The 72,089-nt window shown below is 34.4% G+C and overlaps 4 protein-coding genes across 4 annotated transcripts; 2 read left to right on the top strand and 2 right to left on the bottom strand.

The window, feature by feature from the left end:
* Window positions 1-11,374: 11,374 nt before the first annotated feature.
* On the bottom strand, window positions 11,375-12,815 carry LOC108342242 (protein IRX15-LIKE). Its single transcript, XM_017579986.2, has one exon. It carries the CDS (start codon window positions 12,537-12,539, stop codon window positions 11,577-11,579), a length of 963 nt encoding a protein of 320 aa, XP_017435475.1. The 5' UTR covers window positions 12,540-12,815; the 3' UTR covers window positions 11,375-11,576.
* A 7,698-nt stretch (window positions 12,816-20,513) lies between these two features.
* LOC108342377 (scopoletin glucosyltransferase) lies at window positions 20,514-22,344 on the bottom strand. The gene has a single exon (XM_017580144.2). It carries the CDS (start codon window positions 22,226-22,228, stop codon window positions 20,789-20,791), a length of 1,440 nt encoding a protein of 479 aa, XP_017435633.1. The 5' UTR covers window positions 22,229-22,344; the 3' UTR covers window positions 20,514-20,788.
* Window positions 22,345-41,439: 19,095 nt separating this feature from the next.
* On the top strand, window positions 41,440-43,847 carry LOC108342323 (uncharacterized). Its single transcript, XM_052872113.1, has 5 exons — window positions 41,440-41,699; window positions 42,485-42,618; window positions 42,789-42,872; window positions 43,233-43,424; window positions 43,511-43,847. The coding sequence occupies exons 1-4, from the start codon at window positions 41,620-41,622 to the stop codon at window positions 43,241-43,243; spliced, it is 309 nt and encodes a 102-aa protein (XP_052728073.1). The 5' UTR covers window positions 41,440-41,619; the 3' UTR covers window positions 43,244-43,424; window positions 43,511-43,847.
* A 3,718-nt stretch (window positions 43,848-47,565) lies between these two features.
* On the top strand, window positions 47,566-48,033 carry LOC108341381 (cysteine-rich receptor-like protein kinase 7). Its single transcript, XM_017579068.1, has one exon. The coding sequence runs from the start codon at window positions 47,566-47,568 to the stop codon at window positions 48,031-48,033; it is 468 nt and encodes a 155-aa protein (XP_017434557.1).
* The last annotated feature ends 24,056 nt before the right edge of the window (window positions 48,034-72,089 follow it).

Consider the following 72,089-nt stretch of genomic DNA (forward strand, 5'->3'; position numbering starts at 1 on the left):
TAATAGTTTGGTTTTGAGTCAATTATGAGTTTGAACATGTTTAAATTCATCAAACAATGTTGTTGAAGTGGTCAAATTTACTCCAGAACCGTTGTTGTATCATTTTGAGTCACAAACCACCAATTTTTGGGTCTTTTTCTTGGTGTAGAGTTGTAAAACAGAAACTATTTTGGTATTTTATCACTCAAAATATTTTTTGGATTGTATGAAGAGTTGGTTCTGTGTTTAAAATTGAAGCAAATGATTAAAAGAAGCATTATACATATTAACAAAAAGCTTTATAATTGTGCAATCTAATGAGCAATTTCCAAAAACAATAAACATTGAAACTGATTTTCATTGATTTCATCAAACAGTTTCTAATTTTTATCAAACAGTTTCGAAAAGGCTTAGTTTCAACTTGCATTTTAATTTTTTTCCTTTCTTAATATGTTCTAGAACCTTTCCTAGGATCTAATTTTTTGCCTACTTCATTTCTACACCTTTTTCATCACTTTTAATCTCTTTGGCTTCTTAAGTGTTTATTTTGGAACCAAATTCTGGTGGAGAATCTGATGCAGCCAACTAAACTATTTGATGACTGTTTTGGTTTATTTCAATGTTGTTTTGAAGTCTTTTTTTTTTAGTATTCAAGTTGTAGAAATCTTCCCTTACCAAGGTAGCATCTTAGGAAGTGGAGAGGGAACTAAATTTGGAACAAAGAAGTGGTTGTCTAGCAAGCAAACGAGTGGCATTCCAACAACCTAAAACACCCAGGAAAAAGCTTGCATCCAATCTGATTGAAGAAGCAAACATAAAGGGTTGAAATTTGAAGCACATATTAGCTTTAGGCATTAATTCAAGTGTATTTGAGCCTCCATATCACGAAGTCTTTGCTGTTTTAGAGTAATTTTTGTTATTTGGTCAAGTGACTTGGGAAAATTCCCTTGGTGCAATACCAAGTTCACATTTGAACATTGTAATAGTTTAATCTGTGCATTAGTGTGAAAGTGTGTCAAAGGGCTCTAAGTGTCACTTGCATTTTCACTTAGGATCGTCTAGCATTTTCATTTATATTATTTTGCTTGATTGCTTGAATGATTTCTATGTTTTAAGTCTCCGTGATATTTAGAATAACATGCATGTTAGTTTAAACCTTCCTTTGGTTTAAGGAGCATTTTAATTTACATTTGAAAAAGCTTTTTGAAAGATCTCTACCTAGAAGCTTAGGTAAAGATAATCTGAGGAAACTTTGGCTAGGAAGAACTTGGTTCTTAAGCTTGTCCATTTGTGACTCATCTCTCCTTCTTGGGAGCTACTTAAAACAACTTTATCGCTAGCTTCTCTTTAAAAAAAAATTCATCTAAAAAACAACAAAATTTTATGCAAGTTCTTGAAAAATTTGTGAAAACAATTTCTAAACACTTAAAAAATATGACTCAATCTAGTGTAAGACTTAACCATGATAACATATAATTGAGAGATGAGCTCCAACAAACCAGGAGAGAAATAGAGATGAGTGAGCTTAAGGACATGTTTGCCCAATTCACTAAGCGTTGATGGATATGCAAGTCAAAAATCAAGCCTCGTGTGTCTTGCGTTGGGCGACCTTCTCCAACTATGGCTACCCACACCTTTAGTTCTCCATCATCTATTAGGGGAAAATTCTTGGTTTCTGCCACTGGCATCGCTCCCTACGATGGGGTCAAGGTGTCGACTTCGTTCGTTCAATACTATTGGCACTAAGCAGAGGATCCGGGAGGCACAGGCTAGGAATATAACACTACCTTTTCATCTTTTAATCCCCATGCACTATGTTAATGTCCTTGGAGGCCATGGGGAACTTCATTGCTAGATGCGACATGGAGACTATAGCTCCTAGCATATTCAACGATGGTTGCCCCAACAAGATGTTATATGAAGTACTAACATCTATTACTATATACCAAATCGATATCGTTTTTGTCAATCCTCCATCACCAAAGGTCATATAAAGGTCGATGTACCCCTTGACAGAGTACCTCTCCCCAAAGAAGTCGTACACCAGCCCATCATAAGGCCTAAGTACATCTTCTTGAAACTCTAACTTCTTAAAGGTCTTCTAGTAGAGGATATGTATTGAATCCCTTAACCATTAGCACCTTGCAGATATCAAAGTTCTCAACTTCCACCATTATGACAATCGGGTTGTCCTAGTTCGAATCAACCCCTAGGAAATCTACATTTGTAAATATAATTGGCGACATCCTATTCCTCTTGTGGGTCCAGGTAACAACATTAAAAGTTTGGACCGCTCTCAAATGCCTCTTCCTAGTAGAGAAAGTTGCCCTACCCCTTGCGAAACCTCTTAAGATGGTGTTGATGGTGCCCCTCAAGGGGGGCTTGTCATTACTGTCTCCCCTATCATCCCTTCTCACTGGTTCTTCCCTATTTCCTTCTCTCTCTACTTCTTCCCCCTTCCATATGATCATTCCTCTGGTCATCATACCTCTAGTATCCAGACTGCGAACTTCCTTCATCATCACGACGACCAAAGTGCTTCAAATGCCCAACCTGGATAAACTCTTCTATATGGTCTCTCAACACCGCACATTCGTCAGTCGTTTGATTATTATTACGATGGAATTTGCAATACTTGGTCATATCAACATTAGGTGGATTGGCGGACTTCCTAGGTGGGTATAAGGTTGGCTTGAAGGGCCTCCTCTAGGATACGAAATCTTGGTGCATTCAATAGCATGAAATGTGCAAATTTCGGGGGCCTACAATCCCTAGGGCCTGATGCTGCCTTCTTCCCTTCCTATCTGCACCTGTTCTTATATTGTTCTACCTCTTCCAACCTCATATAAACGGCGACCCTCAAGCTCATGTCTTGCATGTTGCTTGGAGGGACATATAAAGGTCAATAACAAAGGGTCCTGGTTACAGGTCGTGACCATATAGGTAAGCATGACCTTGGAGTTAAAATTTTTCATCTTCAAGTCCACCTTGCTGAAACAATCTATGAAGGCCTTCAAAGGTTTATCTTCTTCTTGTCGAACGTTAAGAAGGGTGAAAGAAGTAAGGTGATAGTGACATTTCATTGTGGACTAAGCAATAAAAACTTGGGTTAGGGTGTTGGAACAATCTATAGAATATGGTGGGAGGTTGATTCATCATTCTAAGGTTGCCTCTTTTAAAGTGGAGGAGAAATTCTTACACATGACAACATCGTCGGTGGAACAAAGGTTGATTTGTGTCATATACACAAAGATATGTTCATAGGGGTCGGTGGTACTGTCATACCGATATACTATCAGGGTTTTCCAGTGTTCAGGTAAGGGTGTCTCCATGATGTTGTCCATAAACGAATGTTGACGCCTCTTGATGACCTATAATGGGCTAACCGATCTCGGTACTAGACGATACTCATTTTCTCCCTTGTGAGTTGGAAAACTTTGCAGGGTCCTTAGAGTAGACACCGCGGTGTCAGCAATTTCTTTCTCTCCTTCCAGCCTCATGTCCTCATTTACCTTCCTTCTCAACCAAACATTCTCCTCTTGACTCCTCTTGCGAAAATCAACAAATTTGTACTACATTTTGGCTTGGTTTGCCAAGATAGTAGTAATGTCAGCCATAAAGGTATCGATTTCACCAGTAGTCTTTAATCTTATGGACACAATTTTCTCTAGTCCAATTGTCTTCACAATACGCTTCTACACAAAGTTCTTCATTGAATATCACTTGGTCCCACGGTGGGCACCAATTGTTCTTTCAGGACCAAATATATCCTACAAAGACCTCTCTTCCATAGATTGTCCTTTATACCTTCAAGTAATCATCTTCTACTACCCGATTCCCATCCTCCAACACTTCAAACACTACTACAAAGGGGAGATCCTGCACAAAGGTCATCTGACGCTCAAGTCAATAATTTAGTCAAAGCTTTGCAATCAAATATAAATTAATGCAAAAGGTGAAAGTAAATTACCATTAATGCAGTATTTATAATGTTTTTACCTTGTTGACCAATGGTTTAACTGGATGGACCACACTTATGTTGGCTTATCAACTATAAAAATTACTGGCCTAGTTATCTGTTTCAGGCGTCCAACCATGAGCTTTAACCATTTAAATAGTCCATCCATTCTCTTAGTTAGTGGGCATCTGTACCAAATATCAAGACTAGAGTATTCAATCTCTGGTACCCGATATACGAACATGTTTTAAGGTGTTCTTATCTGAAATGGTCAAATTTCATATTTATTTTTTTATATGATGTTTCAAATTTAATTTTAATTTATAACAAAAATGTAATTTTTTAAAATAACTTAAAGAACCTAAATATGTATTATGGGGCCACAGGGCACTACTCTCCTACACATCTTACGTCCCATTTATACAATTTTCAAATTTATTTTTATTTTCAATATAAAACTAGAAATATCAAATTTTCTTTATTTCTCTAATGGGGAAAATCTTTAAAAACATATTTTGATAGGATATAATGTGTATGATAGGAAGAAACAAATTAAGGATTAGTTGTTAGTTAGGTTATTAGAATGAATGAGGTTTCCTTTATATATTTGGGGGGTCCTGGTATGCGAGACACTTTTGGGATAATTTCGTAGATTGAGCTTTAGCTCTTTGTGAAGGGGAAACCTTTGGAGGAGAGAGTGCTCTCCTATTTTTTGTGTTCTTTTCAGTCTATACAATAAAGAATATTACTCTTCTTTCTCTTTTCATTTTTAGGTTCCTAAAAAATTGGTCTGACTTGTTGGATATCAAAAAAAGGGAAGATATTGGGGGAAGAATCAACATAATTGAGAGGTTGGTCAGCGAGCAAGGAAGGGTGATTGAGGAGCTAAGAGATGAGCAAAAACTCAAGGAAATGATTGGAGTTCTTATGAAAAACTTTAAGAAGTCAGACAAAAGTTCGAAGGGTAACCAAGGGTTTTTGAATGAGGTAACAATGGGTATTGATGCTAATAAAAATAGTCTGCAATACATCAAGAAAGCAAAGAAACCCTTGAATGAAGGAGAAAATTCAATCAATTGGGAGGAGGAAAGAGAAAATGATACCATTAACAATAATGGAACTAAGAATGGTGAGGAAGAATCATTTTTCCCATGGGTTGAAGGAGTGGAGTCTGAAGGCAGGGACAACCAATGTCAAACAACAAGGGCGATAGATGGTTTTGAAGTTCAGAACATCAAAGGATCAACAAGGGTACACCCAACAGTCAATAACATGGAATAAAATGTAATCCAAGGGTTTAAGACCTGGCAAAAAAAATCCAAGAACCTTTCTTGGGAAGATCTTTCTAAAGCCCTTTGTAGGAGTTGTTGGGGTAGAGAATGCAACACCATATTTTAAAAGTTTGGGGCTAGAAAACGGAGAGCCATTATTTGAAAATGGGCAACAATTAAACAACAAGAAAGGGTGGAAGATTACATACAAGAATTTGAAGTGGGAAACAACAATAAGAGTGAATTTTGTTATGCTATTGATGTTCCGCCTAGTAATAATACGCAACATGATGGTTTATGAGACTTGGATATACTTTAAATCCATAAATATATTAGCATTCTTGAGGAGGGTGGGTTTGATTTCTTGACACCAACGATTGGTGGAAAAATTCATCCAAGAATTCAAGAAATTGGTGTCACAAGCATATAAAACACCAGAAGATCAATGGCAGGGATATTTCTTTACAAGGCTGCAATCTAACATTCACAATTGGTTTCCACAACAAGATCTAAAGGACTTAATTAGAGATATAAAAATTGCTCTATTTGTGGACAAAGGCTAGCAATGAAGAATCACACCCTCTGTAAGGAAGAAAAAACCAAAACAGAAGGCAGGTTTGTAAAAAAAAAAATGGTATGATGGAGGAGGAAGGGGATGCAACAATAAAGAGAGTTGAAGGTGGCGATGCAACCAAGGAACAATTTTTCCCAAAATCATATTTACACAATATGAATAAGAATTCATGGTTGAACTTAGATGTGATAATGATTGGAACATCAAGGACATTGGAATTTTGGGATGATTTTATAGACTGAGCTTTAACTCTTTGTGAAGGAAAATCCTTCGAGGAGAAAATGCTCTCCTATTTTTTTGTGTTCTTTTCCGTTTATACAATAAAAAATGTTACTCTTCTAACTCTTTTAAATCATGGATTTTTAACATATTCATTCTTTACTTGTTGAGATACCATTTTAAATTGTTAGATAATTTTTTAATTCGTAAATGTTTTATTTTGTTAGTAGTAATCCATTCCACTACAAGCAACAGCCATACAAAATACATGTGATGATAGACGCTACTTATTTAAAGGCTAGATGCACATTGTCTAAGCGTACCACGTCTTATACAAACTGTTTTTTAGATCTAGATTTGTGTTAAATATACATTACAGAATTGGAGTACAATTTATTAGAATAATTCATAAAAATTAATTTAATAAAAGAACAAAGCTTATGTAAATATGAGAAAATGAAACAACTATAAAAAAATATTGCAATCAAATTGTATGGTAGATTACCTAAGCCAATCGACTAATAACTCAGGCAACCACTGAAGATAAACAGTTTACGGTCGTCTCTAAACGATCGTCCACTTATTAGGTGGAACGATTGTTTAGAGACATCCTATGTTGGTCATCGCCGCCCTAGGCATCAATCATCATAAGCGATCGTTGTTTAACGATCGTCTATATATTGAACTAAAGAGCGATCGGTCAATTTTAGTCAAAATTGACATGTTAATCCTAAGAAGTTAAGGAACACGCGGTTGGAAGTATCCGGTTATAACGCCGCAAATTACGGAGTCAACTGACCCAGTATCAAGCACGACTTAACGGTTGTATTTTCCAGAGAGTCAGATTCTCAACCAACCGGATTTTAAGGTAAACGGTTTATTCTAATTGTTAGGATAAATATGAAAAGGCGAAAGGAAAAAAGGTAAGTTTTTCCCTTGAGAGAAATTAAGAAAGAGAATGTTGATTTTCTTTTTTGTTTGAATTGAAGAAGGTTCGATCAATCCTTTTTCTGACTTGAGCGTCGGAGTGCCTTTGCAGGTACCCAGCCCATTTTCCCTCAAAGAGCTTTACACAGGAAGGAGACGCGACAGTAACAGCACCACTGGAAGGAGCGGAGGTGATTCATCACACACGTATCTCGGCCTCAACTATTCTACCGAAACACAAATAATATTTTTTGTCCCATTATTTCATGACGGGATGATATGTATATAATGGGTGTTGCTCCCTCTACCACCCCAAGTGCTTCCTTCACCTCTCCATTTTTTTTAATTCCAAAACTATCCTATATTAATTTAATTTTATTTATCTTTTTTTAAAACTCTAAATCTTCCTACACCTTTTCACCCTTCACTTTTATTTTTCTCCGAGTCTTTTTTTATGACCTTTGAAGCTCTAATACTTGCATTTCACATCTCTGTCTCAAGGTCTCAACCTAACAAAAATTATATCAGATTTCTCTTGATACCATAACAAGTAAATATCAAAGCAGCTAACTTGTAATTGATTGGGATGAGAAAAATGGGAGAAGAATAATATACCTGATGTTGGAGACAGTGGGTAATCTTTGTATTCGAGGACAGAGAAACCTCCTAAAGAGAGAGGAAGAGAAAATACTTTTTACTTGATTCCCTTAATAGAACTTACAATCATATATATATAACCAACCCTTCTAATAATATTTCCTAATGGGAGGTTCTAGAACTTTGCTGATTCATTAACTACTAAAGAATAAAATCATCCTTATGACTCACACGGGTTTGGACCTCCCACTGCTAATAATCTTTCTTGGATTGGTTACTGCAACAATACCCTACCCATGAGATTCAACCCTGTCCTCAAGGTTGTACGGATTTCAGCTCATCCCAAATTTCTCAAGAGGTGTTATCAGTGTACTGACCCAGCGACAATGAAATTAAGTGGAAGGTGATCAACCGCAGCTGGGGGAGGATCGACATATGGCTTCAGACTGGAGCCCCAATGCCCGACAAGGCATTCAAGCAAAGTTGGGTCGGATTCGGGTCATCAGTGGTAACGGGCACTACAAGATCTGGCGGTTTGGGTTCCATCATTGAAGCATGCAAAGAAGAATCGTCTGAGTCATAATCCTCTTTAGCAACCAACAACATGTAATGTGTTGGGCAGCGATGGTTAGATGAGAATTTTTGGTCGCAATTGAAACACAAGCCATGCTCACATCGATCAGCCATTTCTGTCTCGGTTAATTGTTTAAAGCGTGTGCGCGGAGGAGGAGCAGGTAGAAGAGGTGGCAACTGTTGCGGAAGAACTGAAGGAACCAAAGGTGGAGTGAACGGACGGGTCACCGGCGGCAATGGTCCTGGAAGATCACTACACGGCTGAACTAAACAAGTCAGATCGTGAAATTTTTCCTCATGAAGACGAGCTAACCTAGAAGCTTGAGAGAGCATTTAAGGCTGTTGAGAAAGAACCTCATGGAGGCTTTCCGGTTTTAATCCAGAAATGAAGCAACTCAAAATAAATTGGGGTTGCAAGTCAACAATTCGGTTAGCAAGAGCCTCAAACTCACTTAGATAAACAACAACAGAGGAGGTTTGAGTTAGCTTGAAAAGCTTACCCCGAGGATCATCGAAGGTAGTGGGTGCGAAACGGGTCTCTAAAGCTTGCAGTAATTGTGGCCATGAGTGAATCTCTCTATTGCGGTACATCCATTGAACCACGCAAGAGCAGGACCGTCAAGGTAGAAAGACGCGACGGTGATCCGTTCTTCGACCGGTGTGGAATGATAATCAAAGAATTGAGAGATCTTGAATATCCAACCATGAGGGTTAGAACCATCAAAGCGGGGAACATCTAGCTTGAGAAAATGGCGATGAGAGGAATGATTATCAGGTGAGGAAAATGGGGAAGGAGAAGGAGGTGGAGAAGGAGGGCGGTTTTCAAGGGCTGAAAGGCGAAGATTCATGTCATCCATTTTGGAAATGACAAGGGACATGTTATGGAGCATCTCATCCATTTTTTATGACTGAGTCTTACAAACAGATTCAGCCATGGTGGAGAGAAGACAACGAGAGCACCAAAATGTTGGAGACAACCTCCTAAAGAGAGAGGAAGAGAAAATACTTTTTACTTGATTCCCTTAACAGAACTTACAATCACACACACACACACACACACACACACACACACACACACACACACACACACACACACACACACACACACACACACACACACACACACACACACACACACACACACACACACACACACACACACATATATATATATATATATATATATATATATATATATATATATATATATATATATATATATATATATATAACCAACCCTTTTAACAATACTTCCTAACGGGAGGTTCTAGAACTTTGCTGATTCATTAACTACTAAAGAATAAAATCATCCTTATGACTCACACGGGTTTGGACCTCTCACTGCTAATAATATTTCTTGGATTGGTTACTGCAACACCTGAGCACGTAACTTCAATACTTCCTGATTCAAAAGCTTATTTGTTTTCTTCAAACTATTAGCAATACTTTTTGAGAAGGAAAGCCCTGATGTTGTTGGAATAGGTGTAGCTGAATGAGGGGGACTTGGTCTTCTAGAGAATGGAGACACATACCGAGAACTCATTGTAGATAGCGTCAGCACAGGTCTTGGAGTTGTTCGCTTCAATAATAATCCTATGGCCGCCATTCCCCAACAAAAGGTCAACGTCCTCCACTAACTTAACAAAATTTTCACAATGATATTGAATATGGTGAGCTGATTGTAGAGGGATACTGGTAAGTGGGTTGTTAGCTACAGATATATTCTTAAACGGATATTGAGATCCGTTTGTTTTTCAATGGAGATCGATATCAGTTTATAAATCCAACGCATATTCACATCCGTTTAAATATTTTTGAAGGGTAAAAAAGGAATGAGGAGATGCAAGAGCCAAATGTAGTGGTGGAGGAAGTAACACTCGTATATAATTCGTGTGATATTTTTGTGTGGATACGATGGTTGAGGCTGTTCTGAAAGATATTTAAAAGCAACGTTTGGTTCATTCTGAGTCCAAACTATAAATTTTAAAATTAAGAACAACGTTTGGTTTGTTCATATTTCTAACATTTAAATAATTGTAAAAAAGTAACTAGTGTGTGTGTTATGGCACTTCAAAATTTTCTTATTTTAAATAAATAATGCACTTCAAAATTTGGTCCGTACAATATGCTGTTTTGCTTACAAAACCAGTGCTTTGAGAAAAATATTTAAAAATAATCAAATTATTGGCGTAGTCTAAAACAAAGAATGAGGCTGTTCTGAAAGATATTTAAAGTATAAAATAATTAAACTTCGAAATAATTGGTAAAAATAAATTAATGCATACAAAAATATGAAGGGTCAAAGCAAATTGACACAGTGAGGTACGGGCATTCTCCAGTACAACTCATGTTCCACGATAACAATAATTTTAGTTTTCCTTTGCATTTTTCAATATTATATATAATATTAAATCTAAAAAAAGTAAAAGAGGTTATCATCGCTGGCAAATTCTGACCGTACTACCACCGACACTCAGCCATAAAAATTCTGACCTAGCTGGTAAGAAAAAACATCTTTAAAATATTCACAATGTCATAAATGAACTCGTATCACATGTGACAAGACAACTCTCAACAAAACTACGAATACCAGATCTTAACCATTATTATTAACATTTGTACAAAGTAGTTATAAGAATTCATTCCAACTTCTTTTCTTCGCTTCCTCCAGTCGTTCAACTATTCGTTTTTCTCCGATTGTCTAACTCGTCAAACGTATATCTCTCCATTGATGGTTGACATGCAAAAAAACACTTCAATACTGAAATTAAATATGCTTAGGTCTTAATGTAATTTTGGAAAAATTATCTTTAGTTAAACAATAATCTCGTACTTTATAACCATCAAACCCATTAACTATCTATTAATACAGTATATTTTTTAGACAATATAACTTATTAGTTACTCGTTAATATATATTTGATATAATCATTAAATCTATTAATTAACCATTAATGTTTTTCAACTTTCCTCCTAATTGTGTTGCTACAGAAAGGATTGGTTGTTTCAGAAGGATTGGTTGTTTCAGTCATAAGCTGATCAACTGTATACTGTTAATTATGAACAACTTCTCACTGTACAGTAAAAATTTATATCAAACCCAAATATTATATAGAAATAGAAAAAAAAAATCCTGAGACTCAAATTAGGACCAGAAATAAAGGACTTTATTATCTGAGCCCGCTCAATTGAATTTTCTCCCTCCTACCGCCTGCAACTTCAGATTTAGACTTATTAATGGACCAGACAGAGTTATATTATATTAGTTCAGTAGTATAATTTAAAATAATAAATTCAAAAAACTCCATTCATATTCCTCGCCCTTTTTTGGGGAGAAAAGCATGCCCTACATAAAATGCCGACTTAAAATACACTTTCTTTCTTTTAAAATATATATATTTATATAAAGACCAGAAAAAGAAAAAAGAAAGAAAAAAAAAAGAGCATTTTACAGATTCTCTAAAATCACAAGATAATCCTAGTCCTCTTCATCGACACCCATTGACGACGGCAATGACGACAATGAGGAACTCGAGTTTCTGCAAAACACGGCACCTTCCACGTTGTGAACTTCACTAGCTACAAGAAAGTAACCCAACGAATCCACCAACTCAACCAAATTCTCTTGGCAGAGAAATTCGTCGCTGAAAACCCTCTCCACCTCTCTCCCAAAATCATGGACGAAGACGTGAGTGTTGCCAGCCTTAGCGCTCCGGGCGAGAACCGCCGCCGTGAAGATGGCCGACATCCGCCCGGGAGCCTCCGGAGAGTACCCCCTGGGCCCGTCGACGAGAATTACGTCCCACGCAACTTGATAAATGTGGTTGGGTAGATCGTTGATGGCGAGCTTGCATTCGGAGAATAAGAGGTTTTGGACGGGCCGGCAGTCGGTCTGGACCTGGGCACGGGTCTGAGAGAGAAGTTTGGGAAAATCGGAGACTTTAGTGGTGAACTGAACGTCGTAGGCTTCGATGCCGGGATTGGACTGCTCGAACTTAGAGATGGCGTATTCGTTCTCGTCAAGGAAGACGGTGCGTCCCTGGTGGTTGAGTGCGGCCCAGAGGAGAGACTCGTGGGTGAGACCGAAGACGAGGAAGTTGGGACGCGGCTTGAGGAGGAGGGCTTTGGAGAGGGCGGCGAGCTCCGCGGAAGACATGGGCTTGACAGAAACGTTGGAGGCGGCGGCGTAATGGAGGAGCGCTTTGGAGACGGAGGGCGGGAGAGTGGAGAGGGCGGCCGCAGAGGATGAGGCGGCGGTGGAGGAGATGGTTGTGGTGATGAGGGTGCAGGTGAAGAGTATTGTGGATAAAAGGAGGAAGAAGAAGAAGAGGGAGAGGCGGTAGGATGAGAAGATTGTTGTGGCGTTGGTTGGTAGAGGGCTTTGTTTGTGAAGGGAAGGGTGGAAGAGTATGAGCTTGGCGTTGTTGGAATTAGTCTTCATTTTGAAGGAGAAGAAGAAGCGAATGTGTCTATGTTTCTTCAGTTGTGGTGGGAGTGAAAACAGAGATGAGTTGAGGAAGGTACGTTGAGGTTGGGAAGGGACAGAGGAATCGAGGAGTGGATTATGAGGGTCACACGTATCCCCAGACTCCTGCCATAGGTTGTGGGAAATGTAAATGCCTTGGTCCACTCTCTCTTTAATGTACTAACAATATTTTCAAAATACTAAAGACCTGAAAAAAAAAAGGATGTGCAATAAGATAAGGTAACTTTGAAATGTGATCTGAAAATGAGTTACTGACACGCATATCGTGCTTAAATGTGACAAAATTGAGCATTATCAACGTGATGGCCGGCAAAGAATGGAATAATTATCGTTAATGTAGGCAACATTTGGCAATAATCAGTATCTGTTAAAAATCATATCCACTACCTGACTGATAACTACCAAGTGCCGCAAGTAAAGCGATGTTGATGGCATTGACCAAGAACTTCACATTCACATCCTAAATCTCGCGATCCTGTATAGTTTGAGAGAATTAGGGTAATCCTATTGATTAGGAAACAAACACATTAATAAATTAAAAATCCCCTGATTACGACTTGAATTTTGAATTTGATTATTGTTATTGCGGCAATCAAGGGGAGCTTTAGCATATTCTCATTCATTAGAGATCTTATGATAAGTTTTTGTTTGTTTTGTTCACGTTTATCCTAGCAACCTTTCTCCAAGCACTATGTCCTTTTACGTGTTTGTTTCAGTTCAACTTTAATGGAAGGGTGGTCTTTATTTCTAAGTCACATACTTCACCTTTTTCCACCGCTTCACCTTTGTTTTCTTCTTACTTTTATTTTGTTTTATGTTTCAAAGGATCTTACTTTAATTATTCATAATTGAAATTTTCTTTTGAAGAGCTGAATTCAACGGTTTCTATCTTGAAATATCATCACGTATTGAGAGCCAAACTAACTAACATACTAAAAGTAACGACATACTTACTTTTACTGTTTCTTTTAATAATTAAATATATTTTTAGTTCTTAATTAGAATTCAATTTTATTTTAAATTTTGACATTGTTTTAATCATAATCTTGAGTATAGACTTTTGGATAGATGGTGAGATATGAATGCTTTTGAAGTTTTTACCTGTACTTTTTGAAGATTGAAAGAGATTCATATGGAAAGACTTTCTTACGCTTAAGTTAATAAAAGAGTTGTGATCTTATTAGTAAGAAGAGTAATGATACCACAACACTTTTACATTTATTTGACACAGACTATAAAGGTAGAATGGTAAAAAAAGTGTAAACTTTTGTATTGTTTCAAGAAAAAAGAGAATAAAAAGTAAGAATATTGTTAAATGAATGTAAAATATTTAGGTGTACGTCAAAGATTCTTTACTCTAGTAAGAAAGAATGATTATGAGAGTTTGTATTCCCTTGGAAATTTCATATGTATTTATAGAATTTTTGGTTATTAGGCCAATGTTACAAAATATTAGAGCTGTTAAGATGGGTTACAACTCACGGGCCAATTCGGCCCACCACGGGTTCGAGCCGGGTTAGGTTTGAAAAAATGTATTTTTTTTTATGCGGGTCAATTTTCAATTCGGCTCAATTAAACCCAACTTATCTGGGTTGAACCCGTGGTGAGTTGGGTTGGCTCACCAACCCACCTATTTTATTTTATTAATTTATTATCTTATGAAATCCTAAAAAATATCATTCGACTCATTATCCGTGGATTGTATTGTACTTTCTTTTATTATTTTGAATTGTCTTGAGTTTAACATTTTGGGAGTGAAATTTATTTAGATTTGAATTAAAAAAAGTTTACAATTTTTGTATTTAAAAAAATTGTAATTAAGTGAGCTAGTGAACCAACCCGTTTAACCCATCAACTCGTAGTGGGTCGAGCCGGATTCAAATTTTTATAGTTTGCTAATAAATGAGTCAGGTTGAATTGACTCACTAAGTGACCAACCCGTGGTGGCCCGGAACGAGTCGGGCCAGATGGCCTGTTTTGACAACATTAAAAAATATGTAATATGTTATCAAATAATATTAGTAAAATAAACACTTACCTCAAATAAATAATAATAATAATAATAACAACAACAACAACAATAATGTGATCCTTACCGTAAATAATAACAATAATATCAAAATGGCAAGAATAGTATGATTGTTAAAGACAAAATCGTCTATACGCCCAAAAGCTCTCATGTTTTGAAGTTTAATCAAATAATATTAAAACGGATGGATAATCACAAAAACGTAGGGTAAACACATAAGACTTAGAGCCTAAACCCCATACAAACACAAGCTAGAACCATAATCTCCAAACATAGAAAAACGCTTAGGTCTTAGGAAATAGAAAAACACATCTAGGCTAAAACACCCAAACGCTTGGCTAAACGATGTTCTGCCTAAAGCGTCCAAGAGAGATTGAGTTAAAACGCTTAATGCTTATAATACCTATGATAGGTATTTAGCTTCTCTAGAAAACAAAATAGATCGAGACAATGTCTCTGTCAAAATATATTAAAAGACTTAATTATTAAAATGTGTAAGAAAGCTTAAGAAAGTTAAACGCTATTTGTCTAAAAAGAAACAAAAGCTAAAGAAGCGTTTACTTAACTAAACAATGTCATGAGCTTAACAAGTACCTCATCTTATGATGAAGTATATATCTACACTTGGTATCTTCAAAGAAAAGAGCTTAATCGAAAAATGCTACCTAACGGTAGAAAAATCAAAAGCACTCTGTTGTTCTGAGCAAGCATTAAATGACATTAAATGCTTAACGGTTAAAAACAACAAAAAATAATAAGAAAAGACATATCTGCTACATGCATACTTTACTCTAATTTTGCATATAAGCTATTTTACACACATTCACACTACTATAGATTAAATATCAAAAAGTGGACGTTAGACACAAAGGAGATATTCACAGAATGTTCCTCACTTGAAGCAAAGTCTAAAAAAATCATACAATCTACGTCAAACAAAGGACTAAAAAAACATGTCTGCTCTAACAAGTTGACTTATTTAACGACTGTTGTGATAAGAAGAAAGAGAAAGCACTAATATCAAGGCTATAAACTACAAACTCAATCTAATGAACAAATACCCATGAAGCCTATAAATAGAATATCTCTCAAGAAGAAAATCAAGAGGATAACTTAAGAAAATATCTTAAGAAAGAAGAGCTTAAAACGACATATTCATCCTGAAAAGAAGAAGAGAAAGAGCTCACGAAAAAGAATACATTTATGCTGAAGAAAAGAAAAGAGAAGAGAAAAAGAGAAAGAGATACTCTCAAACTTCATTGTCATATTGCTTATTATTGTAAGAGAGAAGAGAGAAACACCTGCGAGTGTTTAAACTGCATTGTATTGTATTCAAATTCTCTTAGTGAGAGATATAGTTTGAACTACTTGTAAGCAATCGTTGATTGCAATTCTGAAGAGAATTAAAACACTCACAACTAAACTCAATTTGAGTTGAGGAATCTTGGCAAGGTTGTTGAGTACCAGGAGTGGTTTAAATACTCAAAGGAAATCTCGATGGGTTATTGAGTACCAAGAGTGGTACGAATACTCAAAGAAAATCTCGGATGGGTGCTGAGTACCAGGAATGGTGCTAATACTCAGAGGAAATCTCGGTGAGGTAGCTGAGTACTAAGAATAGTGCTAATACTACCAAGAATAGTGCTAATACTCATTTATAATCGTATGAAGATTATAATGGAACCCTCTGCGGAGAAGACTAAATATAACTCGGTTGGAGCGAACTAGTATAAAATCTCTTGTGCAATTATCTCTTCTCTTATCTAAATTATCCTCTTGTGGATTATCACGAGCAATTATGAGAATTTTCAAGCAATTTTGTACTGTTGTGCATTCATTAAATGCATAATCGATTACCATAAGTGGATAATCGATTATCACGAGTTAAATAACTAACAATAGATTTTTGGAAGTATCCATGAGTGAGATCTCTTTAAATTGAATTTGGACTCTCATTCTAACATACGAAATACGTGAATTTCAAAAAGCTTATCTATTTTGTTGTGTGTTGTGATAAGTGTGTTCTAGGGTTTATGTAACCCTTGTGCTTGTGGATTTAAGAACTTGGTGTTGACATAGAGCGAGAACTTTCACGGGAGTTATGATTGAGTGATGTTGTTGTTGTTGAGTTAAAGCTTGTCATCCTTTGTGAAGATTCAAAGGAGGTGCTCATCCTTCGTAAAACATTTGGAGGAGGTGTTCATCCCTTGTGGGTTTAAAGGGAAATGAGTTTCATCTCTTGTGATAACAAGAGAGGTGTTCTAACCTTAAATTGTGTTGTGATTGTAACATTTTGTTGGTTTGTGATAGTGAAACGTTAATTCCCTTTTTAGATTAACAATTGGACGTAGGATCTATGTGATATGAACTAGTATAAAAATCACCTATGTAATTTTCTCTCTTCCTTACTCTCTTATTTGTTTTAGTTTATCGTTAAGGAACTTAATTTAAAAGAGAAAATAATTAAAGGCTCAATTTTCCATAAGAAACCAATTCACCCCCTCTTGATTTGTTGTACATGTTAATCATTATGTTGCACAACTTTGACAAGAGCAAAGTAGAACCATAAAAACAACAAAAATGGAAACAAGATTATAACAAGTAAGAAAAACACATAAAAACAATGAAGATAAATAAGGAAACGAAGGAAACTTAGCTCTTGAAGAACCAAGGTTCTTGATACCAAATGATGAGAACCTCCTTAGCTAGGTTGGCCCAAAACTAGGAGATGTGCATGGAGGGGTGTGGATGGTGTAGAAAAGTGGTAGTAAATGGTCTAAGGATGATGAGCTAAGGTGTGGATGGTGTAGAAGCTCATGGAATCTAGGAGATATGGTGGTGATGATGTAGTGTTTGGTGGCTCCAAGAGAGGTGAAACCAACTCAAGGACGAAGGTGACTAGAGGGTCCTCTAGGGTTGCTCAAATCTTGATCTAGGAAGTGTATGGCCATAATTTGGCAGTATAACATTACATTAATCCAAGATGAAATACAAGGATGGAGACACCTATATTTATAGGCCAAGGGTGTCTCCTTCTAACTCTAAAAGCATGATCTCTCACCTTTGATCTCATTGGAAAAAAATGAGGAAAGTGGACAAGTGTCCACAAATCCTCTCCAATGAAGGAAGGACATGACCACTTACAAAACACAACCTTCTCCATTCCTAGAGTGTCATGTAACCACTACTAGAAACAAATCCTCTCTAATGGTGGAGGGACATGTGACCACTACCAAAAAGAAATTTTCTCCACTCCTACAGTGTCATGTGGCCACTTCTAAAAAGAAAATCATTTTCAATGAAAGCATGACACATGACACATGATACACACTTTTCACTTGATTTGGATGTCTAACTTAAAGAAAATCCTACGCTACTTAAGTCTTAACACAAACCTTAAACAAACTCACAAGATAGAGTTAATGTCATCTTTATGGATAGCTTCCCCTCTCTTAAAAGTGTTTGAATTTTCCATCATTATGTCTCTACTCTAATATACGGTTTAACTTAGTGTGGTTTTAAGGAATTAAAACAAATTCCAATAATTTAATAATCAAATCATTAACACTATACTTTATGATACATAATCATATATACATATCCAACTTGTTTATTATTAATTGGTCTAATGGTACATAATCATATATACATATCCAACTTGTTTATTATTAATTGGTCTAATGATACATAATCATATATACATATCCAACTTGTTTATTATTAATTGGTCTAGACCACCAACTTGTGTAAACATGATCTATGGAGTGAATTTTCCTATAACAATGTGTTGTGAAACATTCTTTTGACTTTCTTAGTAATCACTCCTTATATCTTTCTCTACATTTCTACTATATCTTGTATCATATATATTTCTTTCTCTTTTCATCCTTTTTTTTCTTCAAAACCCTGATTTTCCCTTCCCTCCACCCTCCACTTTCATCTTTTATCGATAAATCTACAAAAAAAACATTTATAAAATAATACATAATCAATTTCATTTATTCTTTGCATGTATCATTTATTCTTTAATAAATGTAAAGAAGTCCCATACTATAAAATTAAATTTAATACAATTTCAATGACAAAAGTCTAATTGGTATTATATAACCATTCCTTTTACATCAGTTGACGTAGAAATTCTTTTATTTTCTACATTAAATATATTTTCAAATTTTTTTTAGGAAAACGACGTTATCGGTTAAAAAAATTCAATCTTTACACGTAACTAAAGGTTAAGCATTGAAATAAATAGTTATACAATACATCCAAACAGTGATATAATATGAGTAGAATAAATTGAAAATAGCTAAACACAAGAAAAAAAGTTATTCTTAGTTTAGAACTTAAGGAAATATACAAGTTATAGCGAGAATTATTTCTAATTTATATATACAAGTGAAGCATGTATAAACAAAGACAACTATTTCTAATAATATATGAAGTTAAATATGAATTGTGTTTAATTAAAAGAATAATCTTTTTACTTTTATTAGTATACTCTTGTTGTGAAGGTGTATCAGTATAATTCTTGGTATTTTTCTTCTTCCCTACTCTTGCATATATTAAATTTGAATGGGAACTTTTTGTATGCATATGTTCTATTGTAAAGATTCAAAAACATTATCTTCAGATTTAGTGAAGCCTAAAGAACATTATCTTGGAAATCATCCAACATTTTAGACAATCAACAAAGATAACAATTTAACTAATTAATTTGTTTACAGTAAAGGTTAGTTCATCTAATAGTTGGTCTTCTATAGGTATGATTTTCTCTTCAGGATACATAGAAAAATAATGGGAAATGTTCAAGAGAGACTAATGTAGACAGATATTTACATGTTCAAGAGAGATATTTACAGGTGACGAAAAATTAATAGGTGAGGAGGAAGGAAATGATGCCTCTATTTACAATTTTCTTCCCTTATGCAAGGAGACTAATATAGACCTATCATCATTTGATAAGTCGTCTTGAGAAATTTCTTTTCTTTTGGATTTAGGGATAGTTTCAACTGTGGTGTTGAAAATTGGTCCAGCAACTACTAGCTATTGGAAACAAGAACCAAGATTCTCTTCCAAAATCCAACGCTTGCAACACTTAAACAAAGCTTTTAAAATATATATATATATAAAATTGATGTACACTATAAAAATCCAGAGAAGGAAAACAAAATTCTGCACCAATTCCAGTTGAAACCAACATCAACTAATTCCTGCACCAATTTTCTGTGCACCTTTAGATCTTTCTGGTGGCTACACATGACAACTAAGCTCTTGTTTCTTATATATTTGTGTCAAATTCGTTTTGAACTATAACTAATGATTAAAAAAATAAAACATATATTTTCAAACAAAGTTTACTAGTAGATTTCGTATTAAAATTACAGTATATATGAAACTGATTGAGCACTAATAAAATGATAAACAATAAGTTTGTAAGTTTAGGTAAAAATGCCTCTGATAAACCGATGTTAAGAAGAGATGGAGCTAAGACATACAGTAGGATGTTCGAGTTCAATTTTTTTCTTTTTGTAAAAAACTAATACAATTTTGGTTTGGTGCAATATCTTATAGTCATGCATGATTTTAGGTATGTTTTATTATTATAAGTCATATTTAGATATAATATAATAGATTTTCTTTAACTTGACTACTTTGTAATATTGTAGGTGTGACCAATCCCATAATAGTTGAATGTTATGAAAAATTAGAATGTTAAAATTAGTATGTTATTATTATTAGTTAGCAGAAAGAACATTTGTATATACAAACAGTTTTAGCACTTGTTTTTACATAAGCACATGATAATTCACTCACTTGTTAACAAGTCTCTCTAATATCACTCTTATTTAACATAAATTCTTATTAAGCACATTTGAGAGAACAAAATATAGAAGGGGCATATGAGTCTTATTCAACATAAATTCTTTCTTTACGCAGTTTTCTTTATACGGCTCTGGACTATCTATCTCCTCTGTATGGCAGATGTGCCTTTTTTTATGAAAATCATCTCAAATTTCCATTAACAGCTTCAATTCCTTTTCTGTTATTGTTTTATTACTTTTTCGAATATTTTTCTAATTTTTGCTCGTAACAGCACACACAACATAATTAAGCAGCTCTAAGAGATGCTCCAAAATACTAAATACGTCACTCTGTTTTTCAATAGGATATGAAACTATAAAATTGATTTATTTCGGTCGGTGAGTGAACCCAACTCAGCAATTAAAGCATTCAAATCTGAGTTTGAAGATCCTCCTTCTGCTACAGCTTCCCTAGCTAGATGCGACAGCACCTTAACTTTATTCCTCATTTCATCTGCTTCTTCGCCACTCATTATCCTTTTCACAGCCTTTTCTACTGCCTCCCATTTAACAGTATCTCCCACTCCTGCAGCCCATTTTTTAGCTCCAATAGGCACCCCAATTTTAAGGATCTCACACACCAATTTTTCATTGAAAAATTGCTCATAAGCAATAGGCCATGTTACCATAGGTACCCCAGCAACCACTCCTTCCAAAATTGAATTCCATCCACAATGGGTCACAAATGCTCCAACTGCTTCATGCTCAAGAATCAATACTTGAGGTGCCCACCCTCTTATGATTAGTCCCTTACCTTCCATCTTTTTCTCAAATTCCTCAGGTAGCCATTCAACTCCATCTTCTTCGCTTTTCCTCACCACCCAAATGAATTTTTCCCCTGAAGCCTCAAGACCCGTAGCAATGTCCTTAAGTTGAGAAGTTGTCATCTTTGTGGTAGTTCCAAAGCATACATAAACAACTGAGTTAGGTTTCTTTGTGTCAAGCCATTGTAGACACTCATGCTCTTCTCCTCTATGTGCTTGTTCTTCTTTAACCCTGTTGGAAAGAAACATTGGGCCTATGTGCCATGCTTTTCTTCCAAGAACCTTCCTTAAGTGATCTGCATAATCCTTCTCCAGCTCATAAAAGCTATTAACAACCATTCCATAGCTTTTCAACTCTGATTCTCTTACTTCCTCCAACAACTTTGTCACGCCTGCGCTTTCATCGCTGAGGACATGAGGTGACACCTGCATCCTTGTCATTGTAATCTCGCCGGGAAGGTTGGGAATGAGAAAGGGTTCAGAATCTGAAGAAACATTCTTGTAGGGCTCGTAGAGTCCCATGCACTCGTTAGCACATATAGAGAAGAAGCTAGTCCCGTCGTACACAAGGCTGGGAATTCCAAATTTGGCAGCTGAATTAATTGCCCATGGGAACATAACATCAGCAACGACACAATTAGGACGCTGCTCAAGCAACAGTTGCTCAAACTGGTCTTGAAGTAACCCACAAGCCCTCAAGAATGCAGGAAATAAGGCCCCGGAAGTGATGGAGTTAGTGTTTTCACACCCTTTAGGTAGACCAGCCTCGGCACATGGGAGCTCGATTGTTTGGACATGAATCATGGTGCTGCTGGTTTTGGGTTTTCCTATGGTTTTGATGATGAAAGGTTCGTTGAGGGGTGTGGTGATGATAGTGGTCTTCACACCCTTTTCAGCAAATAATTTGGCCATGTCAACGGTGGGAATTAAATGGCCATAAGCAAGGAAAGGGATGATGAATACATGTAAAGAATGAACTTCATTGCTCATCTTTTTTAGTAGTAAGGAAGTTGGTATAACTTAGCACTTATGACAATAACTCGGTAAGTAATAAGAGTGGAAACACAAGGAAAAGAGGGAGTTCAGGAATGAATAATTTGCCTTTTGGTTCTAGAGTGTGAAGTTTTTATAGTAGCACTTAAAAGTCTTGAAAATAAGTGGTCACTAGTGTGATTATGATAGTATACGCGGAAGCGGAGGTTAGACACGTGAAGTTGAATGGGGGTTGCATGCAGCAATTGTTTCCCGAATTTTTATCATAAACATTTATAACTTCAAATTCTCATAAATAAATTGATGGGACTATAAGAAAAGAGTAAATCAAAGTTTGACACAGTAGAAGTAGAACTCATATTAGAAAACATATAACATGAATAATGTATACCACTTAGGTTAGCGAGAAATTCATTGGTTGTAGAATTAGATATATGATAAATCAACTTTCGTTTTCTTTTCTATCTTTGACGTGTTAAATTAGCTTCGTAACTTGATAATCATCTGAAAAACTATTGAACTGAATCAGTAAAACATATATAAACTATAGATTCATGCTAGATTAGTTGTCGAGTTGTGTAAGTAGTGCTTTGGTTTGCGGACATCACATAGTACAACCTCAATAATAATGTTTACTGTTTTATTTGAATTAGTATATTTTATGCGATATTTAGTTACATTCACTTGTCACAAAATAAAACAGTTAATTGTTACTCGATGGTTGCTAGTGGGAAAATAGTAGAATGATGGTTGCTAGAGGGGAAATAGTGGAATGATGGTTACGGATGGGAAGCACGTGAGAATTATTTCTCAACACCCATTTCAATATATTTGCATGGTAATTGATCAGTGTGTACTGATGAATTTGACCGAAGGATGCACACAATTATGACTCTATGTAATCTTTTTTCTTGTCAAGTAATGACAAATTTCTCTTTTTTGCTTTGCATGCATTTTATCTAAGTTGAGAAGGCAACTAGAAATAAAAGAAATATTGATATGATGTTTTTTTAGTTAAAACAAAAATAAATAAAAAAAGATTATTTAAGTTTGTTCATGTTCTCTTTGATATGTTTTTTTCCTATTTTTTTCAAGTCATAGGTTTGGGGCCATTCTTCCGGATGTAAAGTTTGATACGTTATGATTTGAATAATTTGAGAAAAGTGAGGAAGGTTTTTCTCAATTAGTATGTGTTCTCGTTGGAATGAGATATTCTTACACGATGAAAAGTTTCGCAAATCTTATTATGAGATCTAATACCGTATTCTTCACCAAATAGAGTTGAGTTATACGTGGAAGATGAGTCTAGATTCTCTTTTTTTTTTATCAGAACCATTATAAAACTTTTAGTAGAGTAAGAATAATTTTGGGTCTTATATTCTAGGTCAAGTAGTCTATGATTTATTTAGGTTTTGTATTATGGGTCTAGTAGTTTAGAATTTATTTTGAGTTTTGTATTTTGGACAAAGTAGAATAGGGTTTGACCACTCAAGTCAATAAAAGGTCAAGACCCAATGTTGACTAAGGTGGGACGTCCAAAGCCATGTATTGATCAATGGGTCAACATTTTTAGCTAACTTGGTGGACAAGGAGGGATGGAGTCATGCCAAATGTCCTTCTCCCTTTGGAGAGTTTTTCCTTCTAGTTATGTCACTCTGGGAATGGAAAGGATTTTTCATACGTAGTGGTCACATGTCACCCTTTCCAATGAGAGGATTTTCGCCACTTGTTTCCCTTCTATTCGAGAGGATTTCTCCTTGCTCTCAAAGCTAGCCAAGGTAGGTCTTTTAGGTCTAGCTTCTACAAATTAGGAGACATCCTTAACCTATAAATAAAAGTGTCTCCCACTTTTGTATTTAACTTTGATTTAGAGTATTATTATTAGTACTGTCAAAATAGGTTGTAACCCTTGAGCCAACCCGGTCCACCATGGGTTTGAGCCGGGTTGGGTTTGAAAAAAATGTAACTTTTTATGCGGGTTAGTTTTCAACCCGGCTCACTTAGAAACCAGCTCATTCGGGTTGAACTCGTGGTGAGCCGGGTTGGCTCACCAACCCACCTAATTTAATTTAATTATTTATTATTTAGTGTTTCAATATTATTAGTTAGCATTTTTTCCATTATATTGTAGATGAGATAAAAAAACAAAGATGTTTGAAGAGAGAAAAATATTATAGATTTATCTATTCAAAACTCTAATATTATAGATGGACAAGTGATACAAAAATTATTAATATTAAAAACTTATTTGTTTATCTTTTGTGCTTGTTTTTGGATTGCGCTTGGATGTATGTATATATATATATATATATATATATATATATATATATATATATATATATATTGAATTGTCTTTGGAGTTAGAGTGAAATTTATTTAGATTTGAATTAAAAAAATTATATTTTTTTATTTTAAAAAAACTTATAATTAAGTGAGTGAGTGAGCCAACCCATTTAACCCACCAACCTGTGATGGGTCGGACTGAGTTCGAATTTTTTCAGCTCGCTAATAAGTAAGTTGGGTTGGGTTGGGTTGGGTTGGCTCACTAAGTGACCAACCCGTGGTGGGTCAAGTCAGGTTACTCGTTTTGACAGCTCTAATTATTATGCTTCCAATTATGAGCTATACTACTCTTATCAGGTCACCTTAGGCTAGAGCAACGCAAGTGGCTTCCTCTAGCCACCTTCTTCCAAAAGTTTGCCTAACCTCTCTTAGAGCATCACAAACCCAATCTCCCTCATCTATAACAGCACCAAAATCATGTGACACTTAATTCACCTTCCACCATTATTTCGCAAACCATCCATCCATAACCACCTCCATTGTTTTCCTTCTAACTAATTAGGAGATTGCCATCAAAATCCCATTATAGTAGCTTTAAGTCTTGGCTAATTAATAAGGTATGTTAATCCTTGATTAGTGTTACTTATGTTGTCTTAACATAATTATTTGTTTTTCATGTGTTTCTCGAGATTGTCGTTTTGTGCTGAGGACAATATTTAGGTTCTATACCATGCATTACCCTCTAGGCTAGTCCAAAAGTCTTTTTTTCCAAAGAAAATTCATTTTCTTTAGTTTTTGGATATCTATCAACATCACTCATCTTTGATAACTCTCCACTTTTTCAATAACTCTCCACTTTTTCGTCTTTTTTTTTAAATACTTTCTTAGTCTCTTTTAGTTTCTAAATTTCTATAATTAGGTTAGATTTTAGTTTTTGTGTAAAGTTTAGAGTTTTCTAAAAAAATCACTTAAAAATTTTTTTTAGTAGTATTTTCTTGTAATAATAAATTGTGTCTCTCTTTTAGAAAAAAAATATAAAAATTTCTTTTCTCTTGGATAGGTTTCTTGTTTTACCTAACCTCTCTCCTAATTCTCTCCTTTTGCAAGTTAATCCTTGGTCAAAGGGGATATTTTTAGTTAATTGCAATAGTTGAGGCCCTAGGCTGTGCTCACTTGGGATGATCGGGGGAGATAATTTGGGGGAGAGTGATGGAATGGATTTAAGGGAATTTGTGAGTAAATTTTTGTGTGTTTATTTGAGTGGATTTGGAGGTAATTGAGAGTGGATTTAGAAGTAAAGTTTGTGAGAATTAGTGTAAGATTTGATTGATGTGACACTTTTAAAAAATTTGTTTAATTGGTAAAAATTAAATATTACCAAAATACCCCTAGTTATTAAAGTAATATAAAATGTTATTTGTTAATGTTATATTTAATTGTAAAAATGTTTATAAAAAGTAAAAAATTAAAAATAATTATTAAAATTAATTTTTAAAAAGTAAAAAAATTATAATTTAGTAAAATGAATTTATTTTTAAATGTAGTATTTGTTTGTAATATAATTTACTATCAAATAGTAAATTAATATAAATTAAAAAAATCATATCTATTTTTTAAAAAAATTAAAAATTAAAGTATGTCAAAATTTAAAAGGTATAAATTATAATTTTACATTTAAATTTAAGAATTAAAACTAAATTTAATCTAAATATCATCAAAAAATTGCACCGAAAAAGTGTATGTGCAAGTTTGAGTATTGGATTTCGTTCCACACTTGTGATAGTGCTCTCTCTCTTGGGGCAGTAAAAAAGCACAACCATAATTCGGTTTTTTGAACATCAAAATTTTAGTTTTCAGGAAGTTTTATTCACAGTGGGTTTCTCTCATCCAAAAATGTGGGCTCTCGGTTTGTGGTGGTAGGTGAATGGTCGGATGCAAACCTTGCTCATGCTCAACCAAATACTGAGATGGCTGAAGAAACCAAAGGTACTGAGACTTATATGTCTTGCTTTTGCTGGATTACTCTGTTATGCACTCAGTTCCTCTTTATTCCAACTCTGAGCTCTTTCAGTTCCTTTCAAACAGTAATGATTTTTTCTTCCCTGAACCTGCATCATCAACCATGCAACAAAGCTTCTCTACTTCCTTTTCTTCTTACCCTTTCGAACCATTTCATGCACCACCAAATACACCTTCTCGTTCCCAAAACCCTGCAACACAGAAAGATAGAAAGGGTTAGCGTCTTGCCATTAAAACTAGAATCGTTCAACTCCCTCTGTCTTGTATTGCTCTTCGTCTGCATGTGCACGTTCATGGACACGATCTCCTGCACAGCGACGCCAACAACCTGCAACACGAAAGCATCAACCAAACGTTTACATGGTTATGGAAAGGAATCAACGCGAGGGAGGAAGAATGCAGCTATGGGGAACCGAATATTGCACCCACGAACAGAATACACGCTCAGAACATGCTCAAGCATTCATCGGAACCGAATACAACTTCTGTAGAACCGAATACGCAACATTCTTCAAACAGAATACACGCTCAGAACATGCTCAAGCATTCACTGGAACCGAATACAACTTCTGTAGAACCGAATACGCAGCATTCTTCAAATCCCATGCAAGCTGGAACCGAATGGCAGAAGCTATGGAACCGAATACTCCCTGTGTGCAATTTCTTCAAACCAGTGGAACCGGATACACGGCCTGAACAACATGAAACTCTTCTTCAAGCGCCGCTGCTTCAGTAAACTTCATCTTCATCCATCAAGCTCCTCAACATCAAGCTGCAATCAACCCCGTTCTTCCTCTTCTCAACCACATCCAACCAACCTGCAACAACCACATCTAAATCACAAAAATATATTTCCTCCTATCAACTCCCTTGCTGCTGTAACTATTCTTTCTCGTGAGTGCACAGTACACGCTTCTTTCCTTCGTGGTATTTAACAAAATCACGAGGGCACACATAATTTGCGAAGAAATCAGCGCAAATCTCCTCGTTTTAGCGAGATGAAAAAAAAGCCCCATCTCGCAAATCACTGCATTTCTTCGCTCGTAAATCCGCAACCTTCTGCCACGCAAATCATCGCTATCCTTTCTTTAGAAACAGTGTTTTCACCTTCAAGTTAACACAGCGTGAAACGCACCACATTGTTTACCAAACGCAAAGTGGAGTTGAGAGGCGTGGGGAAGGGAATTCAATTTTTCCCAAATCGAAGTTAGGGTTCGAGCCAACCCTAAGAGCATCAAGGAGAAGCCTTTTGAGAGGCATTGCTGAACCAGATTTCGGGACCATGGCCTAAGGATGATGCTGCCTATAAGGGGCTAACCAGTGGGTGCAACCAGAGGCCGTTTTGAAGAATGTGATTCGTGGGAAGCATGAATCTGTTTATGCTTTCGAATGCGGTTAGAGATGAGTTCTTCTTCTTCTCCCTTATAAAAGAACGAAGTTAATAAAAAAAAGGGGTTGTAGTTGCAGATAGTAGAGTACAGAGTTGGGTAGTAAAGCGTGTAAAAAAAAAGAGAGTTGTGTAATCTATAATGTAATCTGTAATTCGTAGAGGAGGTAATCTGTCATAGGAGTATAATAGAGAGAGTAGAATGAGAGCAACGATTTTTCCATTTTTTCTTTCGCTACTTTTCTTCTACAATTGTACAGAGTTCAAACAGTTTTGGCGGAGAGAGTTCTTTACCCCTTTGAATTTGTTGTATAAGGCTAGGACTACGTTACAGGCTCTTGTGAGTACAAAGAGGCCTCATGAATCTATGAATCTATAATGTAATCTTCCTGTACCATTTTTCCTTGAATTAAATGCAAATGGTTTGGTTTTGTTATCATTTGATTCTGATTCTTCTACGATTTACCAGTTTCTTGTCTTTGGATTAATGTTCTTCAATGTTTCTTGTACACATAGTTTCTAGTCTTTATAATTACAGTTCAGGTTTTATCTTTCTTGTTTGTAGTTTGTTTGAATTGGATTCTAGTCTACAAATTGTGATTCGTTCTTGGAATTAAATGATCCCAAAGTGCGCATTCCATCACCAAGATGTCTTCTTGAGTGGAGATGGGTTCAGGTACATTCAAATTACTAAATCAGATTGTTCAAATTTCTTTTTCTTCAATTGTTGATACCTTTATGCTTAATCTTTATAATTTCTTGTTGCAAATTTTTCTTTTCTGGTTCCAAGTTTCTGTTTTTAGTAAAATTTTCGGTCAAAGCAAACTTGGGTAGATTTCAATTCCCAATTTCTTTAATTTTTTTCTTCATGGCTTGTGTTTTCTTATTCTTCGGATTACCTTTTATTCGTGTGTAGTTCTTAATTTGAGTATATATGTTATGACTAATAATAGTATAAAGAATGGTTTTTGTGATGGACTTGAGAAATTCAATAGTTGTAGTTGTATCTTTTTCATGATTCCAATTTCTCTCTCTGCACTGTACTCACATTTCTAGTTCTGTGCATAATAATTAACACCCAATTGGCGATTTTAGGTTAGACATTTTCTTTCTCTGCATTATAGTATTCATAATCATCATTTCATATTAATGTTATTGGCCTTGTGTGTTTCATATCATTTTCTGCAAATAATCACTTGATCATTTTGCTTCATCTGTTTAGAAATAACACCTTTACATTAATTTAGGTCATTTCAAGTGCATTAGCATCCTTAGAACTCAAATTTATGTATTCACCAGAAAAAGTGCATAAAAAAATATCTGTCATGCGTTCTATTAATTAGGATTTTAAATTCTGTAATCATTTTCCAATCTCATGCATAAATCTTTAATACCCATTTAGAGTTCTTGCATACTTGGCATCTTCTTGACCAATTTAATAATGCTAGATTCATGTCATACTGCATATAGTACATTTACATCAGAGCTGAACCATTTAAGTGCATAAAACTATGTTTCTTAGTATAAATTCTGGTGCTGTCACAAAGGCTAATTTTAAACAAGATTCTTAGTTTCATGCATACTAGGCCTACATAGGTGAATTATGAGTTGCAGTTAAAGAAACAAAAATCTTTCATTCATTCATTCATTTAAATAGTTTAGATAATAATTCATTCATTCAATCTATTTTCATTCCCCATCGCATTTTCTTTTCTTTTTTAACCTAGGTTAGCTTAGCAAATTTAAGACTTAATAAGGACCATGTCCTTGGATTGATCCCGAGTTTTTCCGTATCTACATTAGGGGGAGAGAGACCTTGGTTTTTTGGCTTTTATTGCGACTGAAAAAGGCTTTTCAACATTGACCTTTGTCTCCTTTTCTCTAACCTCGGTTTGCAAGCATCAAGTACTCCATGAGTTGCAATCAACCATATGATCAAATAGCTCCCTCTTAAAACCTTCATTTTGCTTTGACATATTCCTCAAACACTTTCAAATTTAAAACCTCAACCTATAGCTTCTCCATCTCCGTCGAGGAGCCCCCTTCACTAGTTATGATCACAATTACTACTTTACCACTAAGACACGAGATTGGAGCTCCACGAAGGAATCAAAGAGCATGTTCAAATTCAAACAATTCACAATCTTGTTGCTTTACCTCTAAGACACGAGATTGGAGCTCCACGAAGGAATCAAATAGCATGTTCAAATTCAAACAATTCACAATCTCGTTGTCAGTTGATGTAAATATGATTTCGATTCCTTCACACATTCTATGATTAGGGCTAAGAAGAGTGTACCTCCCCAAACTCATTATCTAAGACAAAGCGACCTCACTTAAGTGATCGAGTAGGTGATTGATGCCTTCAAGAGGATTTCTCTTTCTTTTTGTGCTTTGTTATTTTCTGCTAAAGGAGGGAACGATTCTATTCTACAACAGGCTCGATACCTTAGCCTTTTGTTGGGTCACCGACATTTCCACTCTTCTCCTCAACATATTATGCAGAACTTTTCTTAAGTGGATGGAACATTTCTAATGAGTAAATATCATGAAATTTTACTCACCACGATTGCTCAAGACGATAATAGAAATCTTTTTCATTGGCATTTGGTATTGTCAAAGGTGAGAGAAAGGAGGCATTGATATGGTTTTGTCAATTACTTCAATAGCATATTACCCCTTAGGAAAAATCTTTGCATCACCATTGACAAAGGGAAGGACATATTATCATCCTTACGATCAAAAGAAGTTGGTTGGGGAAAGGATGGTATAAATTCTATTTATTGCATATGTCATCTAGCCTCCAACTTCAACAACAAATTCAAAAATCAAGAACTCACGCGACAATTCATAAACTTAAGTACTAATTAACTAGTCTTTGCTACCAAATTACTTTTTAAATTTCCTACACTAATTCTTACAATTTTTTTATTATGTTGTTGCAGTGAACGAGGTGAAGCAACCAATTGTAATGACAAAACTTACCACAATGACAAACCAATTCCCCCAACATGTAGCTTGGATAGAATTTTTTTTATTAAAGTGGCCTCAGGCTTTTGATAGAGGCAGAAGATATTGACTTATGATCACAAATCTGGTTGAGTGCATGAACTCTATGCTAAAAGGGAGCACATTCACTATCAATTTGTGCTTTAATCAAAACAACATTTGGGAGGTCACAATCAAAGTTTGTTGAACAAAGCTTAAAAACGCAATACATATTAATAACAGGCCACCAATATCCAAAAGAAATTACTGACATTATTCAGAAAAATCAACAACCATCGCCATTTTTTCATAATCATCGCTTTGATCGAGAAAATTTTGAATTTGATGTTCAAGAAATCTCAACCTCCCACCAATATCACCCACATCAAATTTTGTATAATGTTAGGCTAAATGAATGGTTGTGTGATTTTGGTCACTTCCAAGCTATTCGCCCCCCATGTCATTGTGACATTTTTGTTTGTGCATATTCACATATACCATTAACGCAATATACCAATTTGGTTTACACTCTTCACAATATTTACAAGGTATATGAAGTACAATTTCACCCCTTCCGAAATGAAGATTATTCGTCTGCTATACTGGTCCAAACTTCATACCAAATCCTCAAATGTGACGTTAGACATCGAGAAGACCAACTACTACTAGAATCTATAATGAGATGGATCGTCTGACCTTAGATAAGCCTAAAAAATGTTCTTACTACAACAACGAAGGTCATCATAAGGGGACTTGTCCATATCGTCAATAATTCTTACATCTTTGTATTTATCATCTTTTAATATTAATAAACTACATTTCTGCCTTATATTGTATCTTATTTTCTACTTTATACATTTTATCCAATATATGATGAGTATAAAGCAAATATCACAAGTTTTCTATGGCCAAATCCCTCTATTAATCGATTACCAACTCCCTAATCGATTTCTTTCATTTGTTTTACCCATTTTTGCCTTTAGTAATCGATTGCAACATAATTATAATCGATTGCAATAACCTGTAATTTGAATTACAACCATTGGTAATTGATTACAATAATATTGTAATCGATTACCAACAAAGTCGTGGACCCATAAATGATTTCAACATGACGTAATCGATTACAACTTATTGTAATCGATTACTGTAACTCCTTAAATTCAGGGTGTCACGAGTTGTTACAAAAATCGGTAATTTCAAACTTTTATCATATCGGGGAAACATATTTTTTAAAAACCTCAATATTTAAATGTGCATAATTTATTTTAAAAATAATAGTTTCAAAAGACTTGTCTAATTACATTATTCAAAAATAACTAAAATAAATGAGGAAATAAAATAATTCCAATTACATTGTCTCAAAAGTCTAAGCACAATAACTTTTAAAGAAATCACAAACCTTTCCCCGTCATCTCTCGAAGAAATCATGGTTATGGAAAATCTACAACATCATCTGCTCATGTATAATACATTATACAATCATCGCCGATAATTTTCATTCACAAACACATAAAGACAAACATATATGGGGTAAGCTACCGATAAAACAAATAATAAGATTAGAGGTAATAACCATAAAAGATATTTGATGAATGTACTACACACATCCACCTACGACCTAAATAAATCAAAAGTGGATGACATTCACAGAATGTTCACCTTAGCAAATGATGACCCAAATACAATATACAACAAAAGCCTCTTACAGACTAAAAGATATCAAACACACTCTTAGCAAAATAGTAGACCTTGAACAAACTCTAAACAATATTAAATGATCAACGATTGAAAACATCAAAGTAAACAGGAAATAGGCATACTTACTGTATAGACATTAACTCCATCTTGTGTAGGACAGTTACTACAAGCGTTCATATATAAAATAAGAATGAATTCATTTATCGAAAGTTGTGCCAAATGAGAAGTCAAATATGCTTTTGATAAAATTCTGAAAAGCATGTCTGTTGTGGAAACAAAAAAGACTTCATCCTATGATAGACACCTACACCAATAGCTAGTAGTAATCAGACCTCGAGAAAAGTTTCCTCAAATAGTCATATTATCAAATCTCAAGACAAACATCATCAAAACGACTATATCATCAAGGAGAGAAGAATATCAAGAATTAACATCATCAAAATTGAGTAAGGAAATCTCTTTGATTTATCGATGTAAAATTCCTCTAACCAAGGATATAGAGAAAGAGAAGAACTCAAGAAAACAAATACTCTCAAGCTTCATCAAAATAATAGCTTACTTTCATAAGAAGAAAGAAGAGGGAGTAATAGAGTGAAATACTTATAAGTCCTCTCAAGCTTTACTACAATATCTACTTATTTTTGTAAGAGAAAAAGAGAAATCAAGTAGTATACTATCAAGCTTCATTGTAATATTTGCTTACTTTTGTATTGAACATATATTCTCTCCATGATAGTAGTAGTCTAAACGGCTTGTAAGCAATCGTTGATTGCAATTCTAAAGAGAATTAAAACACTTATTGAACTTAGTGGAGTTAAGGAAATCTAAGCAGTCATACTCAAACTAATCTAGGGTAACAGAAGATTATTTGCTGATAAGGGATATTAGGAGTTGTGGAATACTCATCCAGTCTAGCATAACGAGAGGTTATTCGCCGATTGAGGATACCAAGAGTGGTGCGAATACTCATCCAGTCTAGGATAACAAAAGGTTATTCGTTGACTGAGAATACAAAGAGTGGTGAGAATACTCAGTTGTAATCTTGTTGAAGATTATAGTGGAACCCTCTATCGATAGAGGAGAATGGACGTAACTAAGTTGAAGTGAACCAGTATAAAATATCTGTGCAATTATTTTTTTTTTGTCTAAACTCTTCACTTATTAAAACCTACAACTGCATTTTATTTTTACATACTAGTAACTTTCGCACTAAACGATTCTCAATCATTTATAAGGTCAAACTTTTAAATACTTATTTGAGAAATCTAGTACTCGATGAATGTGCTATATTTGAAAGGTTGCGAAAAGATTTTTCCATTTAACACTATTCAACCCCCCTTCTAGTGTTTTTTAGGTAGTTGAAGAAAACCATGTGTTTTTCTTGTAGTATTGAGTTTAAAAATAAAGCTTTTATGTTGGGGGTCTACTTTGGGTTGCTAGGATGCACTTCATGTCACTAGGAAATTATATTGGTGCATGAATGAATTTTCATAGGTTGAGGGTGGTTCCTCACATCATGTTTTGAACGTATCAGTATATTTATGTGATCTATGTTTTGTCTTCGAACAATTTTGGTGATGCTATACATATTTATATGTTGTGTTCCTATATATGGTTGTCTTTGTTTGACTCGTTGGGTTTGTGAGGCCCTTACTCTCTCATTAGGCTTTGCTTTTGTCAGGATATTACCATAAGTAGACCGTAATGGGTTGAGGGTGAAGGTCTTAACCTTCTCATTGGGCACTATGAATGTGTGAATCACTAGGAAACCAGTGGTGATTGATGGGTGAAATAAATTTGTGGTTGCTAAGGGAAGTAATTCAAGGAATGATGAAGACCAGAGAAAGTGGGTCGAGAGAAGAAGAGAGAGTCTCAGTTTTAGTGTGCAAAGAGAGTTTAGTTGAGTGGATTGAAGGAGATAATGAAGGGTATGATGATGTGGTGGGTGTAGGAAATTTGGAAGATGAAAAATAGGAGAGGAAAGGGAAGGGAGTTTGACTGCTTAGTAAGTAGCAGAAACAAGGTAGAAGAGGTAGGTGGTTATGTGTTAGGGTATGCAGAGCATGGAAAAAAGAAGTGTGGAAAAAAAAGTGGTGAGTGTTGTAGCTTTAGTGTGAAAGGATGGAGGAACGTGGTTTTGGAAAAGTGAAAAATAATAAAATGTTGTAGGTCCCATGTCGCAATTAAATGTTGTAGGCCTTGGTTGTGTGATGTTTTATGTGAAGTAAATTAAATGTTGTAGGTCCCATGTCGCAATTTTCAAAGAAGAAGTTTTCCCTTTAAATGTTGGGTGTATATGGCCTTTGTCTATAGAGCTAGGCTTCCTCTTTTCAGCTTGAGTTCTTTCTTTTGAAAGATGTTAGTATGTGAGGTGGTGAGGCCCTTTTTTTGTTTTTTGTTTAAAAAGAGATTGAAGTAAAAAAAATTTTTTTTTATCGAGTGGGTTTTGGTTTTGTAGAAGTAATAGTAGCCCATTTCATGCTTGGGCATGAAGAACAATGTTGAGTTTGTGTGCAAATCTTTCCCTAGACTCGTATAAAGACAGAGATTTGAGTGTTAGCCTTTCTCCTACATGAGGAAACGATAAGGTTGGATGTCTCACCCAAAGGCTTCAAGGTGTTTTTACTCGGTAGTTCTTGAGAAGTTGGGGAAATAGGTCTGAAGTTGCGATGGACGACGACTCAAATCGTGTTGTTATTGAGAATAGGTTGTGACGACACAATGCAAGGAAACAACATTAGTTCATGAATGGTTTTACTATGATATTAATTTTGCGTTGAGATATGGTATTTTGGTTTGATATATTTTGTGTTTAATGTGGGTATATTGCGTTATTTTAAATGATATTTCTGGTTGCCCACTCTTGCATGTTTGTTGTGATAGTTTCCTCCTTCGATGATCGTACTTGTACAAGAGTAGATGATGTTGCAAATGAAGTTGGTTTGCAAATGAAAGGGAAAAAGTTTCTTTGCAGAATTTCTATATTTATATTTAACTTTAATTTTCAGACTTGGTGAATTTTGTAAAAGTTATGTTTGTAGTTTTCATGTTTTGTGAGAACATCAGTTTTGTTTTGTCGTATTTGCTTCCGTGAAATATTTAAATAAGGGTTTTGAATATACGAAGAACATGTTTTATATAATTGGTGTTGAAAAAAAAAATTATATATGTCGCATCCCACTATGGGTGTTACAATTGAGGCCATGCCAAAAGCATAAAAAAAGCTTACATGAAGTGACATGTGATTTGCTTTAGTTACCACACCGAAATTCATCATAAAAAGGAGCTAGGAAACCTTATTTTAGGCATGGGGGTTTCGACCTCAAGATCTAGCGCCCCCCTTCACAAATGCACACAACCACTAGGCCAAGGTCCCTTTCACTGTTAATATATTGCAAACAACACTTCTTAAGCCTTCTTTCAAGCATTTTCGAAAATTAAAATAAAAACCAATATTAATTAATTTTTATTCACTTTCTTAATATTTTCTGCACACCATTTCACACCATAATTTATTATTTAGTATCACAAAATAAAATATATTTTTATTTTATATGGGTCTTACATCTCTCTTTTATGTATTCACCTTTGAAATAGAGTAAGGTTATGCTATAATTTTGTGCACTTATACTCTTGTAAGGTCACCTTAGGTTAGAGCAAGCCAAGTGACCTCCTCTAGCCACCTTCCTCCAAGAGTTAGCCCAACCTATCTTAAGAGAACCCTTAAACACTTCATCCTTCACCATACAAGCCATCAAAACCGTGACACAACCCACCTTCCACACCACCACAAATTCTGCACATCATTACTTCATTGAAACCGTGAACACCATGCCTTGGTTGCTTTTAAGTTTGGCTTCTCCTAGCTAAAGCATTGCCATCATCTTGTGTGAGTGCTCATTTTATAGCTTTTTTTGAGAGATGGCCGTTACTCAAAGAGAGTTTATCTTCTTGACATTAGGTGACTTCTCGTAGGACGATATGTACTTATCTATAGCTTGGGAAGAGAAGCGTTGCTTTCACAATGAGGTCTTGTACGACTTTGGCAGAACATAAAGCTTTAGGAAACATTCTAGGAATGTCTTCCTATTTCAAAATGTCTTTTTGATCCACGTGCAATGCTTTTGAGTAGATCTTGATATTACCAATATCTACATAGATAAAGAGAGAAAAATCAGAGCAGACAACATATAGTATGTTCATGCATTTAATGTTCTATACGTTGATAAAGTGTTGAAGCATGATTCGTAATATTAGCGCTTAGTGCGAGTCTAAGCTTTTTTAAAGAAGTATCAATCGATGAGATATATTTAGTGTTTACTAATTTCTCTAGACGTGTTTTTGTCAAATATTGTTGAACCTTTTATAGTTGACATGTTGTAATTTATCTAGTTTTTAATAAGAATGTTCAAATTGCTTAGACACTATTGTACACTAAACGATATTTTGTTATATGTTGTTTGTTAAACTTTGAAATTTGAGTTGCTAGATACTTTATTCTCTTTAGACGATCTTGTCTTAACAATCTCCTTATTTTTTTATGTTTAACAAATACAAATGTTAAAAGAAATATGTTTATAAGAGTTCTGAAAGAATTTAGACAATATTGATTAGAGATAAAGTATTTCAAAAATATATTTTTTTATTTATGATCAGAGCATAATTGTACTTTTATGAATTGTTTGCTCATCTCATGATATAACATTTATATATATTCAAGTTTTAAGAGAAAATGAGTTTAGACGATATATTTCACACAGTGTTTACATCTTAGAGCTATTGAATCAAAAGTAAGTGTAAGAGGTATTTTATATTGCTTATATATAAGAGCTATAGCAATGGAGTTTAAATGACATCTTATATATCAAAACTACTAAAAATAAGTGTAAGTGATATCTCATATAGTTGACATATTATAGCCATTTCATATGTTCAAACGTTATCTTGTAGCATTTACTTGTCAAAGCCAACAAATATGTGAGCGAGATCATACATGACTTATAATAATTTTAATTATGTTAGTCATAAGATCAGAGCAATTATTTAACATTAAATATGAATGATATATGACTTCCATAAGTCATCAATCATTTATGCAATACATATACATACCAAAGCAAACATAGGTGATAAATAATTTATGCAACGTATATGTGTATCAGGGTAACTTTGCATATCATATATATACTAGAGAAAATATGACAAAGCAAATGCATAAATAATATGAGATCATATGATAGAGCAAATGTATTGACAATATTAGAGCGAATGAAATGGTGTGAGAATGTATAAGAGTAAAAAAAATGTTTTCAAAAATATATTCAATGTTTTAACAAAGATAAGACTTTACTTTCTCCTCTTTATGAAAATGTACTCCCCGTAACCCCTATACACCCCTTAACTCCCCCTAAATTAGATAACCTATCAGTGTTTAACATACTTTCTCCCTCTTATTTGATAAATATAAAAAAGGGTTTGAAAGGACATCATTTCCTAGATGGAGGTGGTAGTGGTTGGGTGTTTGGTGTAGGCAAAAGGATTATCTTTTGTGTGAGGTTGTTGATGGTAGTGACCAATTATAGGAACCCCTCATTCTTTTAAGCTAGAATAGTAGCAAGTTATGCAACAGTGTGAGCAAAATGTTGTGCCATGATATCATGCATTTGTTTGCAACAAGGTAATAGACGTTAGGTTAGAAGGTAGTTCAAGGTTTAGGGGTAGAGTGTTTAAGGGTTGTGGAGTGGAGGGGATTGTTTGTTGAGTTGGTTAGACGGTAAAAGGAGGAGAGGAGGTGGTGGTTGATTCGTTGGTCTATGAAGCTTCTTGAGTAGAGATTGGACGATGTCTTCAGAAATCTGATAGCAAACGATGTTTTTAGAAATCTTTTGAGGAATATTTTATATTTCTTCCCGATGTTTCTCAGTAGAGGCAACTCTTTCACAAGTGATTTCTTCATTTTTACCAACTGTTTATGCTGTCAACATTGAGATACTATTCTTAATTTCATTTCACAGATGAACCTCTTGATCCAATAATATATCTTGTCGTCAGGTAAGGTTGTGATAAACAACTCAAAGTGTGTTAGGCTAGTTACACTGTGTTGCCTTGTTGTTACACATTTCTATCGGATTTTGACAAAGTTGATATGGTAGATCTCTGTGTATTCTTCCATATAGGTTTAGGCACGTCCAGTGTTCATCATTCACCAGTTTCTTGTTTACCATATTCCATGGGCCATCCTTGGTTGATCCTCTAATCCTTGGTTCCTAAGTGTAGGAAGATGATGTATACGAGCATCAAGTAATACTAGATGCTTCGTACTGTACTTGGGGAAGATGAGAACATTACATCTAGAAACCTTCCTAAGTACACATCTGTAGACATCAACGAGGAGGTTGAATCCATAAGTGTGAAGTCATTGAGGGTCAATCCATTGTTCATCCTTCTTCTTCTTCTTTTTCTCAGGCTTGTGAGAGCTAAGGCAACATGTCATTCTTGTTGTGGCGTAAGCTACTTCAGTAGTTAGGTTCAATTGATCGACCATATGTGAGATTTGAGGTTTAGAGCAATGTTTAAGGGAGGCAAAGTGCAAAAGGTTTGAGAGAATCTTAGAAGGAGAAATTCTTTGAACGGAAAGTGTGAGAAACATAGGTTGCACACTTGGTTTATAAGGTTTGAAAAAGGCAGTAACATTTTGAGGAAAAAAAGGGTTTCTGGGGAACTATGACCGGTGAGTAATAATTATCATCATGTCTCAATAAATGCATGTTATATGTTTATGCTTAATTTACGAAATTTGAAATGCCTTTTTATCCTAGATGTTGCTTATTGAGAATTTGGCACAACACTAAACACTACTATGCATGCAATCAGAGGTGTCTATTAGACGATTCGTCTTAGACCATATAAAAGAGCATGACATCTCTAGATGATATGTCTTATGATGTTTAGTTTTGAATGCTAAATGATGAGAAATAAACACATTAAATTAAGACATTCACTCAATAAGTCTCATGCCCATCATGTTTTTCAATTTTTCAAATCTTTCTTCAACCAAGGGTTTGGTAAAGATATCACTTCTATAGTAAACATCAAGGTTAGTAGGTTCCAATAAGATAGTGAAAGATTTGTTTAATAGCAGTCATATGGGTTTCCCTAGGGTCAGATTGGAATCTAGCACATAAGCAAACTTTAAAAATTATATCAAGATTAGATGGAGTAAGATATAATATGAACTGATCATTTGTCGGTCGATGGTGTTGTCCACTTTTGTAGAGATTTAATCTAGCCTTAAGCTAGTTGTTGGATGCATAAGAGTCTTCATCTCCTTTTCTTGTTCCAACTTAAACTTCTTGACCAACTCCCTAACGTACATCGTTTGTTGTATGCGTCGACCTCTTGCTTTATTTGCAATCGAAGAAAGAACTTCAATTCACCCATCATACTCATTTCAAACTCATCCTACATCATCTTGGAAAAATCTTAGTAAATATACTCATTAGTAGCACCAAATATAACATTATCTACATAAATTTGAACTACGATGAAATCATAGTTGACGATGGAAAAATCTTGGCAAAGATCCTCATGGAGACTTGTTTTGTGTTAAAGCTTTTGTAATTTAGTAGTTTTATGTATAGAATGTTATTTATCCTTGATTCCATGTATTGTATGCTTTAAAATTCTATTTGGAGTAGAAAAACTCTACATTAACCGATTAACACTTACGCTAATAGATTATGAGATAGAGATTTTTGAAAGTAGCTAAAAACTCATGTTGTCTTTGGAATAATCGATTACCAGCCTATGATAATCGATTATCCATAATCGGTTATGACCTACCACAATCGATTATCATGATTAGCCGTTGGAGTTCTAATGCATGTTTTTGGCCGTTGTGCATTCATTAAGTGCATAATCGATTATCATAAGTGGATAATCGACTATCACGCATTAAATAGCTGACAACGGACTTTTCGAGGTATCCTTGAGTGAGATATTTTTATATTGATTTAAGACTCTAATTCTAAAATACAAAAATACAAAATTCTTATTTGTTTGCTTATGTGTTGTATGATAAGTGTGTTCTAGGGTTTGTGTAACCCTTCTGCTATGGCTTGGAGAACTTGGTGTTGACATAGAGCGAGAACTTTCACTAGGGTTGTGATTGGGTGTTGTATTTGTTGCTAAGTGAAGCTTGTCATCCTTTGTGAAGATTCAGAGAAGGTGTTCATCCTTTGTGAAGATTTAGAGAAAGTGTTCATCCTTTGTGAATATTCAAAGGAGGTGGTCATCCTTCATGAAGAATTTGAAGGAGTTTTTATTAACAATTTACAGGAACGTAAACGTCGTGACCAATGGAAGGCTGACGATAGGAGAAGATCCCAACAAGATGTAAGGGCTCGAAATATAATATCATTTGCTTTAACTGTTGATGAGTTTTATACGATCTCAATATGTAAGACTGCTTAAGAAATGTGGGAGGTTCTAGGATCACTCATGAAGGTACTGATGATGTTAGAAGAGCTAGAAGAAATATTGTAAGCCAAGAGTATGAAATGTTCCGCATGAAACAAGGGGAAACAATCACTACTACAAAATTGATCATAGATAGCACTTAATAGATGTTTTTTTTAAATAAGTGTTATCTATAAATATGTGGAACGGACTTATTAAAAAAAACGCTATCTATAGTTAATTAATATTATATTTTTTAATCATAATTTAAAATAAATTAATAAATAGCGTTTTTTTTAATCGCTGTCTGTTAGAATACATTAGACAACGCTTTTTAATATAAGCGCTCTTTAAGAGTTATTAAATTGTTTTTGAAAATAAGGTTTTGACTTGCCCGCGTTCTCTTCTTCGTGCGTTCTCCTTTACTTCTCCTGTAGGTTCTCCCTCGCGTTCTCATTTGGTTCTGCCGCGTTCTCCACTATCTTGTTTGGTTCGCAACCTATGTCGGCTTCGCGTTTGGTTGGCAGTGTTCCCCTTTGCAGGGTTCTTTTCAATGGCAGCCCTACCTCACTCTCTCAACGACGACCCTGTATCCCATATTAACGACAACCTTGCATCTCATCTTTGCTTTAGGTAAGACCTCAGTTTATTATAAAAGATGTTTCATCGGGGTTATGATTTCTCTATGCCATCTCGGTTTACCCCTTCTTTCTCGAGCTCTCCCTCCTTTTGCGCTTTCCCTACTGAAAATATCTTTGCTTCATTTCACTGACCATATGCTTGATTGACGTTCGAAACTCACTGGATGTTAATTCGAAAGAAATGAAGCTTGGATGAGAATGTCCGTTTTTATTCATTGTGTAGAGGTATGTGAATCGAACCCGATTTCAGTTTTGAAAATGTATTTATATCTTAACAATGTTGTTCTCCATTTGCATCAAATCTGAAATTGTTTTTTGTAGGGTTCATGACGTTTTGAAGATCCCCAATTTTCAAACCTAGGGTTCTGATCCACCTAATGGATTATTGGACACAACAAGTTATGATGCATTGATATCTCTTCCAAATCAGCTTAGTTGATAGTGTATGTTTACTGAAGTAGTGATTTTTTCAGAGCTTAATGTCGCTTTGGCAAGTATTTCTATTATATGATACTTAAATATTGATACGACCTCTGTTACCTATTATATTGTTCTCAAAATAAAATTAGTACATAATTTCATATTGTGCAAGTGTTTCAAGACTTGCCACACAACAGAGGTTAATGGAGAAGGAGAAGAACAAAAGTCCTTTATATGTTATGCGCGTATCTATGCAAATTAACAATTAATACCCTTTCACTCCTTTAGCATACCTGATAAAAATACATACTTTGTGGTTATATTCAATTTCTTAATTTTGATGCCGTGTTTATTTAGGTGTGGCTGGTTTGCTTTCACGGCAGGCAATGGAATTATAAGTCTGTGCCCGAAAGCCTTTCGGAAACAAATTTACAACCAACCATCAATGGCTTCTATCTTTGTTGGGTGTTTCACTGTTGCTTCTTCTTTTGGTGAGCCATGAAAATGGGTTCATGTTTTCTGTTTATTATTACAAAGTACTTAGTATTATTTCGAATACTTTTGAGAATCATCATGAAAATTCACATTTGATATTCTAGGTTCTTTCAAAATTGTCTAATGTGATTGTTATTAAAAACTATCATTTTAATCTCCTTTACAGAGTTTTGGGATTGGATGGATTGTACCTCCATTGTTGTGGGCTCTTTCCATCCATTTTTTGCTGGGGACTGCTTATTCAATCGATGTAAGTCCATTTTCATGGCACATACACTTCATTTTCCCCTTGTTATTTAGGGCATAATTGTTAACTGTCTTTGTAAGATTTGTTCATTTTCTATAACAAGAATTTTTTTGTGCTTTACCAAATTCAGGTGAACATTATGCAGTAAATGTTCAACAACATCTGTACTTACACTTAATTTTCCTGTTAGGAGGAAAACTTTGTTTATTGGAAGAAGGCTTTAAGGATCGAAATTATGTGACACTTCTTTTCTTTTTCAGTAGTTATATTTGAATTTAAGCTTCTCTAAAACCTCTGTTTGGAAACTTTGTTTGATAGTGACTACATTTATTTTTCCATAACTCGTGTGTCTAAAATTTGCAGCTACCCTGTGAGATGGAAGAGAATTGTAGTGCTTGAACCCTCCTACAAAGCCAAATGTTTTTGGGTGCTAATATGTGTGTGTAATATTAAATCTGCAAACCTTTGTGTTCAAGAGGCCAACTATGATTCTAGATCATTGATTTTTTCTACAACATTCTTGAGTTTCTTCTCTTTAATTTAGCATTGCTCAAGGTAAAAGGATAAAACCTTCCTGTTTTCTTAAATTATAAATGTGTGCCCGATATGAAAGTAAAATTACTCTGTTGACTTTCTTAAAGGATATACCTGAGAATGAAGGAGATGACAAATTTGGTATTCAATCTGTCAGTGCATTTGGGTCAGAAGAGGGTACGTTCTTCTTATGTATAATCTCAGAGGACTTGGTTGTGCCCTCTTGTATCCTTGATTTACCATAAATAAGTTTCTCTCAGGTATTCTGGATTTGTGTTTCACTTTTTGAAATGATTTATAGAGTTGCCATTCTTGTGGGTGCAACATCTTCCTACCACTGGAGCAAAATGATCACGGTGACTTCCTAATTACTTATATAAATTATGCCACTGTAATGGATTTTTATTATATCAAGTTTATAGCAGTGAGTTTCAATGTTTTATATTTATAGTCTTTTTCCATCTCATGCTGTAGTTTGTGCATAAATTCTCAAAATTTTGTTATATTTATCATATATTTAATAATTACATCGAATTCATTAATTATACATTTACTTTAATATAACTTTCACTACAAATTTGAGTTAAGACCGTTAGTTTCACTAACCCTGCAATGGGACAAGAATCCTTTCAAAAGAGATTAATTGAATTTAGTCCATCTTAAGGTATGTCTAGCTTATCTAACATTTAATCTTAAAAATAGTTGTTTAATGGTTAGTGAATTAAACATGTTAATACACCTTAAATTGAAATACATATTTTTACAATAAAAAATCACTTTTATAATTTATTTATATATTTAACAAAAGTACATACTGTTGTTATGGATTACCAGGTTTTAAGTGTGAATTGGCATGGAAAATGTGATATTCCAGCTGGCTTTTCCACTTGAAGTTCGAAAATTGGAGGGAATTGTAGATAGAGTGAAAGGCCTCCTTTACTTATAAATAGGAGTGCCTAGCCTTTGTAAAATCACTTTTGAATTCAAGTAAAGAAATGCTTAACAATTTCTTCCAGTTTTTCTTGTTCGAAAGTCACCATACATATATCACACTTTCACCGAATAACACTTCAACCACATCAATTAATCTTCATCCGCTGCACATTGAGTTTTCAGCATCTAACATTGAAGTTTCCAACCAAGGAGGCTTCCATCAATGACCCTTTCAAAGATCGTTTGTATATATACCTTGTGTTATAGATTTACTTTATTATTGTGACATTAAAAACATTATATTTTTTAAAGTGAATAGAATATTTGAAGGCTTTACTTGAATTTTACTCATGTAAACAAGTAATGACTGTTCAATAGGATAGGATTTAACCTGTTAGAAAAAGGGTGACAAACTAAACTCTCAACCAATTCATGGTTGTGATATCTGTATATTACCTTTAACATCCACCCCTCTCCATTAGGATAGGTCTTGCCCAGTTAACTTAAAGAAATATTCACATTTTCTTGTGCCATATACACTCGGTTGAACATCAATTTTGTATTTCTTGTACTTTTCACTCCTTCCACAACCTAATAAGACAAACGTCTTTCTTCCGTGTTCACCAGTAGTTGTGTCAGATCTTATAAGTTACGAGAACAAAGTCAAGATAAAATGTACTTTCTCGAACTCATTCAATTAACTCATCACGTGAGAGAAATATTTTATCAATTGTAAAATTATTTGTGTAATCTTCCTCCGTCACTTCATTGATGAAAGAAGAAAAATTTGATACGAAGAAAATAATAATATTCATACTAATAAAAAAAATTTAACATTAAAAATTAAATTTGAAACAAAAAAAAAGTAAAAAATATATAAAAGTAAAGAAGAAATCAGATTTTGAAATTCGTCCAATAGTTAATCGACTTTCAAAATCTAACGAATCCTTAACCGAATTTTGAAAGTTGCTTTAAGAATGAAGGATTTTGAAATTAGTTGAACCATTGACCGGCTTTCGAAATTTGGTTAAAAACTCACCCGCTTTCAAAATCCATGGAAGCACATTTGAAATTTGGTTAAGAGGCCCACTTTCAAAAACGGATTAAGTGTAGACGAATTTTGAGATCTGTTCCTATTAATTTACTTTGGAAACAGGCAATCTCTTAATCAGATTTTAAAAACCAATTAAAAGTTTAACTGATTTAAAAATTAGATGATTTATGAAATACATATATTTTTGTGTTAAACTTACCTGAAATGGACACCTTACAACTCGAGTAGGAGCACTAGTAGGATAACAAATGGCACACCACCAGCACGAACACCAAGGATCAGGACATAATGCAGGACCACAATACAAAGGAGGAAACCACAAAGAACGAAGGCAGTGAAGAGGAACGAAGGAATGAAGAAGGGGTGCAGGTAAATATACTCATACATTAAATTTAGGTAGGTAAGAATTAAATGTGATTCGCTAACAATTCATTACTTTTCCCAATCTGTTTTTTTTTTTCATTAAATGAAAGGGCAAAAACATCTTGTTGGAGGTACATGAAGAAGACTTGGAGGTGCACGGGAAAGTCCCCTATTAGAGGGGATAGTATTACATATATATGATGCACTGGATAATGCAGTGAAGAAGATAATGACAGGGGAACAAGCCATTGAAATGAGGAACAGAACAAAGTGCTTTCTCAGCTAGCTACGGGTCCTCCTCCTATTCAGATTTGAATGCTTTAATTGTGGAGTTAAGTTAAGTAAGTCACTACAACAAGTGCCTTTCCTTCGACGATATGCTATTTGGTTACTAAATTTTTATCATTTGAGAGAACCAACAAAGACATTAGAGCAAAATAATTAAATAAATGGATTATTATAAAGTTAAAATGGTCAGAAGAATACAAAAGAATATTAATTTGATCTCGTGAATTTCATATTTGACGGATCGTTTGATCCTTCCAGACAAGGATTGTTTGATCCTTCCAGACAAGGAATATAGCTCTAAAGCATGTTAACCTATCAGGTATTAGAGACCGAATATTTCAATTTGGATACATGATACAATGTTCTCAAACTAAGAGAATAGATGGACTCTTTAAAGTTCATTGTTGGGTCTGAAATAAGTAATTACGTCAATCAATTTTACGGTTGATGGATACACAAAAGTGTAGCCCATCTAGTTGAACCCTTGATCAATAAGGTCAAAACACTATAAATACAACATTAATGATAACTATTTTCAATTTTTACATTAATTGAAATTTGACTTCAGAGCTCTAACCTAATTACATACTTGAGCATTGGAACAGACAACAAAAAGTGAAGAAATGAATTGGATCTTGCGGTTTTCTTTATTTTTTTTATAAGTGAAAAAAATCAATCTAAGCATAGCATAAAAAAGGAAAGATATTTGGCTAAGCTTAGAAGAGGAAACAAACAACAAAAATTTGATCTCGTGGTTTTCTTTATTTTTTTTAATAATTGATAAATGTTTATGATTAAAGATAATTTGGAAAAAATATATCTTAACATATTTTATTTGATATTTGTCAACACTCAATTTTGTCTGGATAAATAAAATTCATCACAAAATATAAATAAATAAAAAATAAAAAAATAATAAATAAGAAAAAATTCTATTTGTTTTACTGTTTGCACCCCAAATTAAATTTTTAATCCTTAACCCAATGATCCAAAATAATCCCACACTTTTTTTACTTCCTCACCACCCTTTTTCTCTTATCACACCCCACACCCCACTCTCCACATCACCCTCCAATCACCCACGGTTTTCATTTACTATTACATTTTTTATATATTTATTTTTAGGTTTAATCATTCAAGAAATCCCTATTTTCGCGTGGAATCTCAATTTAGTCCCTTTGTTTCTGGAAATCTCAATTAGGTCCCAAATTTATGAAAATTGCAACAATTGGATCCTTTTCGTTAAATTGTCTTCAACGACGTTAGTGTGTGTTTGACGTGGCACGCTGTAGTCAATTTCTTAACTGACGTGGCTGACTGAAGCAGGCACGTGGATAATAAAATTTTTTAAGTAAAAAGAAAATGAAAGGCGCCCTCCAAATCATATGGGAGCTTCATATTAACCACAAAGGTTTTCCACTGTCATAATCTAAAAAGATAAGCTGCAGAATTTTTCCTATTAATTATTCAATCAAACATGCTAGCCTCCAACTTCTGTACAACCTTGTTAAGACTTCAATTACTATGTCTATTATGTATGCTTTTCTTGCATCTGCACCAGCAGCCATTTACAGTGCCCGCTTCTGCACCGATCAAACCTTTTACTCATCCGACACCAAATTTCAATCCAACTTGAATACCCTCCTCTCTTCTCTTGTTTCAAACTTCTCCCTTCCCTCCAACAGCGGTTTCCACCGAGCCTCCGTCGACGATATCGACGGCCGTTTCCTCTACCGCGACGACGTCAACGCGATCGTCTGCCATGGCTGCGTCGCCGCAGCAGCAACCAACATAACTCGCCTTTGTCCCAACGATACCGAGTTCTACATCTGGTACATCGAGTGTACGCTAATCTACTCCAACAACACCTTCAACAATGATGACGAAGACGAACACCACCATAGACCACATTACTGTCTTGCTTCCGCCATCCGCTGCATGACGAAGACGAACAGAGATGCATCTTCAACCACAACTTCGATTAAACCTTAAATACCCAAATTGATACCCCAATTTGTGAAATGGAATGAACTTTGGACGAACCCTAGAAGTACTCAGAAGAATCCCAATCCCTAATTCGATCAAATAAAAATCTGAATCCCAATTTTGGTTTAAAACTTTCATTTTCTTTTACTTAAAAAATTTTATTATCCACGTGCTTCACTACGCCTGCTTCAGTCAGTCACGTCAGTTAAGAAACTAAATACAGCGTGGCACGTCAAACACACACTAACACTGTTGGAGACAATTTAATGGAAAGGATCCAATTGTTGCAATTTTCATATATTTGGGACCCAAATGAGATTTCCAGAAACACAAGGACTAAATTGAGATTCCACGCGAAAATAGGGACTTCGTGAATGATTAAACTTTATTTTTATTTAATCTTTTTTTGCTAACTTTTCTAATTTTTCCACTTAACTTTCTTTATTATATTTTATGTCACCTAATTTCTCCACCCACTTTTTATATTATTTCTTTCACTAATTTTTCACGTTAACTTTTACTATTTACTATATTTTATTTCACTTACTTTTTCCACCAACTTTTTATATTATTTCTTTCACTTATTTTTCATTAACTTTTACTATTTACTATATTTTATTTCACCCACTTTCTCTACCAACTTTTTCTATTATTTCTTTCACTTATTTTCCGCATTAACTTTTTCTATTAATTTTTTTATTATATTTTATTTCACATAATTTTTCCACCCACTTTTTATATTATTTCTTTAACTTATTTTTCACATTAACTTTTACTATTTACTATATTTTATTTCACCTACTTTCTCCACCAACTTTTTATATTATTTCTTTTACTTATTTCCACACTAACTTTTACTATTTTCTTTTTTTATTATATTTTATTTCATCTATTTTTCCACCCACTTATTATATTATTTTTATTCATCAACTTTCTCCATCCATAACTCTATAAATACCCATACACTCTTCATTCCATTTTACACACACAATCCTCTTCTTTTTATTTTGAATTATCTGGTTAAATTTTGTTTTATTGTTCCATAATTTTTTTTTGTTTTTTATTCTAAATTTTTATTTATAAACCATTTTGTTTTTTTATCTCTATTAAAAAATCACAAAAATATCGATTATCATGTCAAGTCTTAGATTTGCTTGATAATTCAATTTTTCATAATAATAATTATTGTCATGTCAAGCCTCAGACTTGCTTGATAATTACATTTTTCATAATAATAATTTTAATTGTCATATCAAGTCTCAGACTTTCTTGGTAATTACATTTTTCATAATCATTTTTATTATCATGTCAAGTCTCGGATTGTTTGATAATTAAAAAAATTAAAAAAATGTAGTTTTCTTGCAAGTAAGTGTAAATCTTTGTGTAATTATTTTTTCATCTTAATCTTTCTCAATCATCTCAATTATGTAAAAAAATCATAAAAATTACAAAACTTTTTTTAAAAAACTACAAAAATAAATTTATCATCTATTTGTTTTATATTCAGCTTGTTGATTACATCATGACAACTTTTTCTTCAAGATAATCCAAAAATACCAAAAAAATCATAAAATCTCAAAAACTAAAATATATAAAGCCTTTTCAAATGATAAACAGCCATAACTACATGGTCCTTGATTCTCCATCAAAAGTGGAGATACATAGGAACAAGGTTAATTCTTGTGAGGCTCACTTTCCAAAAATCCAAAATAATCTTCCAAACAATTTCCCAAATCAATTTCTCAAACCTCTTTCCAAACTTATTTTCAAAAGAACTATGTACCCTGATTTCTCACATGAGAATATGTAGGAGCAAGGTCAATCCTAGTCGGGCTTCCTAAACATAAAAAATATTTTTCTTTTATTTGTATTGTCTTGCATTGTTATTTTTGGGGAAAATAATCATTTTTAAAACCACATCATTTTTGCACATTTAATTAAAGGTGTTGCCTTCAGAAAGGCATTGTAGGGTGTTAATATCTTCCGTACACGTGACCGACTCCTGAACCCAGAAAATTTGATTTTCGTAGACCATGTCTTTATTTTATTGTTTTTCCGTAGTTTCCCAGAATAAACTATGGCGACTCCAAACTCTGATTTTCAAACTTCTTTAATAATTTATAAGGGTTTCGCCGTCTCCCCGTCGCGATCTCGGTTGCGACAAATGGCGACTCCATTGGGGACCAAGTTTAAGAGAGTCAAGCCATTTAATTAAATGTGCAAAAATTGATGTGGTTTTTCTTTATGTTTTTCTTTCTCCTTTTCTCATTGAGCATGTATATTATTGTGTTTTTTTTTTAATATTTGGAATAGTTGTATGTATGTCTTTCTATGGTAAGTAATTGCATTTGTGTACTTTTTTTATTGCATTCTTTTTATAATTGTTTAATATTGAACCCTAGGATAGAAGACATGTTATATATGCCTGGGATTTTTCTAGTTGTTTTGTAGGTGTGTTTTTTTAGTAGTCTTAAGTTTCTTCCTTCACACACTTTACACAGCAGACTATTGCATTTATTTTGATATTGGGCCCTATACCTAGGTCTGAGTGATCCTTAAGGAATGGAGGTCCAACGATTGTCATGTTAGATCTTAGATCTACTTGGCTATTGGAAGACTTCATCTAGAGTTTGCTTCCTCTTGGCATACCACATTTGTTAGATTGTCTGTTATTGTGGTTATGTCCCGAGGATGACTTTAACTCTAGAGGCCCGTGAGATGATTTAGAACTACCATTGAATTAGCATATAAAAAGCTCATACTAAAATAAGTTTACCCATACCAAATAGGACACAAAAGGGAGATTAGTTTCCATATTTATTATTCACATTTTCCTTTTTCTTAACAATAAATGTATCATGAGTGAAAAAAGAATAACAAAAATTAAAAAAAAAATGTGTTGTGCTTCATTTCATATTGAATTATTTTTCATTTTTGCTTGTTATCAAGTTCCTGGGATCATTCTTTTGACAAAAAAAAGTAAGACAATAAATCATCCTTTGATCAACAAAATAAATAAATTGATGATTATGATTGATTTTGAAACATTCATTTGATTCGCATGACATGATATTGCTCAAATGCATCATTTCTCCATCTTTTTTCGTGGGAGTCCATTTTTCATGAAAGAACAATTTTACAAGGGTTGTTCCCTTACAATTATTGCGAACAAATCTCCAAACACAAAAAAATAATATAAAAATGCAAAAATAATAGTAACTTGTCACAATTTAATTTTTTTGTGAATAAGATTTTTTTAAAATAAAGACAATCATGATTTGAGATGATATGTGGACATGTTTTTGTTTTTATCAAGAAAATAACAAAAAAAATATATATCAAATTTATTTATCTATTTTGAATAAAATTGTGGTTTTCAAAATCTATTCAACAACGTTCACTCTTTGTTTTACAAAAAAAATGAGTAGAAAAAATATAAGAAAAAAAAACATAGATTTTGAAAAAATAATGTGTTTAGAGATTTGGTTATAATTGTTGGGGCATTTACTCTCATTCTTTCATTGTGATCAACTTCGTTTAAAGAGTCTCTCGTAAATAATCACGCATTCTTGTACATCAGGGGCATCTTTTTGGTCATTCATTGTCTAGGAATTTCATTTTTAACACATACCCTATATGTCATAGCATTTTCTATTATTCCCGTAAAAAAATCCGTAAAATTCACCCCAATTCATCTCTGAGTTTAACCTTCCCCTTTGGGCCCAAAATTTATCCAATTTTTAGCCCAAATTGTATGAAATTTTGTTCAAACCATACCCATTTTTAAACTCTGCCCAAACATTAATTTTTGTGTTCAACCACTTGTTTTGAGCCAAAACCATGTCCACTTTTCTCTTTTTACCATGTTTCATATTGCAATTACTGACAAAGGATGAACTGTTTAACTTCTTTTTATCACTTATCATCAATAGGTGTAAATCCCATTTTGTGTTGCCTGATTATTGTCAAACTTGTGTTTCTCATTTTATGGTTCATTTGGACTCTCATATTAGGAGCGTATGTTTAGATTTAGGGTGTTTCTCCCTCCACCACCACCTTATACTTCCTTCACCTCCCCACATTATTTTAAATACAATTATATCCTTAAGTTAAAAAGATTTTTACTTTTACCCTATTTTAAATAATTTGAAATCCTAATTTTACTTTCCTAGCACCCACCCACGAAACTCTTTTCCCCTTTCCCCATTTTCGTTTCACCTCCCCACCTCCCGCACTTCCATTCCTTTTTCTTCCCAGTTTTTTTTGGTTTGAAAGCTTCCATTGCCGCCGTGGTGTGAAGGAGCGTCGCCGCCGTGGTGTGGAGGAACATCGAGAAACATCCAGAGAAGTATACATCAACAGAGATGTCACCTAATAAAACAAACTCTAAAATAAAAAACGTAACCTTTAAACGAGAGGTGACATCTTCAACGGATGTTAACATCCGTTTAAGGTAAAACGAATGTCGACATCCATTTTTCCTTAAACGGATGTTGACATCCGTTGAAGGATGTTGACATCCGTTGAAGGATGTTGACATACGTTGAAGGATGTTGACATACGTTGAAGGATGTCACCTCCGTTTAAAGGTTACTTTTTTTATTTTAGGGTTTTATTTCAAGGTTTATTCGAATACGAGGAAGCACTCCACGCACTGCACCACGAGAGGGAGACTGCTTGATAATTCTTTCCACCACCACCAACCTTTGCAACTTGTAGTATCTCACAACGACGAAAGAAAGAGAGGAAGAAATATAATGTTAAAATGAAAGAAAAGTATTTTACTGATGTACGAGACTAGAATAGGTTATTAATGAAATAGGTTGTGAATGGGTAAAATTAAAAAATAATAATCCTAAAAATAAAATTTTACTGAGGGACAAAATAGTAAAAGGGAGGTGGAGGGAGAAATGTGTAGTGGTAGAGGGAGCAACACCCTTAGATTTATCTAAACAAAGGCATGTCCCTAGGCCCAAATTTTGTTTTCAAAATGGGGAGCAAGCCCAAACTTTGTTTTCAAATTGGGGCAAATTCATGTCCATTTTTACTAGCTCATAGTTATCCACTGTTCAAATTTTAATCGTGTCAAGACTTTGAGCAATTTCATGCATGTCATTCAGAAAATAATATTTCGAAATCAATGATAAATTGATATTTTTAAATTTGATTGAATCATTGAATTACAAGAAAATAAAAATAATAATAAATAAAAATGATTTTAGGGCCTTGGATAATAAAAAATTGGAAATTAATCTATATGAATTTATCAAACTTGTACATAGAGAATAAAAATAAAAACTTTACAAGTGCTTTAAATTGTTACAAAAATAAAATGGCCCAAAAGGCCAATAGAGAAAAACAAAAAAGAAAAAAAAGTTGTAGATGTGCGAGATTCTTGTTTGATCAATCTTAAATAAATAATAAAATAAAAAAAATAATAAAATCTTCAAAGGGTTCGTGTTAGTGTTTGTTTAATGTGTCTGTGTTTTGTATGTTTTAAGTGACTACATTCATGGTGTTTTGTTTGTTTTATGTTGAATAAGTCATAATTAAGAGAACTGAATTCCTAGTTTTTTCTGACATTTTTTGTTTTGATAGCTAAATGTGTTATTTTTCTTTGAAATTTTTTATGTTAACTTTTTGTAACCATATTTTGGTAGAAAAATACCAAAAGCACTTGTGATAGTTCTAGTTCTTATATGTGAAAAATGGATTTGTCAAAACTTTGAGCAGACATAACTTTTGGCTATGTTGTTTGCCTCTGCCTCCAAGAGGCCGTTTTTTTTATATTTGAAGTTTTATTTTCTCCCTTTTTCATTCTACATATCATAGTATAAAATACATTTTATTAAAAAATATAAATAATTTAAATACTATTTCATATAAAAGTAATTAAACATTATTATTTTATAAATTGAAGATAATAAATACATTATACTTTTTATAAATCCGTGCAAAAGTTATCTGCCTGCCCTTTTACCTGCATAAATAATGCATGACCGAAAGCAACACCGTGCAAATGTAGATTCAGATAAATTTAATAATTAATTTCATAATTAGATTTAATAATATTAATAATAGTTAATTTTTTAAAATAAAAACTTATCAATAAAAAATATCTAGTAGTTATTTAGTATAATATCAATTAATTTATGTAATCTTTTTCACAGAAATAATGTAAACAATTTTCTGAAAAAATTTCGAAAAGAAAAACTAGGCCATAAGTTGGTCCTAGGATAACATTTTTTTTACGTATTTATCGATCTCTATTTTATATAAATATTTAGACATTAAAACAACCTTTTAAAGTTTTTCATTTTAAACTTGAGTTAATGAGAGAGGAAAACAGCCAAATTAATTAATCATAGGCCCTTTTAAAGAAGTCATCAATGCCATGTAAAGAAGACAATAACCAGAAAATGGTCTGAACTTGTTTTGATTCCACGATCAGGACCTACATACTTACGGAAGTGTGCTTGTCAGTGAGTGCTTGTCCGTTTCTTCAATTACAGTCACAAGATTGTGTGGTGAAGATTATCTGAAGTTCACTCATTGAAATTGTTACGTCATTCTATACGCACAAATCACACCCCTTTTCTAGAAGGAAAATTGTTGCTTTCGGTCATATTAGTTTAACTTAGCATGCATTGCCTTTAAAAAGTTGTTACTACAATTTATTAATATTATTTAAAAAACTAACTAACAAATAAATTTTTCTAATATCTTATAGTTTTTAGAGGATTTGAATATGATGTTTGTAATGAATTCAATCTACCCTCTGTGGATTGATTTATGTTGAGTTAGCAAATTTCACGTTTTTGAATCTGATTTAAAGTGAATGAGTGTGTACACATTCATTATGGTTAAAAAGTACTTCACAAATAACTCATTTATATTATAAATTAAAATTATAAAAATCTTGAAATTATTTTCATTTATATTAACTTTAATCAATAACTCATGTATTTCTTTTTAGCAATCACATTTGTACTATTTTTGTTGCCAAAGATGAAACAACAGGGAAATCAAATTAAAAAATAAAGTATAAAATGTTAGATATGAAGAAGAGAACAACTATGAGGCATTGTAAAAATGCAAATCCTTGTAAAATAAATTATTAAGGGTAAAATAAAAATTAATAAAGAAAATTTATGAAAATAGTGATCCAAATTGTTACCATTAACATTTAATTTGTCATTGATTCGAGTTCATGACAGTCGTGTTCACGAGACTTTTAGAATGTTTTAAATTGTATCAATAATTTTTCAATCTTTATTTAGATTTGATCTATTTATTTATTGTTTCCATATAAATTTACGGGATCGAGAGACTAACCTGTTCCGACGTGTCTTCCTTGTCTTTGGCTGCTTGGATCGCCTGTCTTCCTTCAATCTCTTGTTGCTGACCGATCGGTAATATTCTTGACGTTGGGGGAGGTACCCGCAAAAGGTACTCCGACGCTCAAGTTAGGCGTGTTGTTGAAGAGCTTTAGCTCTTAATGGAATACTCAGTGAATGATTAGCACTGTTTGAGTATTTTTGAGTAATAGAGTGTGAGTAAAGCGTAAGTGGAACGTACCTGCCCTTTGGCCTTGTCATTGTATTTATAAGTGTTTCATAAGCCAAATAAAAACAACCTTATCCAGAAATCCGGTTAGTTACTCATAAATATCTTAACCGCTTATCATATCTTTAATCAGATCTTCAATAAGATATTCTTGATTATTCCTTTGATTATTTTAATTTATGTTGGGCCTTTGGTCCTGTTAGGATATTTATCCTATTTTATCATCATTATAGTGTGTCAAGGGTTACCCTATTTATCATGATTATATTATGTCTAGGATTACCCTATTTATCATGATTATATTGTGTCTAGGGTTACCCTATTTATCATGTACTTGTGTATCAATTTATTCTTATAAATAGAAGATTGTGAGAGGGATCAATCAAGCCCTCTAGAATTATTTTGCAGTTTCAATCTTAAGTTGGTATCAGAGCAGGTCGATCCCGCTCTGGTTTCTATCTTGTAATATATATTTGTCCAGCCACAGTTCTTCGTCGCCCGCCACTGTCCACTACTGCCTACTGCCGGCCACCGTCAACCGTCGGCCACTGCCGTCCGTCGCCGGCCACCGTCCGGCCACCGTCGCCGCCGGCCACCGCCCGCCATTGCCGACCACCGTCGTCCATCACTGTCACAGTTTCCTTCGTCTAAACCCTTAGGGTTTTCTTGTTCCAAATTAGTACTATTTGTCTTCTTCAGAAATGGCGTCTGGCAGTACTCTTTCCTTCTCTGGAAGTCCATCAATTACCTCCGAGAAGCTAAATGGAAAAAATTATCTATCATGGTCCTCCACTTCTATGTTTTCTGAGGATGAATATCAAGAGTATTTAAGGTTAAAGTCTAACACCTTGGCACAACCATCTCAATCTCTCAATACATCAACAGCTTGCGTTTCTCAATCTATGGAATGTCAAAATTCATGGGTAATTGACTCAGGTGCTTCTGATCACATTTCTGGTAATACCTCTTTGTTCTCATCTATTTCCTTTCGAGAAAAACCTCATTTCATAACCCTTGCAAATGGATCTAAAACTTCTTCCAAAGGAGTCGGTCATGTTTCTTTGTCTCCCTCTCTCAATCTCAACTCAGTCCTTTTTGTCCCTAATTGTCCTTTTAATTTAATTTTCTTAAGCCAGTTGACTAAAATGTTAAATTGTTCAATAACCTTTGATCATAAATCTTTTGTTATATAGGAGCGTGGTTCGGGGAGATAGATTGGAGAAGGATATGAAGCTAGCGGATTATACCATTTTGGATCCCGTCTAAGGGTGTCTTGTGTTGCTACTCCTAATCCTAAAGTGCTACATGATCGACTTGGCCATCCTCATTTGTCCAAATTAAAAAAGATGTGTCCTGAACTTAGTGGTCTCCAAACCTTAGAATGTGAGTCATGTCAATTGGGAAAACATGTTAGATCTTCCTTTCCTAAAAGGTCTCAATCAATATGTAATTCTAGTTTTTCCATCATCCATTCTGACATATGGGGACCTAGTCGTATCTTCTCCTTTGGTTTTAGATATTTTGTTACCTTTATTGATGAATATTCACGATGTACTTGGGTTTATCTTATGAAAAATCGTTCTGAATTGTTAGCTATCTTTACATCCTTTTTGAATGAAATCAAGAATCAATTTGGTCAAGTAATCAAAATATTAAGAAGTGATAATGCAAAAGAGTATTTCTCATCCTCCTTTTCTGCCATCTTAAGTTCCCATGGTATCTTACATTAGTCTACTTGTCCTCATACACCACAACAAAATGGTATAGCAGAACGATAAAATAGACACTTGGTTGAAACTGCTCGTACCCTTTTGCTTGGTGCCCATATTCCTGTCCATCACTGGGGGGATGCCATCTTAACTGCATGTTATCTTATTAATAGGATGCCCTCCTCCTCTCTTGATAATAAAGTCCTTTTCTCCATTTTGTTTCCTAATGATCCTCTCTTTCATACATCTCCCCGAGTGTTTGGCTGTGTATGTTTTGTTCATGACATGTCTCCAGGTCTAGACAAACTCTCCGCTCACGCTCTCAAATGTGTCTTCTTAGGCTATTCTCGACTTCAAAAAGGATATCGGTGTTACTCTCCTGAAACTAAAAAGTATTACATGTCTGCCAATGTCACATTCTTTGAACAGACTCCTTACTTCTCTCCATCTGTTCAGGATGTTTCTTTCCTCCAGCAGGTCCTTCCTATTCCAATGGCTGAGTCAAATAGCTCCACTGTCTCTGTCATTCCAACTCTTGATCACAATCCTTCTACACCTGTTCCTCCACATACTGAGATCATCCCACACAGGGCCCCAATGGATAGTCTACCTCCCCAAGACAATGGTGAATCTCCTACTTCAGATTCTTCTCCCTCGTCACCTCCTCCCACGCCTCCTGGTGCAAATGATTCAGCATGGCCTATTGCCCTCAGAAAAGGTACTCGTTCCACTCGGAACCCTCATCCCATTTATAATTTTCTAAGCTATCATCGATTGTCGCCCTCCTATTTTTCTCTTTTATCCTCAGTGTCCTCTGTTGTTATACCCAAGAATGTGAAAGAAGCACTTGATCATCCTGGATGGCGACAAGCTATGATTGCAAAAATGCAGGCTCTTGACCATAGTAATACTTGGGAGCTGGTGCCCCTTCCGCCAGGCAAAAAGGCGGTTGGTTGTCGATGGGTATATGCAGTTAAAGTTGGCCCTGATGGTGAAATTGATCGGCTCAAAGCTCGGCTTGTTGCAAAAGGTTACACTCAGGTTTATGGTCTTGATTATTGTGACACTTTCTCTCCTGTAGCCAAGATGACTACTATTCGTCTCTTCTTTGCCATGGCAGCCATTCGTCACTGGCCACTTCATCAATTGGATAACAAGAATGCCTTCCTACATGGTGATCTTGAGGAAGAAGTTTATATGGAGCAACCTCCTGGGTTTGTTGCTCAGGGGGAGTCTGGTATGGTATGAAAATTGCATCGATCTCTATATGGCCTCAAGCAATCCCCACGTGCTTGGTTTGGAAAGTTTAGCTCCATTGTTCAAAAATTTGGGCTAAAACGCAGTGAAGCGGACCATTCAGTTTTTTATTGTCATTCTTCTCTCGGAAAATGTGTTTACTTAATAGTATATGTTGATGATATTGTCATTATAGGAAATGATGTTGTTGGAATATCTCAACTAAAAGAGTACTTGTGTAGACATTTTCAAACCAAGGATCTTGGAAGTCTTAAATACTTCTTAGGCATTGAAGTAGCACAATCAAAAGATGGAGTTGTAATCTCCCAAAGGAAGTATGCTCTTGATATATTACAAGAAACAGGCATGATTGATTGTAGACCGGTAGACAGTCCCATGGACCCAAACCAGAAATTAAGGACAGAAGAAGGTGAATTATTCTCCGATCCAGAGAGGTATAGGAGGCTGGTTGGCAAACTGATTTATCTCACTATTACAAGGCTAGATCTATCCTTTGCAGTTGGAGTGGTTAGTCAGTTCATGCAGGCTCCATGTGTTGACCATTGGAATGCTCTCATTCGCATTCTAAGGTATGTAAAGAAGGCTCCCGGGCAAGGATTGTTATATGAAGATAAAGGAAGCATTCATGTCTCTGGGTATTGTGATGCAGATTGGGCAGGTTCACCTATTGATAGACGGTCTACAATAGGATATTGTGTTTTTCTGGGAGGAAACATTATTTCATGGAAAAGTAAGAAACAGAATGTAGTAGCTCGATCAACCGCGGAAGCCGAGTATAGGGCAATGGCATCACTAACATGTGAACTTATATGGGTGAAACAATTCCTTCAAGAGATTAAATTTTGTGACATCCATACTATGAAGATGTATTGCGACAATCAAGTTGCTCTCCACATTGCATCAAATCCAGTGTTTCACGAGAGGACTAAACATATAGAAATTGATTGTCATTTTGTTCGTGAAAAGTTGTTGACCAAAGAAATATGTACTGAGTTTATTGGGTCAAACGATCAACTCGCAAATGTATTGACAAAGTCATTAAGGGGTTCTCGGATTGAGTTTATTTGTTCCAAGCTTGGTACATATAATTTGTATGCTCCAGCTTGAGGGGGAGTGTTAGGATATTTATCCTATTTTATCATCATTATAGTGTGTCAAGGGTTACCCTATTTATCATGATTATATTATGTCTAGGATTACCCTATTTATTATGATTATATTGTGTCTAGGGTTACCCTATTTATCATGTACTTGTGTATCAATTTATTCTTATAAATAGAAGATATTGAGAGGGATCAATCAAGCCCTCTAGAATTATTTTGCAGTTTCAATCTTAAGTGGTCCAATAACAACTAAAACGTTGGTCCAAATACCATTTGAAGCAGCTGACTAGTATTGTGGGCCAAATTACGACCCAATGCCCTTGAAAACCATTTGACCAGGTTGACCAATGACGGATAGATTGATCGGTCATATTTGATGACCGTTCGGTCAATATGTCATACAATACATCATGTCCCCCAAGTCCGAGTTTAATCGTTTGGCTTTAGCCTTGATTAACTAGAAGAGTTTACGAGTTTGAGGGAGGCTGTTTTTGCTACAATGGAGAGCGTACCTTTATGTGTTTATTGAATGGTGGTTTGAGGGGCGCTCCTGTTAGAACTTTTTCCCATGCAGTCAAGAACCATGTGAGTAGGACCAATCGGTTGAGGAAGACAGTTAACGATCCCCCATTCGATTTATTACGCAGGGCTACTGAGTAAATGAAGCGACTGCTCGTTCGACTTTACTACCCAGGGTTGCTGGGTGACTGATGTTTAACGTCCAGGTGTTCTAGACGACGAGAACGACCGACCCGCTCGGTGTTTAACGTCCAAGTGTGCTAGACGACGGGGACGACTGACCCACTCGGTGTTTAACGTCCAGGTGTGCTAGACGACGGGGACGACCGACCCGCTCGGTGTTTAACATCCAGGTGTGCTAGACGACGGGGACGACCGACCCGCTCAGTGTTTAATGTGCAGGTGTGCTAGACGACAAGGACGACCGACCCGCTCGGTGTTTAACATCCAGGGTTGCTAGACGATGGGAATGACCGTTCGACTTTGCATTAGGATTTCCTGGAGAACTTCCTAGCGAGAGGGCTTTACCTCTTTGCTTTGTCTTTGACCTAGGAGTTCTTCCTGGGGAGCGGGCTTTACCGTTGGTCTTTGCACTAGGAGTTCCTAGAGAACTTCCTAGTGAGAGGGTTTTACCTCTTGACATTGTGATTTGCAGGATCCTATCACCTACACTGAAGAAATATAACAACTTGAATGTTACATGGTGAGAAAAAGAGTGGTCAAACAAATCAATGCATTAATGTCAAAATAGGTTGTTATAAGGCCGGTCGACCAAGCAAATAAGACTGTTCGGTCTTTTGTTGAACATTTGACGGTCAACGACAAGGAATCCGTATTAAGATGTCTTGAATGAGTTGTGAGTGCTTTATGCTTTGTGAGCGAACAGGGAGAGAGAGACCAAGGTCTGCTCGAGCTATACCCTGAGGCCATGGTAGGCAGAGTAGTTGAGGCCGAAGGGCCGAATATGTGTAAGGCGGAATGGCCGAATACCTGTGAGGCCGAATGGCTAAATAGTTGAGGTCGAATGCCTTTGAACACTTGAGGCCATGGGAGGCCGAGTGGTTGAGGTCGAGTGAAGAATACCTTTGAGACCGAACGACCGAATGCTTAAACACTTGAGGCAAGTGATGGTCGAGCGGTTGAGGTCGAAGGGTTGAAAACCTGTGAGGCCGAATGACCGAGCACCTATGAGGCCGAATGGCCGACCACTTGTGAGGCCGAATGGCCGAATACTTGTGAGGCCGAATGGTTGAATAGTTGAGGCCGAAGGGCCGAATACTTGTGAGGTCGAATGGCCGAGTACTTGTGAGGCCGAATGGCCGAGCACCTACGAGACCGAATGACCGAGCACCTGTGAGGCCGAAGGGCGAATACCTTCGAACGACCAAATGCTTGAACACTTGAGGCCATGGATGGCCGAGCGGTTGAGGCCGAAGGATCGAGTACCTGTGAGGCCAGGTGGCCGCTTACCTGTAAGGCTGACTACCTTTGAGGCTGAATGGAAACTCTGGTTGGTAAGTCGAACGGTTTGTAGGGTTAAGTTCCCTTCTCTCTCGACCGTTCATTTTGGTGTGATTATGGCTTACTTCATGCAATTCTGTTGATTTGAGGCGGGCTGCTTGGAAGGGACTCGTTCTGCCCTTAGCGCCGCAATCTCCTCTGATTCAAAAAGGTACCTGCCTACCTTTCTGATTTTTTACCTCAACATTATTGTTATTGATAGTTATCTCTAATATAATAATCTCTCTGATTATTTTAACCCAAACCAAAAATATTTCGGTTACAACAATTAGATAACTATATTTATAGTTATATATTATATGATATATTATATATCATATATAAGACATCAGAGTCGTTATTTAATATCTTTAATATCTATATAAAATAGTTATTATAATATCTATTATCAATCAAATATTTATATTTTACTATAGTTTATCATAAAACTCAAACAATGCTATAAAATAATATCTGGGCATAATTCTTATCTTCATATGAAATATTCATATTTCAAAAATACTTATCTTATTGATGATGTTTCACGTAGAGATGATCACCCATGTGGTGTAGCTTTAGCTTTGCTGAAAGTTGCTGGTGTTGATTCGTAGTGATGTTGAGACCGAGTGTTCATCTTGGTTCCTTGTAGTTTCAATGGGATGTCAATCGGCTTAGTGTGGTCGGACGACAGGTGAATGTAGCCGTTCGGATTGTTGTTGTTGGATGACTGTTGAATTTAGCCGTCCGGAATGGTGTGGTTGGATGACTGTTGAATGCAGTCGTTCGGAATGGGCTTGTTCTGCCCTTCGTGTCGCAATCTCCTCTTAGCGTTTCCACTGCATATCTCTGATCGGTTCCCTAGTGCTCTATTGCTCCTCCGTGTTTCTCGTGGTCATCATTGGGTTTCTTCAGCTTGTTCTCGGCCCCACGGTGGGCGCCAAAATGTTTCGGTATGAATTTACGGGACCGAGAGACTGACCTGTTCCGACGTGTCTTCCTTGTCTTTGGCTGCTTGGACCGCCTGTCTTCCTTCAATCTCCTGCTGCTGACCGATCGGTAATGGCGTGAATCGCTCAGTCTCCTTCTTCACGTGGGGGGAGGTACCTGCAAAAGGCACTCTGACGCTCAAGTTAGGCGTGTTGTTTAAGAGCTTTAGCTCTTAATGGAATACTCAGTGAATGGTTAGCACTGTTTGAGTATTTTTGAGTAATAGAGTATGAGTAAAGCGTATGTGGGACGTACCTGGTCTTTGGCCCTATCATTATATTTATAAGTGTTTCATAAGCCAAATAAAAACAACCTTACTTGGAAATCTGGTTAGTTACTCATAAATATCTTAACCGCTTATCATATCTTTAATCAGATCTTCAATCAGATATTCTTGATTATTCCTTTGATTATTTTAATTTATGCTGGCTCTTTGGCCTAGTAACAACTAAAACGTTGGTCCAAATACCATTTGAAGCAGCTGACTAGCGTTGTGGGCCCAATTACGGCCCAATGCTCTTGAAAACCATTTGACCAGGTTGACCAATGACGGATAGACCGATCGGTCATATTTGATGACCGTTCGATCAATATGGCATACAATACATTTATATTTCCTCGCTATTAGGAGAATTATGTGACATAATGAAATAAAATAAAAAATAAATAAACTGGAGTAAGTGTCTTAAACTACTAACATTGTGCTAGATATCCTGGTTGTTTTATGCTTTGCAGTCGTTATTGCATATAAACTATCTCTCAAATTAGATTTGTTATTTGTTTTGATTACTCTTTTCTCGATGTTTTCTCTAGATTACCATTCTCTCAATGTTTTCTATGCGTTAATCTAGCTTTTGTTGATATACTTTTATCATGGTCAAGCTTCCTCCAATGCCTTAATAGTACCTTTTACTTGATTCCTCTTCTTGATCAATGTTTTTCTTCATACTTATTTTGATGAATTTCGACTTTTGTAGCCTTTTGTCTTTTCTTTAAAATGTTAGATGAAGAAAAAAATGATGATGAGGGTTTATAGGAATGTAAACTATAGTAAAACAAATTAATAAGAATAAAATAAAAGTTAAGAAAGGAAATCGATGGAAGCAGTGACCCAGATTGCTACAGTCAATATTGAATTTTTCATTTCTTTGTGTTCTCAGCATTGTTAGAATGTTTTAAATTGTATCCATATTTTTTCACCCTTTCTTTGTATTTGAGCTATCTAGTTATATTTCTCTCGCTATTCTAACAATTACATGACATAAAAAAGGCATAATATCATATCATTATTGATCCCAATTTTTGTTAGCTTTGTTAGAAATGGTCATAATATTTTTTTTTATATTCAATGTAGTCCTAAAGATCATAATTTGTGTTCAATTTAGTTCGTTTTGCAAACGTCGTTTAAATCATTAACGACCAAATGTACAGTTGTGCAATCAGTGAATGACATGCTATTTAACTGTCGACGTGGACACTTTAAGACATAGTGACGTGGATTTTTGTTTTTTGGAAGTGATTTTCTGATATTAGGGTTTTTATTGAATTGATGGCAACCCTTGCCTCGGGTCCGAGCAGGATAATCGCAGGTCTCCCTAGTTGGCCAAGAGTGTCGTCGGAGACGTTGTTGACGTCAAAAGTGTCACCGCCCTTCGATGACTGTCACTCCTCGTTGTCGGCATTCACTCCTCGTCTCCCTCTATTTCTTTGCTTTTTTATTTCATCACAGGCCATAGAAAGACGTTGATGAATCTTTCCGAGCTTCGCCGAAGCTCAACTGCTACACCTGCCACCTAAATTGGTTTGAACTTTTGGTTAGGGTTTTAATTGTTGTAGTAAGGGATGGAGTCTTGTTGAAGATGATGGTGATGGGTGGAGATGGTTGTCAGTGTAGACAAAGAATGGAAGGATCGGAAGAGGTGAACCTATTTTGGTTTCTATTTGTTGGAACGATGATGGATAACAGGGATTTGGGAGAATAATTTGTGCAGGAAGGGTAGAGTTGTGGTCCGTGAATGATGGGATGACTATGGTGAACCCAATCAAGCTTGCTAGTCTCATTTACTGTTATGTATTCAAATATATGTTTTTCCATGTTATTTGTGTTAGTTACAGCTACAAGAAAATTTCCAGTTCGCAATAAAATTGCTTTGCAATCCTAAAAACTAGTTATCACTACACATTGTATTCATTATTTTGTTCAGATACTCATTTGTTCTTTGTTTTCTCCTTTTTTTTACTATGTATATTTTTTTCATTCAGTTCATTTTTTTAATGTGGATTTTAGTGACACTTATAATTTACAAATTATGTATTGACGTACTCACTCGCTCTTCTATTTCATGGTAAGATTATTATAATTAGTAATTACAACCAATAGAAGATGGTTATTTTAGGCAAACAAGTTTTAGGAAGATTACAACTTTCTTTGGTCTAAATGAAAACCAGGAAACTTCTATTTATATATAGATTCTTTAGTTAAAATTCTTCTGGTTGGAAAGAATTCAAAATATACTCGCCATAGAAGCATAAAGGTGCTTGTTGAATGTTGAGCCTGGATGGCATACTAACAAGTTGATATTTGCGTGTAGAAGTAAAAGGTAGCTAATAATTTCTGGTTCTGTGATCACTTTGATTTTTACTGGGTATAGATTGCTTTGCAATAAAATTGCTTCGCAATCCTAGTCTCATTTCGCCCTTCTTGGGTATTTTAAGCCCTTTCATGTTGCTCCATATCTTTGCAAGTCGTTTGTACTCTTCCAACATTTCCATTACTTCCGTAACTAGACGACCAAAACCTCGAGCTATTCACATCATGCGTGACTCATTCATGAGCTTTGGGTTTGAGCTATCCAACTTTGTAAACATTGTAACTATTAAAAGTCAGCTTATGAAGGTACACTATTTCAAAACAATGGATTCAATACACTGTTATAAATCTACTTTATACTAGTTTAACTTTTCTTTTTCTCTCTCTTAGAATTATCAATAGAAAAAGTAGCTCTAAAAAGGACCTTCCACTCTTAGGTTCTTGGTTTAGCTTGATCTTTCTTTCTTCTAAAAAAGAACCAACTCCAACACCATAACACGGTCTTGCCGCATCCCTTCATCTAAAAAATAAAAGAAACACAGTTTAACATCTTATTGGACTTTACCCATCAACCACCAAAGAACCCCAAGAGTCACACCTAACGCAGCACAGAGAAGGTGTCTTCGACCATGGCGCCGTGATGGATGGCGGTCTCAAACTTGAAGGAGAGCGAAAGGGTTTTGCTGCTTGTGAAGGAATGAGAGAGAGTCGGCGTTGAGGATGTTGACGCAGCCACCGACAAGGAGTTTAATTGGATAAAAACCTAATATCAGAAAATCACTTCCAAAAAACAAAAATCCATATCACTATGCCTTAAAGTGTCCACGTCAGCCATTAAATGACATGTCATTCACTGATTTCACAGTTGGACATTTGGCGGTTAACGATTTAAACGACATTTGCAAAAAAGACTAAATTGAACACAAATTACGATCTTTAGGACTACATTGAACATAAAAAAAAATTATGACCATTTCGAATAAAGCTAACAAAAATTGGGACCAATAATGGTATTAAGCCCATAATAAAATAAAAGAAAAATACATAAATTAGAGTAACGGTTTAAAACTGCTCACATTGTGCTAGATATCCTTGTCGATTCTATGTTTTGTAATACTTATTGCATATGACTTACCTCTTAAATCAGTTTTGATCTCTATTTTGATTACTCCTTTCTTGATGTTTTCTATGGTTTACCCTTCCAACTGTGTTCTCTTTGCTTCTATCTAACTTCTTTTGATATCTTTTCAACCTTGTCAAGCGTCATGTGATGTCTCAATAATGTCATTTACTCGATTCCTCTTCTCGATCAAATCTTGTCTTGATACTTGTTTTGATGAATTTTGCCTTTAGCAGCCTCTTGATTTCTTCTTCATTTTGTTCATCACTTTTGGTGCAAATCTTCAAGGAACATACTTGATTAGCTTTTATAGTACAAATATTATCATGTTCAACCAAACTTCGGTCTTAATTAAGTGTCTCTTTATATTCACATGTGAAACAATCTATATATTCGTGAAACTCCTTAATCAATCATGGTAAATAAATTCATGACCTCAACCTATGTAATTGAAGTCTTTACAAATATTTTATTTGTGGCTAACTAGGATTACCATGCTCGAAATTTCTATAATTGTGAATTGGCCTTCATAACAACTTGATCCTTCTTTCCCATGGTTCATTTTGATAAAAAGGCATGTAGAAGAATATATTACCCCTAACATTTAGACTAAAAGACAACCTTCCAACCCACTTGGTCAATGGTATTCTTGCTTGAAGGAGAAAAGTCTACAATGGCTTCTAACCTACCTCACTATAAGTTACGTATTGCATATCCTTTGTTATGTTTTCTTTCTTTCTTCTTTCAATCTCGAAATCACCTATGTTGTCTTGAACTTCAAAATTAACATTCCCTTGTCGATCAACATTATTATCAAATTAAGGAATCGAGATATCTTCTTCTCGAGGGATAGCTAAAGCATCTCCTATTCGAGCCAACTAGTCTAGTACCTTTTGAAAAATCTTAACTATTGTTTGAACGAAAGGGTTCAATACAACTTTCATTTAACTCGATAATACATTGACAATGTCATAGTTACAACCATTGATTTGTTGTCTTATGACATCTAATGAGGTATTTGACAGCGTTGTTCCTATAATTTCAAGTTTTGCATTATTTCTTCCCAAACTAACCAAATTAGTGTTTGATGAGGTAGGCATACCCTACTTGTATCGCTCATTTGGACTTTGATGATCCTATATTAAAATTACTTGCCCTATGTAATGCATTCTAGTCATGTACTTACAATTGGTCCTATGTATGTTGTTATGACATTACATAAAGTTTGACTAATTATTTGACTATTATTAACTCAAAAGGTGTGAACCCTAGTTTGATTAAGATTAGAAAATAGATGGTCAATAAACCTATTGTTAGTGGATGTTGTTGTACTTTTGTGTATTCTGAGACATTTATTTTTCCACTCCTCAAACTCATACACCTTTCAACACTTGTTCTCTCAAAGCTAACCCTTTGTGAAAGATAATTCAAACACAAGTGACCCCACAAAGTGTTTCAATTTTTCTCTCAAGGATTTGGATTTAATGCTTGTACAATGTCTTTCAACAAATCCATTTAGAATGGGCTAGCAAACTTAATGTTTCTCAATTTGATCTAAAATGTCTTAGTGTTTATGCATCCATGAACAAAATTCACAAATAATCCAGTTATATTATGGATCAAAATCACAAAAATCTTTAAATCATTAAATTCTCAATTGATTTCAATCAAGAATTCATGCATTTTGCTCCAAAAATAATACTTTTGCTATTTTTGTTGCTAAAGATGGAATGATGGAGGAATCAAAATAAAAGATAAAGTGGAGAGTGATAAATGAAAAAGATAATGGTGATGAGGGTTTGTAAGGATGTAAAATACAGTAAAATAAATTACCAAGCATAAATTAAGAGTTGTAAAGGAAATCAATGTAATCACGCCCAAATTGCTACATTGAACATTGAATTTTCCATTTCTTACTTGCAGCATTCTTAGATCGTTTAAAATTTTATCCACAATTTTTCGATCCTTATTTACATTTGACCTATCTATTTATATTTTTCCTTTATCCTAACAGTTAGTTGACACAATAAAATAAAAATGCATAAATTGGAGTATTTGCCTAAACTTCCCACGTGCCAGATATCCTCATTGATTCCACGTTCTACATTAGTTATTGCATATAACCTCCCTCTTGAATTAACTTTTATCTATGTTTCGATTAGTCTTCCCTAAATGTTTTCTTTAGATTACCCTTCTTTCGACACTTTTTTTTGCTTCGATCTAACTTCTTTCGATATTTTTTTATTCTAATTAGGCTTTATTTTATGTCTCAACAATGCGCTTTACTCAACTTTATTGGTCTCTTGACACACTTTTTTTAGTCTTTACATGACTATTTACTTTTTGAATTATTCAATTCGATTATTTTCTTGTCCTCCACACTTATACCTAGAATCCTTAATGTTATCAAATTACTATCAATCATAATACTTTGATAACCTAATCTATTAACTCAACCATTAAATATTTAAATTTAAAATTATTAATTCCATATGATATATTATAGATTAGTAAATTCAAAGAATCGATTAAATTTTAGATAAAAAGTAAAAAAAAATTTTTTTAACTTTTTTATATATTTAAGAAAAATATATGATATAAAAATTAAGACTATATAGTTAAAAATTAAATATTTCACATTATATATAATATTTAATAAATAAATAAAAATCATAATGTTTTTAATAATTCTTAAAGTTTTCAAATTTTAATATTACTTTTTCTATCAATATAAAAATTTCTTGATTTTTACATCATAATAAATTAAAAAGCTGGAATCTTAATTGAATACTATCTTTTTCACTATGTAAAGTTTTCAACTTATTTTAAATAGTTTGGTGGGAATCCATCCATATAAGAAAAAGACATCTAATAAATAGAGTTAGGTAACATTAATAATTTTACCTTATTTAAGAACAGAAATAATTAATAATATTTTAAAGATACATCTTTTTTTCTTCTTTTTTGAGATACAATTAAAATATATATATATATATATATATATATATATATATATATATATGGGTTTGCTAAGACGTGTACGCCTGTTTTTCAATTTGTACGTTTTAGCAATGTATACCGGGTTTTAGTAGACAAAAATATCCTTATATATCATCGATTCTAAGTTTTAAGGTTAAGGTTTAATAATTTTCAATCTCAAAATTAAAAAAAGAAGAAAAAGAAACCCCTCAAACTCTTATTCACCTCTCTCATTCCTCTCAACCCTTTCTCTTTCATCTTTCTCACTCCAATCTTTTCTCTGTAATCTCTACTGTAGCCCCAATTGAAAAAAATCAAAAACACTCGTTGTTAAACAATTTCTTACAAAAAATGATTTTATAATGAGTTTCATTTTTTAATTTTTGTCTTATCTAATTTTATCTAATTTTTACAAGCATAATGACATCCGAAGGAATTGGTAATTGACATGGAAAAAAATCAGAAACACTCGCGGTTAAACAATTTCTTACAAAAAATGATTTTGTAATGAGTTTTCATTTTATAATTTTTGTCTGATCTGATTTTATCTAATTTTCACAAGCATAATGACATCTGAAGGAATTGGTAATTGGCCTAGAGATTTTTTTAGAACATCCTTAGATGATGAAATTGAAGAGATCTTAAATGAACGACAAATTGTTTAACGAGTGCTTTTGCCTGAAGGCAAATTGTTTAACGAGTGTTTTTGATTTTTCAGTTGGGCTACAGTAGGGATGACAGAGGAACTGTTAGAGTGAGAGAGATGAAAGAGAAAGGGTTGAGAGAAATGAGGGAGGTGAGTAAGGGTTTCGGGTTTCTTGTTTTTTTTTTAGTTTTGATAATGAAAATTATTCAAGTAGCTTTGACCTTAAAGTTTAGAATTCATAATATAGGAGGGTATTTTTGTATACTAAAATTCGGTACACATTGTTAAAATGTACCAACTGAAAAATGAGGGTATGCAAGTTAGCAAACCATATATATATATATATATATTGAGAATCTAAATTTTTAATGAGATAATCTCTTAAAATCAAGGATTGATTCTTAATTTTGTTTCCGAATTGAGAGATGTAGTTAAATTGTTTAAATTAAGAGGAAAGGTGTTAAAAATATAATTTTATAATCATAAATTATAATTTTATTATTACTATATTTAAGAATTATATTTATATTATTACTATTTATAATTTTACTATTATTATTACTATTATTATTTATTATTTATGTTTTATAATTATCTTATTATTTTATAAATTTATTGTTAACATTTTTATTTTTTAATTTTATTAATGTATTGTTTAGGTGGGAGTTTAGACTTTTTAGTCTTTTCATTAGAGGTATAATGCTTTATCAGAGTTTACTTTGAAGACTAACTTGTACGAATTTGTTAGAGTAGAAATTTTCAAGAAATTTAGTTCAAAATGTTCTTTTTCTCTCTCAATGTCTTTATTCAAAGTGTGCAGATGTTTTGATTAATAATCCTTTGTGTGTTCTTGTTATGCGCAGATTACTAGAACAAAATATACAAGCAAAATAACACTTTAAAGTACGTGCAATAAATGTTTTGAATGTTTATAGATTTTAATTTGTATTGTTTGTTCCAAACATCATGTCATACGTCTTGTCAACAATTAATGCATCGTTAAAGTATATTGTTTAAGGAAGGTTGGATGATCTATCCCACATTTGATAGTAGACGATGTAAAGCATTAAACTTCTTATGAAAAACTATATTAGATGTATATTTTAATGCGCTTTTCATTAGATGATATTCTTTATAAGATACTTTTGTTTACAACACTATTATTTTATGTAAGATATTTGTTAAAGCGGTGCATCAATGGTTAATGTGAATAACAAACCAAAAAAGGAGTTAATTGGTTTCTTATCGTAAATTGTGCCTTTAATAATTTTCCCTTATAATTCACATTCCTTAACGATAATTAAAACAAATAAGAGAGTAAGGAAGAGAGAAAATTACAGGTGATTTTATACTAGTTCAGATCACAAGGATCCTACGTCTAATTGTTAATCTCAAATGAGAATAAACTATCCACTATCACAAAACCAATAAACTGTTACAATCACAAAGAAATAAACAAGTTTAAGGTTTAGAACACTTGTCTTGTTACCCAAAGAGATGAAACTCACTTCTCCTGAAAACCACAAGGGATGAAAACCTCTGAATCCTTCAAGAAGGATGAACACGTCCTTTGAATCTTCACAAAGGATGGCAAGGCTTTACTCAGAAACAACAACAACACTCAATCACAACTCTCATTAAAGTTCTCGCTCTATGCCAACACCAAGTTCTCAAAGCCTCAACACAAGGGTTGCACAAACCCTAAAACACAATCACAACAAACATCAAAACAAATAAGATTTGATATGTCTTGTCTTTTAGAATGAGAGTCTCGATCTAATATATAGAGATCTCACTCAAGAATACCTCCAAAAATTTGTTGTCAGTTATTTAACTCGTGATAATCGATTATCTAAACAAGTTAATCGATTATGCATTTATTGCATGCACAACAGTAAAAAACATGCTTGAAAACTCTCATAATTTACGTGATAATCGATTATGGTAAGTTATAATCGATTACAAATAATCGATTATCATAAGTTGGTAATTGATTATTCCATAGGCAAAATAAGTTTTTAGAAAACTTTTAAAACCTCTTTGGTAATTGATTATTGCAGAGTTTTTTTGATTCTAAAAAAAAGTT

The sequence above is a fragment of the Vigna angularis genome, chromosome 1 (assembly GCF_016808095.1).
Source record: "Vigna angularis cultivar LongXiaoDou No.4 chromosome 1, ASM1680809v1, whole genome shotgun sequence".
NCBI lineage: Eukaryota > Viridiplantae > Streptophyta > Magnoliopsida > Fabales > Fabaceae > Vigna > Vigna angularis.

What these genes read in the sequence shown, in the direction of transcription:
- LOC108342242 (XM_017579986.2), bottom strand. Translation starts at nt 12,539, where the DNA reads ATGAAGACTAATTCCAACAACGCCAAGCTCATACTCTTCCACCCTTCC.
- LOC108342377 (XM_017580144.2), bottom strand. Translation starts at nt 22,228, where the DNA reads ATGAGCAATGAAGTTCATTCTTTACATGTATTCATCATCCCTTTCCTT.
- LOC108342323 (XM_052872113.1), top strand. Translation starts at nt 41,620, where the DNA reads ATGGCAGCCCTACCTCACTCTCTCAACGACGACCCTGTATCCCATATT. An exon ending in GCATCTCATCTTTGCTTTAG is followed by an intron (nt 41,700 to 42,484) that starts GTAAGACCTCAG and finishes GTGTTTATTTAG; the next exon opens with GTGTGGCTGGTTTGCTTTCA. An exon ending in CACTGTTGCTTCTTCTTTTG is followed by an intron (nt 42,619 to 42,788) that starts GTGAGCCATGAA and finishes TCTCCTTTACAG; the next exon opens with AGTTTTGGGATTGGATGGAT.
- LOC108341381 (XM_017579068.1), top strand. Translation starts at nt 47,566, where the DNA reads ATGTCTATTATGTATGCTTTTCTTGCATCTGCACCAGCAGCCATTTAC.